Here is a 72,089-nt window from a genome sequence, read left to right as displayed (position 1 = left end):
CAACCTCTGGCACCACTTCCTACAAAGATCTTCAGTCACCTACCACCATGTGCTCCGTGGCCTGACGTTTTGTGAAGCTGCTTGAGGTCCTCTTGTGACTCCATAACCTCCGGCCTGTGGGTCCAATTGAGGGTCAGATTTGCTTTTCCTGGGCTCGCCTGATTGCTCCAGGCCTGCCCTGACTCCCCTGTGTGTGGTGAGTCTCCTGGACCTTGTTGGTTCGAACCGTACACTCCCTTGTCCTTATGCATGGGTGCTGTTGCCAAGGCTTGTTGGTGTGTCCGCCGGACAGCGACCCCGCAGCACTCAGCATCCTTCATGGGACATCTCCCATCTGGTTCCTGGTCATCCTCAACATCACTTGCTCCCCTCATTTACAGTCAAGGTTACCGTCAACGATCCTGAAGCAGTCAACATCGGTGGGCATTCGTCTACCAAGCCTCTGGTCACTCTCAAGTGACCCAGACTCTTTCCCCTCTGCTTTAAGGTACTCTTCAACAAGAATCCACATTTGGATTCAAACAGATATTCTTCTCCCTTCCAGCAGTGGCTTTTCTTCAAAGTCCTCCATTGGGTTCAGCAGCGGTTTCCTATGACACTTCACACGTATGCACCCAGCTTTCCTGTGTTAGGTAACTTGGGTACCTCATTATCTACACGTAGGGTGGCTTGCCAACCTTCTGTCTTCCACAGGGTTCTTTGTAGTCCACTAGGAAGGGTCCTTAATCTTTAAAAATCCAGCCATGACCTACTCATAAACTTGTACGGAGCACACAGTCGTGTTTTCACACTGCACACGCACTCCGTGGGGTGTCTATCTACTCACCTTGGGTGGTTCCTTGGGGTCCCAGCAATTCTACGTCCTCTCGACATTGTACTGACTTAAGTTGTGGTTCTTATACCACTTTTTTAGTATATGATTTAGTCTCCCCCTGGGGCCCTCTGTGTATTAGTGCTATTTACTGTGATTTCTTTGCAATACAATTGTGTGCTTTGTGTCTGTCTCTGTCTGGGGGATACTGGAACGTACTAGAGAGTATTCTATAATAAATACATATTTTTATAAATACCTTGTGTGGTTCTCTTTTCATTTAATCTATACTATAAGATGGCATTCTGGTAAAACAAGCTGCTTTACAGAGAGCAAGCTGCTTTACAGAGAGCTGAGCTGAGGAGAGCAGCCTGAAGGCTGCTCTCCTCAGCTACCACTTAGATAGCTTTCTAAGGTTGTCTGAGACCTCTTAAATCACCATAAAGGTTGTCTGGACTGGTGCAGGGTGCCCACTTAAATTAGTGGACAGCATGTACCAGGCCAGCCTCACAGATGGGCTAGCCGACAAATTAAAAGGGAGAAATGAGTGTGTCTTGACTCTAAGATGATGTCTTGGTTCTAAGAGCCCAGACAGACGCTGAGTCAGGGGAACATATGACCTGGAACTCGTGCAACAAATATTATGTAAGAAATATGATAAAATATCTTCGAAATTAAAAAAAGTATATTTATTTGACAAGCGTTTCACCTTAGTACATCAGAGTATATTACTGCATTGAGAGGCATTTCTTAAAAGTGATAGTTTCTTTAAAATATGAGCTTTGAAACAATTATGCCATCATTCTGCCTCTAATGACAAAACTATTAGTGAACTAAGAGGAAAGTCATTGTCATGGGCTGGATATATGTGGGCTATATTCTTATTTTGCACAGAGCAACATTATGGTTCATTAAGTCAAACACAAAAGGTTTTTGTACAGCAAATACCTACCCGGATTTAAAGGTTTTCTCATGTGCAATAATGAAAAAATAGGAGGCACAATAAAATAAAACTCCCTAAATTCACACAATTTGGTCAAGTAGTTATACCAGGATTGATCTTAGGTGTTCTGGTCTTACATTGTGTAATTCAGCCACTAGATTCCTAACACTTATTCACTCCTGTTTAACATCATAGTTTAATATTCTGTCTTTAATTCTTGGTGCATGAGGCTAGAGCATTGGTAACAGGCAGAAGCCACAAGCAAGCTCAGCGGATTTTGGACTTATTTAATTCATTTATTTATAAAGTCTTATATGGCGCGAACAAGACCCAGGCGGGCATCAGAGCGCTTTACAGATGATCAAGGACCAAAAGAGTTAGGCCAGTAGGTCCATAAAAACAACAGTGACAAGCAAGATACTGGAGAAAATAGAGGAGCAAACTATCATGACATTGTAAAAAGGATATAGATGAGCCTATATGAACAACAAACAAATATTGATGTTGAGAACCGACATAGGTCATAGACGAAGTCAAAGTCATAGGATCAAGTGCGAAATACATTGTAGCAGTGCCACTTAGGGCAAGGCAGTCCATAGAGGAGGAGCGAAACCACTTGTAGCGAAACCAACAACAGATGGTACCTAGTGGGAGTAGGTACATTCAAATCATATGGTGTTCGTCAATAGAGCTCTTGACCTTAAGGTAAGCCAGCCTAGAATCAGGCTCAAGCCTTCAATGGTTCACCCTCTCCTAGACTTTGCTGTTGGTATTCTGTGTCTGATATAAGCTTAGAAGCTGCTGCCAGTGTGATACCTATTTTGTATCTTAGCTTGAATGCTGGTGATCATATTGTAACCATGGTGCATGTGAGGGGAACCTACACTGCTGCCTAATGCTGTACATTGTATATATATGTTTACCCACAAAGGTTTGGACTGCTGTTGCAGATGCTGCCCATGTTCTGTGCATCCGACTGAAGCTTGCATTGTTTGACCCGATCGGAATGTGTTCTATGAGTGTGTGTACTCCTACCTGGTGCTGAATCTGTTTTGTTTGAGGAAATCTTGGTGTGTGTGTGTGTGTGTGTGTATGTGAGAGTCAAGCTTGCACTCAAACAACCCAGTGCTGGTCCATACACTTGTACCAAATATGAAATGCTGACTGGTAGAAATATCTAAGGGAGGTGTTCAATAGTGGTTCCCAGTGCCACACCTGTTCCACATCTTTGAATAAAGTTTGCACTTGCCCGCCAGTGCCACATTTGTTCCAAGTCTTTGAAGGAAGCCTGCTCTAACTGGTCCTTCAGTAGCATATTTGTTCCATGTGGTGTTCTACATAATGTTAGTAACTGGCAATGCAAATTTAAGATGGCAATTCGCATTGGTAGATGGGCATGAAAACCATTTTCATTCTTAAATAGAACAGGATACGTTGTTCTATATGCATACTTTGCAGATGTCATTCTTGGCACCACAGGCTATCATCTCAATGAGACAGACTTTTTGTGTCACTGTCCCGCAGCAGATAAATCAATCTTAATAAATATCCATCAGTGTGTGGCCTACCACTCAATCTTCAATGTAAGTATATATTTACTATTCCTAGCTCCACATTTCCTTACGTAGACTTATCCTGCGAAGTATTGCCATTGTTGATATTATGGAATCAACATTTATTAGCTTTAATATTTCGACCGTGCCATCAAACACTGTGCAGGTGCTGTGGGTGATGCCATTTCATGGTGTCATTGTTACTCCATCCATTCCTGCTGTACCATTATGTCAAATTCAGTATGGGTAGCATTGTCGAAATCAGGTGGATCTCAAACACACAGATACCGTACTTTTATGTATATCTGGGGGCAATTACTAGATGTTATGATCAACTGCCCTTTGCCATAACTTCTAGTAGAGTTCAAAGTCATACTACTAAACCATCCACGCACCACATGCGTGCCAGGAAATTTTAAGCAGCAAGTCACCCATTTTGGAGATATTTGTAACATTGACTGACAAATAAAGTTACGTTGGTGTCCATCGATGAAGCTTCTTTTTTATCCAGCTAAATTCCTGCTTTAGGCTTGATTACGAGTGGGTCAGTTAATTCCAACCCATGCTTAAATCTTGTTTATACACAGGTCGGAATTATGAGTTGAAAGGTATTTAATGCATGCAATAATTAATGGGTGTGCCATATATCTCAAGGTTTGTAAAATGTTATCAGGTCAACCGTACCTAAATTCAACAGGGTAAATGTGTATGGGAAACGGCCACTACAACGCGGCCCTTTCCACGAAAGGGATGTATGACATTACAACGCATGCTTTTACCACACATGCCTTTACAATGCTGTTTTTACAACGCATGCCTATACAACGCATAGTGCTTTGGGGTGCTGGATAGTGAATAGTTTAATTTACTATTCCAACTCCAGTCCCCGTGGATAGTAGGGAAGGTGTTGGATAGTAAATTAAACCTATTCCCTATCCTAGAGCGCTCCCCAGCGCAATGCGTTGTAATGGTTTGCGTTGTAAAAGTTGCATTTTAAAGGCACTGCGTGGTAAAAGTTGCGTTGTAAAGGATGTTTCCCCCACGGAAGCCTTAACCACGCATTCATTCCAACGCATGCGTGGCTACCACAAAAGCCTTTACCACGCATGCCTTTACTACGAGATACGTAGTAAAGGCATGTGTGGTAAAATGAGAAAAAGTGGGCTTTGGGGGTCTTCCCCCAAAAATAAAAAAGGGGGGAAAAAAAGGGGGCTGGAGGGGGTCTCTCCCCCCCAAAAAAAACTCACCTGAAGTCACGTCGAGAAGTGCAGGCAATCGGCGTAGTTTGAGAGGAAACGGAAAGAAAGTTCCCGTTCCTCTTTACGACGTACGACATCACCACGGAAGATGGAGAGGAGACGACGTGAAGAGGTAAGGGGAATTTTAGTATTATAAAAAAATATATATATAAAAGGATTGAGGGTTAAGGGCAGGGTTAAATATAAGAAGGATTGGGGCTGGGGAGTCACGTAAGGGTACAGGGGAGGGGTAAAACCCTTACCAAGAGTATGCCCTTATCATGCATACATTTACAACGAAAATCATTGTAAAGGTATGCGTGGTAAAGGAATATTCGTGGTAAAGGTTATGCGCTGAAAAAGCATTCAGTTGTAACGCATGCGTGGAAAAGGCATGTGTTGCAACGGAATGCGTTGTAATAACATACAACCATGTGTATGATATTTATCGTTCCATGCTGATTTTGGTGCTTTAAACACCAAAATCTACATGTTATTTCCCACAAACTTACAATAGGTGTTATTGCACCCAACAAATAACTTACCCTGTGCTATCCTTCATCAGGTGCACTCAGTGGTAGAAGTGGGCGGGAACGGCAGGGTACGGCGTGCCCCTACTTTGAATTTTTTTTACAGTCCGTTCCCCTACTTCTTTATTTTTAAAAAGCGTCCCAGGACGGCAGGAATGTTCCTAATTAAAAATGATAACGTTAGCATTCAGCCGTGTCCTCTGTGTGGTGCACATCGAGCAAAGCCTCTCCAGTGCCCACGGCCTCCTCCCCCTTCCCCTCTGTATCTGGGGGCAGGGACCTGCAAAGCAAGCTGAAAGGGGTATCAGTCTTGGTTTAGCACGCAAAAACGGCTACCCCTGATGGCCCTGCTGTGCAGTGATTTACAGCTCATTACTGCCGAGGCTACCTGCCTTCCCCTTACTGTGACCAATACAATGGTCACATCAGGATGCTTTGGTGGCCCCCGCCCTTGAACACCTCTGTCCTTTATTTTCGGGCTCACGCAGACTGAGGGACGCCTACTGGAAAAGAAGACAAGCATTGGAAATGCAATAGTTCGCACCTTTGATTAAGTTAAAGCCATTTACCTTGCTAATGGTAATGTATAGCAAAGTAAATGGCTTTAACTTAATAAAAGGCGAACATATTGCATTTTAATGCTTGTTCAAGATGTTGTGTAAACTTTTTTTTTTACAGGCAGCATATTGGTCTTGTGTAGTGCATAATTCGAACTGAGTTGCATTCAAGTGTCTATACCGGGCAAAATTGAATTGTGGCTGAAGGTAGGTAGTGTGCATTTCTCTGAATTCCTATCAGGGGCAAAACGGTGTTCAGAAATTGTGGTTGTTCAGTCTTCAGCGCTGCTGCAAGACACACAGAGCAATATTCCGGTATGCCGGTTGCTGTTGTGATTCTATGAAAATGTGTGTGATAGTGGTTCTGAGTACTGTAGAGGGTTTTTAGTGTATATGTTTAAGCAACGCCCTTAATTAATGTAGGCTCTGACATTTCAGGGACCCCCCTAATTTTTTCATACCACTTAAAGCCCTGGGTGTAGGTGTGTAGCAGACAGACTGCAGAGTAAAGTAATGTGACTGGAAGAAAGGGAATGTTTGAGACACTCCGAAGACTTCCACCCCGTCCGCAGATCTTCGAAGGTTTAATTCACTCATATTTTCAAACCTGAACAATTTTTCAGTTCTAATTATTCACAACAAAATGAAATATCCAATACTGGTTACAAGCACTGGCAAAGCCAATAGGTTTGGCTTGATTAGGGGCATGTCTGTTACTGCGTGATAGGCCCTTGACAAAAGCTTAAAGAGAAGCACCAAAAAACTGGTGCGGTGGTAGTATGCCGAGCACAGGATTTTACTTTACATGTTTTAGTACTGAGTACAGTAAAACCCAGACAGATCCACTTGCCAAAAGACACAGATCCACTTGCCAAAAGCAGGCATTTGACCAAGTAATGGTGGGAAAACAGCAGCAAGGGGTGCTGTAATTTCGCACTCAGTATGTTATTCCCCATTGTGAGCCAAAAACCGGTATATGCACAGAAGTCACAGGTGATACAAGCTGTAACTGTAATTTCAGGAGGGGTTGGCCTCCCCCCCCCACTATAACAGTGAAAGTCATGATTAGGCCCCTATTTTTCGATATCTGTGCGCACAATACCACTCACCCCATGATATGCACATACTAACACCCATCAGAACACACCAGAGACACCCCCCACCCCGTCTGTGCAGCAGCAAACAGCGAAACACCCACAACAACAATAATAATGTTCAATAATAATGCCGGACCATTTATCCTCCAAATCAGGTATCTTGTCTCAATCAATCTCATTTTTGTAAAGTGTCCTCACATCATCCCGAGCTCTGTATGAATGAACTAAAATATAAAAAAGGAAAGGAAGCTTTGCGAAACAAGCCATGAATGCATACACAATCACTTTGGATCTGGCCAGATAGCTCAGCAAGTTAAACGCTCGCCAACGAATACAAATGTATTTTCTATTAAGTAATTTTTTTTCTGCGGCGGAAAATTGAACAAACATTAAATTGCATAAAAAATAACACCTGTTATATTCAGTGCTTAGAAATGCGGAAGTGCGGGTTGAAGTGCTACCTAAAGACAAGTTATCTTTACTATAGGTCTTATCTGGATGTCCAGCAGTAATTGCCTGTTCTGCATCCGTGTAATGCTAACATGAGAACTTTTTTGTAAATGCTTCTATCAGCACCGATCCCTCCTAAGAGAGGCAACGCTTTAATTTGCATCAATAAACAAACTCTTGGTTCCTGGCAGCGAACTGGTGGCTGCCAATGGCTTCCATGCCACAATTCCCTCCGGTCCGCGGTGAATTTTGTTAACGAGAGAGAGAGCGCTGCTAATTACCATTAGCTGTAAAAACTCTGTCTAAAGGAAGGAGGTGGGGTGCAGAAGCTTAAAACATTGGTTCTCTTAAAGAGATGTACTTGAAACGCGGTCTGGTGGCTCAGTGGGTTAATGCATCCTTTCCAGGGACCCTTGTGGGGCCTCACAGTCACAGGTTCAAATCTCTGACAGAGCCACTCCCACTTTCATCCTTCCTAGGGTGATAAAACGAGCACCACAGAGTTGGGTAAAAAGTGTATTATACTTACAGGACTAGGTAAGGCATAATCTGACTGAAGAGCCCTTTGGAGGAATGCACCCCTCCACCATGCTCTCTCCATGCTCTCTCCTCCTCCTCTGTTGGAGACGGATGCCCGGAGGAGTGTAATGAATGAAGTGCTCACATCACTGTGGAACAGAATATCAATCAATCGTCTGTCTTCTATAATGTTCATAAAATTGTGTGGCCTCCTGTCATAGAATTTAAACCCAACTTTTTTGTTCAGAAATTGTTAGAAAAATGGAGTAGAAGTGCTTAAGAAAGAAACTGCATGGCTCGGAGACAAATGGCTTATGATTCCACTTATAAGTGTATTCTGTGATTGGAAACAAGTCCCACATTGTAAATGTATTTCAATGTAAATACCTTCTACATTAAACCTCAAATAAACATGTCTATCCATTGCTTGAATTAAATAACGTTATAAGCTGTAACTGGTCAGTGAAATGCCAAACGTACAAAAAATTGGTATGTTTTGCTCTTTCTAGCCACACCTCTGACTCCGCCCACTGATCCAATCCTCAGGTTATTCCCGCCCCCTGATTCTCCGCCCACAGTTCCCCTACTTTTTTTCCCCCACTTCGACCACTGGGTGCACTAAATATCACCTCGTGATCAGGGCCTAAGACACTTGATAGTCTAGACTTGTTTTCGAGGCAAGGGAGATTAAGTGGTTTGCCCAAGTAAGTCGGCACGCTATTAGGCCACACCCCCTCGACAGGGTTGCAGTGATCTGTTGTAGTAGTTTTGTGATAGGCAAAAAAATTTGACTAGGAGTATAGTGTGTGATGGGCACGGGCATTAATTTTTAGGGACCGCAATTTATTTTTCATGAAACCCAAAGCGAGAGAAAAGTGAGAAAGAAAAGGAAGAGGAAAATTGGAAAATATTTATAACGGCGGGAAAAGCAGGGATGAAAAAATCAGCAGGATTGACAAAAAGAGAGGAACTGCAGGGTGGTGAAGAAAGAAACATGCGGAGTAAACAAAACGGGGGCCCACTGCTATTTGGCGTTGTTGGCAGCGGGCTCCTAAGAAAAACTTAAAACCCCAGTACTTGTTCTTCTAAATAAATTAAACAGTGAGTGAGTTGTTGCAGTACTTCACTGCAGCGCCGTTGTTCACGTGCAGGGTATATATGACTACAGATTCCCAGAGGCAGAAATGTCTGCTCACTGGAGCAATCTTTGAGAATAAAAAGCAATCTTTTTATATACAATGTGCCTATTATGAACATGTGCCTCCTTTGCATACCAGACAATACGCTCGGCTTCGGAACATTAATTCAGAGCATCGTTTGGTTATTGCATTAGAGCACGCTGCAAACCTGTAAAAACACCCAGGGGCACAGAGGCCCTTAGCACGCACCTGCTCTTGGAGTTTAATTCTGGGCTTGGATGGTTTAATTTCATCTTCAGTTTCTCAATTCATTGGGACAGTTTTTAGAAATACCTAGTGAGGGAGAAAATACTTTGTTTACTTTCACGTCCTGAACTCGGCTCACAACTACGTGTATTTTAGCATGTCCTAATGTTAATAAGAAATGCTTTGATTAAAGAAGAAACACGTTTGTAGAAGATCGCTTTTTCCCTCCCTGTGCCTACGTTCGGCAACATGTTCTAACGAAACATAACATTAGGCTTTATTTGTAAGGTACCTCACATGGTACAATGAAGTGATCAATGATGCCATAAATAGTTTTTTGAGAATATAACACAATTATGTCCCAGTGAACTTAACTCTGAGAGAAGGCGGAGGAGGAAAGTTGCTTCACCGGTTGATTATCACAAATAAGCCTTTTGACCAATGCACAGCCACAGTTTACAGTGGACAATGACACAAGCCAATGAAAAATATAGGCGGAGATTGGGCGGAGCTTACCTGAATACAACTCCACCTATAAATGGACCAGAGCCGGACAGACCATTAAGTAACTGTGGCTTTTTCCTGGTAAGGTGCAGGCTGCTTTCAGGACAGCTTGGGCTGCCATGACCAACCCTGACACCCAGCCCTGTATTTTGCTGTATCGTCTGCAAAGTGAGACTGGTCTGGGCATTTTTACCCTACCGGGGCTGATTTTGGTTTCCATTTCCGCAGTAAATGGACGAGAGCAGTAGCTGTGAGGCCTGTTAAGAGACAGTCAGCTTTTATGGTGATGGTAGGCCAGACTGTTGTTCATAAATAACTGCACGAGCAGGCCTGCCTTTTTTAATAAACAAACTCGAAATACAAACTAATATTTTGCTTCATGCTGGATCAATAAAGCTGTCCGCGCAAGGCCCGTCGTCAGAATGATTTTGAAATGGGGACCTAAACAGCATGGTCTTGGACTGCCGGCCACCTCCCCCCTTAAAACACTGACTGAATTACCCAATTCAACCAGTCGACACATGGGGGTCTTTGGAAGTCAAGGGGGGGTACGGGGCCCCCCCCTGGCCGTATTTATTAAAATATAAAAACAAATCAAAAATTTTAATCAAATAAACATTTCTGACAATTATTAAAATGCACACTTTTCAGAATATTAGATTGACATCCGTTTCGACATGGTATGATGGGCTAACCTTAACAAATAGCTAATACAGCGTGTCTCCTAACGTAATCTAATCATCCTGAAAATTAAACTGCATTCTAATATTTTAATACTTTTAATAACTTTAATAAAGTCCTACGGCAAGGTCGCCAACCGGTGTCAGATCCTTTTACAGCTGCGCTCTCACGTTGAAGATGCGCATGCGCAACCCAGGGCACGTTACACCCACGTGCGCTCCCCGAACTCCATTTAACCATAACAGGAGGGCCCAGACACTCGCGCACCTTAGTGACGTCATAGTGTTGTGAGGGGTGGCTACCAGCCTGAGGAAAGCGTAGACTCCCTCCCCCGCACCCTTTAAAACGGGATATCATATCCTGCCCCTGAAGTTCTGAGAGAGACCAATGGCCCCTCCCGCGGGCGGCCCCTTTCGTGAATGGGTCCGCCCCCCCGTAAGGACCTTAAAATGCTGCTCACCGATTAATGACCTTACCGCCAGACACACATAACAAATACGACATTGCTATTCTAAAAGGAAAAAAGGCCTAAGGATAAAATTGTTAACACACAGCAAAGCACAAACATCTACATATACAGTTACTCCTGTAAGCGGGAAAAAAGGGCCTAAGGAAAGAATTAGTTAAATATCACGGCACTGCACCAAAAGTTTAAATTCTGTTCTACCTTCCAGTAAACAGGACATTCAAGGCCTACTGGAATAAGCCCCCCTTACACCTATGTTCCGGCACATTGACAAACCTGATACTTACCATTTGCCAAGCCCCAATGTCTGCTAATAAGGGATGGAGGGTGGGGAAAATTAAACGGCCCCACGGTGGGGCGAGGAGCGAGCCTGGGAGCGCGGGCACAAAGAGGCCGCTTCCCGCGCTCCCCAGGCTTTTAACCCTTTCGCCGCCGCGACCCCGCCCCCTCGCCCCGGAAGCACACCAGTACTTCCGGGGCGAGGGCGCGGGGCAAGCGGCCCCGAAAGGGACGGGGTGTGGGAGGGGCCGGGCCCTGCCATGCTTGCGTGGGGGCCTATTGGCCCCCCCTTGTATCATGGTCTTGGACTGCCGGCCACCTCCCCCCTTAAAACACTGACTGAATTACCCAATTCAACCAGTCGACACATGGGGGTCTTTGGAAGTCAAGGGGGGGTACGGGGCCCCCCCCCTGGCCGTATTTATTAAAATATAAAAACAAATCAAAAATTTTAATCAAATAAACATTTCTGACAATTATTAAAATGCACACTTTTCAGAATATTAGATTGACATCCGTTTCGACATGGTATGATGGGCTAACCTTAACAAATAGCTAATACAGCGTGTCTCCTAACGTAATCTAATCATCCTGAAAATTAAACTGCATTCTAATATTTTAATACTTTTAATAACTTTAATAAAGTCCTACGGCAAGGTCGCCAACCGGTGTCAGATCCTTTTACAGCTGCGCTCTCACGTTGAAGATGCGCATGCGCAACCCAGGGCACGTTACACCCACGTGCGCTCCCCGAACTCCATTTAACCATAACAGGAGGGCCCAGACACTCGCGCACCTTAGTGACGTCATAGTGTTGTGAGGGGTGGCTACCAGCCTGAGGAAAGCGTAAACTCCCTCCCCCGCACCCTTTAAAACGGGATATCATATCCTGCCCCTGAAGTTCTGAGAGAGACCAATGGCCCCTCCCGCGGGCGGCCCCTTTCGTGAATGGGTCCGCCCCCCCGTAAGGACCTTAAAATGCTGCTCACCGATTAATGACCTTACCGCCACAGGCCAGGTAGTTAACCGACTATCTGGCCCCCCCCCACCCGCCTACACTGAAAGGTCATAACTTCCTAAACCAAAACCCTCTACCCCTGCTATTTTGTTCCCTACCCCTATGGCATCCCTGACTGTGTCCACTGGACCCCCCACCCTGTGAGTAGAGCCTCTAATAAACGTACACTCCTCATTAACAGCCGACTGTTAAACTACATGGTCCTAAGATGACCCCTTGAGGGATATTCTGTCATTAATGTGTATGAAATAGTTTCTCCAACCAAATGTAGATCCTCTTTATCGAGTGATTCTTCACCGAGTGACTCCGTGCACTCGCCTAATTCCCCCCCCCCCCTTTACGTGCAGCCGGGGGAAAATGCAGCCCCCCATGGTGCAATTTGGGTCCTATCATTGTTACCCCATGTGCTAAAATGACGAGGGTGTGGGGGCACGCCTCTCGAGGGTCCCTGCAGATGCTGTGACCTGGGGTATCCTGGTACTCCCATTCTACTTTTCCCACTGGCCTACTGTACAGTCTGCTAACCATCCCCACCTAGCCACTACGCTCTGGAAAGTGTTAAGTGTATGGTACTACTTTCACCATGGAAGTCCCCACTTCCTGAACCGGGGAAATGAGGCGTTTGATAGGCCTATCATTCCTGGTGTTGCCGAAGCTAGGAATGCACACCCTTGTGTACTGTCCCATCTCTACCGTTGTCACTTACCATTTGATGATCTATGCATATCATGCTGACACTGGTGGCCCTGCGTGCACAGGCGCCGTTACTGTAGGTATACATTTCCTCTCACGGCAAATACTGCCATTTTGTGAAACCACATCCTGCTACATAACTGCCACCAGCCCAATATAAGGGCTTACACACCGAAACAGTCAACTCTGTGCTGGCACCTCCTGCGTTTTTTGATCGTTCGACCATCACACTTGCGTTGTTGTTTGCCATCCTCTACCTGACGTCAGCATCCCTTGGGCTGTCCCCCTGTAGCGGCTTTGTGATGCGGAGCACTCCAGATATCCACCGTGGACCCGGCCATACATAAATGGAAAAGATAAACACAAACCATTAGTGTTTCTGGCGATAACTGCAGTACATGTGCTAGTCTTACATTGCCATCCCTTGCCACGTTTGAGATACGATTAGCGTCAGATGCCTACTCCTAAACACTTCCGACTAAGTGTGGAGCATAGCCTCAGTTTGTGTCCCCTGTAGCGTGACTGTATTAGTGTTATGAAGAGTACCTTGTAAAAATGGCCTACATTAACAAATACTACCCAGTGTGTAGTGTATTGACACAAAGCATGGAGTCCCCAGTGCATACCATAACGCCCTCATGACTCCTTAAGGATGATTAGGATATCAGTTAAAAATGAACAGTCCGTTTGCATTGGCACCCACCCAATCACAACTTGATGAGATATACGTGTTCTAAGTATCGAACCCCTTGCACCTGACTGTTGACTTGGATCGTGGCTGACAGTGGTAAACGCGTAATATAACTAAGGGGCAACCATAACCTATATATATTATTCTCATGATCCCAGACTGAGCATCCTTGCCTTAACAAGTTGCAAGCAGCAGGTGGCCCTCCCGCTGCCACACATGATTGTCCAATCAATTCATAGTATACCGCCACCTATTGTAAATCATGATGCAACATTAGTTTCCACAGATCAGGGTTTAATGTGTTACCGTTCATCAACCCATTCTGCCTCCCCCAGTTCAGCCATGTTCATATGCAAATCTGTCTGACCCTTCTGCCCATTGAAGAGCACCAGCAGTATCAGAGATGGGACTTAGGCATTGTTACGACCAACTCGAGGCCTACCACCTAGGCAAGTACGCACGTAAGTGTACTTGAATCAGCCAGCCCACAGGTGACCCTGAACTAGTATTGTCAATAATACTGATTGATATATTGATTACGTAGACCCCACTGCCATGTTATGTTATGTTATGTTAAATTAAATTTATTAAGCGCACGTACGCCCATAGGCTTCATGGCGCTGTGGAAAACTGGCACAACATAACATGTAACAGAAAAAAGAAAACGGGATTAACTAAGGGTAAGCTTGCTTGAAGAGCCAAGTTTTAAAAGCCTGTCTGAAGGCTAACAGATCTTCATGGAGCCTTAACGGCAATGGCAAAGAGTTCCACAGGGAGGGGGCCAAAAAATGGAAAGATCCACCTCCTTGGCGTTGTTTCCTGATTCGCGGCACCACTAACAGGTTCTTTTGACCTGAGCGGAGAGCGCGAGAGGGAGTGTAACTAACAAGCAGGCTGCTAATAAATCCGGGACCCTTACCTTGTAGAGCCCTGAAGATAATGCATCCTGCTTTAAAAGCTGCTCTCTGCGCTACTGGCAACCAGTGGAGACTGGCCAGTCCTGATCTAATGGACTGCCACTTAGGGATCTTGCAGATCAACCTGGCCGCTTGGTTTTGGACCAGTTGAAGTCTCTTGAGCTGCCCCGCTGGAAGACCCAAGTACAGACTGTTGGAATAGTCCAGACGGGACAACACAAGAGCGATAATGACCTGAATCAGAGCAGGGTGGGTTAAAAGGTGGGCGATCTTCTTAATCTTGCGAAGTTGAAAGAAACTTGCAGATACCACAGTCCCTACCTGATTTTTGAGCGATAGATCTTCATTAAAAGAAATTCCAAGGCTCTTAACTGTTTGGGACTTAGCCGGGGGGTCACCCATTTCTGGAGGCCAGAAATGTGGTCCCCAGTACAGTGCACTCTTCCCAGGCAAAATCAATTCAGTTTTGCCTGGGTTGAGTTTTAAGTGATTTAGGCCCATCCATCTCTGAATGTGAACCATGGTCTCCCGAAATTCGGTGACCGCGCCAGGTGTGTCTAAACAGAAGATCAATTGCAGATCATCTGCGTAGTTAAAAATTAAGGCTCTGAACTTTTTTAATGAGAATAGCAAGGGTCGTAAATACAAATTAAATAAAAGTGGGGACAGAGACGAGCCCTGAGGGACTCCACATTCATTTTTGATTTTAGGGGCTGTAAAGGTTCCTAATCTCACTGCCTGGGTGCGTTCCGAGATAAATGACTTCAGCCATCTAAGTGCCGAGCCTCTCAGGCCAGCCTGTTCGACACGGTCGACCAAGATAGTATGGTCGACCGTGTCGAATGCGGCCGACAGGTCAAGAAGTACCAGTGCTTGGGGAATGTCCTTGTCTGCATTGCATCTAAGTACATTCTGGACCGCCAGTGTCACCATCTCGGTTGAGTGCCCCGGTCGAAACCCAGCTTGATTAAGCTCCAGGTATCCAGTAGATTCAATGAAGTGAGAGAGACAACTAGCAACATGTGCCTCCAGGATTTTGGAAAGGAATGGCAACAAGGATATCGGACGATAGTTAGAAGGATCAAGAGGATCAAGACCGGGTTTTTTGATCAGGGGAATCAATAGAGCATGTTTGAACCCTGCGGGGACCTTTCCCTGGTCAAGAGAGTCGTTGAGCAAAGGGAGGATCCCATGAGGAATAGAGTGCCCAATCTCTGCGAAAATGTGGGGTGGGCAAATGTCATCGGGTGAACCAGACTTGACCCGTGCCAAGAGAGTGGAAAAGATTTTAGGGTCTATGGCAGGAAGGGTATCTAATGTAATAGGGTTATTAAAAATATCATCCAAAGGGGACGATTTAGGAGAGCTAGCAATGTTGCGTTTTATAGTTACAATCTTTTCTCTGAAAAATTCATTCAGAGAGTTACACAACTTCTGGGTAGGAACTATTGAGAGAGCTGTCCTGTCATCGTCACAGAGCTCATTGACTATATTAAAAACAACTTTAGTTTTGTTTGAAGAAGTTAAAATTTTTTGGGAGAAGTAGTTGGATTTATGTTGGAGCAAGATTTTTTGGTACTCCTTTCTTGCGGTACAGTACACTATCCTGGCTTGAGAGGAGTAACCTTGTCTCCATTTCCGTTCCTTCTGTCGGACCCCCAGTTTAAGTTCTTTCAGTTCTTGGGAGAACCATTTGTGAGCTTCATTCCCTCTGATATTAGGGACCAGTACCAGGGGGGCTGAGAGGTCAGCTGCGTTGAGTAGCCAGTTAGACAGCGCTCTCTCACTGGTGTCCAGGTCATCGTACGGTGGTGGTACGGTTTTACTTAAAACGTCAATAAATCCTGGAAGGTCCATGGTTTTCCACTTGCGGAATTCTTTGCTCTTGCATGGCTTGGATCTGACATTTCCACGTGTTTCTAGTGTAAAATAGATAGTAAAATGGTCCGACCATATACAAGGGCTGATAACTGGGTCGGATAAAGATAAATTATGCGTCCAAATCTGGTCCAAGCTGTGGCCTTTCTGGTGAGTAGGTACATTAATTTGCTGATTTAGATTGAGATCTGTAAGCAGGTCTTTCAGTTCAGCAGCTTGAGTGTCTATGTCTGTGCTGTCGAACCAGTAATTTAGGTCCCCAATGAGGATGATTTTAGAGTGGCTGACTACGTATGAAGCCAGCTGCTCCGCCAGGAGAGATGGATAATTGGCCATATATTGGGGAGGCCGGTAAATAAGAACCAAAATAAGGGACCCACTTTCAGTGTCAAGGTTAATCACTAGGTTCTCGGTATCCGGAAGAGTCAAGGAAGGTAATTCCCTGACATGGAGAGATTTCAGAATTATAGCTGCTACTCCACCTCCCGCCCTCCCAGGTGTACGGTTGGCTGTCAAGATATAATATTCTGCGGGCAGTGCAACAAGTACATCGGGGAGGGAGTGAAGGGTTAGCCAGGTTTCAGCTAATAAGAAAATGTCGGGTTTTACCTCCTCCAAGAAAAGAAAAATGTCTATTTGGTTTTTAACCAGGGACCGAGTATTGAGGTAGTAACAGCGTAAACTGTGCTTTGCCGTAGATGCAGATTGAGGCTCAGGAAGGGGTTGAATTAAAGCCTGGGCATGAGGCACAGAAGTGGGGAAAGAGGAAAGACCCAAACGTTGAATGCAAGTCAATGTACGTGGGGCAAGAGAGTGCTTGCAGGAACCCTGGAGAGTGTAAGGGCGTAGGTTTAGAAGTTCCAGCGACGAGTATTTTAAAAAGTGGCCAGGGGGAGTAGGCCCGGGTCCCGGTCGGCCGCGGACGGGCGCAGACGGGCTTAACTCAGGCGCAACTCCGGCGCGCCTCCGTCGCGCCCGCTGCGCTCGTCCGCTGCGCTGACACATGGTGGCCCGTTTAAGTAGGGGCGGTACTCGTGGGGGTGTGGCCAAGATGGCCGTGGCCTCGCCTCACCCGAGCAGCCCAATGCAAGATGTCGGCCCCAGCCGCTGCGAGCCGCCGCTGTGTTCAGCGCTGTGCCGTGCCGGTGCGCTCAGAAGGAGTGGAGAGTGAGCGTCAGGATTCCGTGAGGGAAGAGGTGAGCAGGGAAAATTAAAAGCGCGCCTCTGCGCTTTGTGCAGGAGCGCTAACTAAAACAGCGTCTCTTCCTGGAAACAAGTCAAGTGGTGCAGCTTCCTTTAGCTACAGGCGCGAACCCCCTGCCACAGGGTCAGCCGCCTGCTAGTGCCAAAGGTTTGCGAAGAACTGAGCTCCTAAGTAGGGGCGGTACTCGTGGGGGTGTGGCCAAGATGGCCGTGGCCTCGCCTCACCCGAGCAGCCCAATGCAAGATGTCGGCCCCAGCCGCTGCGAGCCGCCGCTGTGTTCAGCGCTGTGCCGTGCCGGTGCGCTCAGAAGGAGTGGAGAGTGAGCGTCAGGATTCCGTGAGGGAAGAGGTGAGCAGGGAAAATTAAAAGCGCGCCTCTGCGCTTTGTGCAGGAGCGCTAACTATGTTATCGTTATAAGTAGCCTTAGCTCGGTCTGTGGGAGCACTGAGATCCCTCCTGTTGCACCAGACAGGATCTATTATTTTATGAAGAGTGTGGACGTTCTGATGCAATAATAAATTCCCGCACCCAGAAAGAAGTATTGTGGGGTGGCGGGGTCAGTACAAGGAGGGTGTTAAACAGGGATCAGAATTACAGTGCCCGCCCCCCAATTATCGTTACATTGTCTATTCACCAAATAAATAGCACCACGACTGTCTTGTCGCTGATTCAGAAAGTAAAAACAAGGGGAACAGTAATTGTCATCCTAATGTCACAGCATTTAGCCCCATGTGTGCAGCTTTTCATGCTCCTCGCACTCAACCAATCTGACAAATGATCGTTTAACGTGTTCTAGCCCAAATGTAGGTATGCAATGGGCAGCCTCTCTGAGAGTAGCATTAAGATATTAAATGTATTTAGACCCAGTGCATCTGAATATTATAAACAATTTGGGGTGTTGATTCCCATGCAAATCTGTCATGGATACCGCCCTCCTGGGCCTACCTTGGACATTCTTAATTTGAAGAAAGATATAAAGATCTTCAAATTTCAGCAGGCAAATATTTTGTGGCCCTGAACCAACACACCAAACGTAAGCAGGGTGATAACACCAGATATTCTCACTCAGGTTTCGGAGTGGCATAAGTGACCGTCCCTAACCCATAGATCGACCCCAGAGCATATATCTGTCCAATCCCTTACACCCGCATGAGGAAGGCGGGGAACTTAACATTTAAATAGTCTCCCTGACGCAATTTGATATGATCACGCTGATATTAGATACTCAAATGCTACACGATCTTAATAATTAAATGGTCAGACTCCTGGCAAGGTAAGGATACTGATAGAAGAGGACATTAACATTGCACTGTGCATTCCTCCTCAGGTCTGTAGGCAGTGCTTTATGCATCCCACTCCTCGAGCATTAAGTGTATGCAAGCTGGTTAACCTTGGGCAATGCATCCAAAATATACACATTTTTAAAGCGTGTTGATTATCCTGCAAATCTGTCATGAATACAGCCCTCCTGGGCCTACATTGGACATTCTTGATTTAAAGAAAGAGATAAAGATCTTCCAATTTCATCAGGCAATTATTTGTGGCCCTGCCATTCTTTTAATTAACTTGTGAGCTAAAAACCCCCACTGCCTTATTGCTACCCCAGTAGCAGGTGGTCACCCTGGCCAACTATTTACTGAACCAACTTGCTTGTACTTTACCTACCCAAACTATTCTACTTAACAGTCCCACTGCCTTATTGCTATTCCCAGTAGCAGGTGGTCACCCTGGTCACCAATTTCCTGGACCAACTTGCTTGTAAACAGGTGTGATACGATGTGGGATAGTACTGACACCTGCAAACACGGTTTGTTTCCCTTACTTATTCTCGGCCGGCATCCCCTGACAGCATTAGAACCTCTACCCTGCCTGGTAAGTAAAGTGATTTGTCGAGAAAATTGAAATAAATAAAATATACGTATATATTTGAAGGCAGTCTGAGATGCCCTTGCTTCAACTAATATCAAACCTTGAAACATACATACGCACAGGAAGATGTGCTCGATTTGTCATTCCAGAACTCTACTCCCCATGCCCCCAGAAGCAATGTATTTCTATTTCTTGTGCACGTTCACTTCGGTTTACTTTTTCTTAGACTTGACTCACACAACCCCATTGCTACCGTGCCTGTGGGATTACAGAGCCACAAACCGAGCAATGTTTCGTTTATAAACCTTGCCTCCGCTGCCATCTAGTGGACAGCCCTTAGACCCCTTATCATCCATTTCTTTATAAAATGTACGGTCCTGTGTAAAATGGCACAGTTTCAGTTCTACCAACACCACGGCGTACTCGCATCCCAAAACAAGGGGGGTGTACCAGCTGAACTAGTGTGCAAAACATTACCCAGCTATGGTGAACAATGTGTGGACTCGCTTCTTCACAACAATCTTCCACTCCTTAACCAGTTCTGTCAGTGCAGCTTCCTTCAGCTTAACAATAGAACAAATAGTAATCGGCCACGAGGGCCGGACTGTCTTTTCCAAAGGATAATAACCATGGCACGTATCTGTGCACGGATCCCCTTTAATCTTTTATCAAATGGTCGCCAGAAAGCATGTAGAGATTAACTAAAAACTTCCCTTATTTATCGTTTGCCGCGTATGCAGCCAAAATACAACACAGGTGATTTTTCTGAAACCCAAGATGCTTGGGCCGTTGCCGGTACTCGAACCCTGTTGCCCGGTTACACCGTCAACTGTTTTTCCCATTAGACAGCTAAGGATCCCTTAACAAAATCAAAAATTGTACTATCGGTACGCCGAGGTGCGGATGATTATTAGCCATGCTCCCAAATCTCGCTGTGAAAATGTGCTCCAGGTAGAGCGTTCTTAACCTGCGGTATTTATTGCCTACATTCTACTGGATCGTGCCCACCTCCAGCAACGAAACCGATGGTTCAGGTGAATGGATTGCTATGGCTATACGGGAGCATGTATCCTTCGTTCCACTAAGTCTATCCCCAAGCAGCGCAGCACACAAGAAATGACGTGTCCACTATCCATAACACCATGTGTGCTTACCCAGTTATACGGTGTCTATGCATGCGGGAGCATTTATACTTCGGCCCCCATACTATTTCTTAAAACTGCACTGCTCACCAAAAAACGAGTCCGTGGTGTCTATTCCCAAAACAGCACAGCTACAGCAAGTAAGGAATGCAAGGCAAGACTGAAGCCCCCCGCCCCCGTGTGTGAATGCGGGATGATTTAAAACTGTTTGGGATTTGCGCGGGTCAAAATATGCACCTTCTAAGCTGGTTAGCCTAGCGTCCCAAGAAACTGGGTGGGCGCCATTTACAACTACTATACATTCTTAGCATTCCTTAGGCAGGAGCGGATGTGCGAGTCAGTTAAGTTAGGGATTAAGAGCAAAGTGCGAAGGAGGTAGGGAAAAATGCATAACGCGGATAAATGTCTGCAGTACATTGCTCATTTAGAAGCTAGGCGATAACGGCCCGACATCGAAAAAACATGTTTCTAAGGTTATCGATGGTTTTGACCAAGTACCTTCATTACACGAATCACCCCACAGGATAATTACACAGAGCGGACATGAAAGCGAGCAACACCGCGGGAGCATCTATTACTCGCCCCTCGACCGCCACCATAACATAGCGCAAATTCATAACATAGGGCAAGTTAAAAATTGTGCTCCACATCGGGATAAAACACCCACAACTATGGGGTTATGAGCACCACACTCTAATCTAGAGGCAAATCGCTCAAACGGGCGAAGCACTACCTAGGGAAATTTACCTATATCCACCGCCCCTGTGCACTGCAGCCTTCCGTTGGGCAAAACGATGGGTGGCCGCGACGAACGCTGCTCCAGCGTTGCTGCAAGGCTGCCCACCATGCCTCGAGGCCTCCGGATGGAATCCTCCTCTGTTTCGCCATTGTCCGCTCCTTCCCGAGACCACGCTCCTCCTCGACTCTGCTTGCTCCCCAGGTACGAGACCGCAGACCTGCAGAGGGAACAAAGAAGAAAAGAAATTACGGGCCGCTGGGGGCCCACCAGCTCTTGAGCCACGGGAAGACTGGGCTGAGAGAGGAAAATTAAACGGCCCCACGGTGGGGCGAGGAGCGAGCCTGGGAGCGCGGGCACAAAGAGGCCGCTTCCCGCGCTCCCCAGGCTTTTAACCCTTTCGCCGCCGCGACCCCGCCCCCTCGCCCCGGAAGCACACCAGTACTTCCGGGGCGAGGGCGCGGGGCAAGCGGCCCGAAAGGGACGGGGTGTGGGAGGGGCCGGGCCCTGCCATGCTTGCGTGGGGGCCTATTGGCCCCCCCTTGTATGGTATCAAGGTAATGTTACCTACATATGCTATGTAGGCCCATTTGCACTATAAACTCTATTCCCATACAACATTTGCAGTTGAAAGTTTGAATATTCGACCTGCGTTCCAGCCAGCTCATTTCAGAGACATTCAAGAAATGTTTCCTCCTACAAGGTTGATACATTTCCATATTTTAGAGGAGCTGCAAAAATCTACAGGCCTATGTGTAGAAATCTACATAAGCCGATCTACATGCATATCCCTTCTCCAGTACACTTACCCATGGGAGCACAGATATAAGTATTTCTGGATTAAATATCACATGTAATGTGCCTATGTAAAGAAATCACATCAATGAAAGCTACAATCTAGACTATGTTTGCGCACTTACTCCAACTTTATTTAAAAGCACATCTATGTGCACAAATACATAGAGACACACATACACAGACACAAACGCACACACAGACATGCACACATTTGGAAACACAGCTACCTGCAGCCGCATACACAGATACATTCAATCACACAAGTATACATACGCATGCAGGTACATACAAACACAGACACACACGCGCACATAGACATGCACATAAGCATGCACATACATATACAGCATTTCCAATGTGCCTATGTAAAGAAATCACATCAATGAAAGCTAAAATCTAGACTATGTTTGCACATTTACTCCAACTTTATTTAAAAGCACATCTGTGTGCATAGATAACACACACAGACATGCACATATTTGGAAACACAGCTACCTGCAGCTGCATACATATTTAGATGCAACCACACAAGTATATATATGGGGAGCATCGTTTACAACGCGGTGTTTACACCGTAGTACCTTTACAACGGTGCCATTACAATGCAAGTCGTTACTACGACTTGCGCTGGATGGTGCTGTTGTATAAGGAATATTGTAATTTTATATTCCAACACCTTCCCTACTGTTACGTGGGCTGGTGTTAGAATATAAAATTATAATCATCCACAATCCACGCACACCAAGGCAAGTCGTTGTAACGACTTGCGTTGTAAAGGTAGCGTTGTAAAGTACAGCGATCTAAAAGATCGCGTTGTATTAACGTACATTCATATATATGTATGCAGGCACATACAGACACGCGCACATAGACATGCACATAAGCAAGCATGCACATACAAATACGGCATTACCAAGAGGAGATACGCATACACAAGCATGCACATATACAAGCGCACACACTAGGGTGACCAGGATTTTAAAGCCAAAAACCGGGACATTTCACAAAAATAGAAGAAGGACTACACTTTTACTTCAAGCGATGAGAGCGCTACTCAGCAGAGAATTGCAGAACAGGCAGTAAGAACATATATAAAATGCAATTTTTAAGCCCAGTAACTTGCCTGTTAATTAAATTGCTTTCTTGAAACAACTGCTAAGTATCCTTGCTTTGTAAAACATGAAAAAATCCTCCCACCGTTTTCAGTCGACCCTCTCCAAAAACGGGGACATGAGCTAAATTTCTTGAAATTTGCTGGGACAGCTGGTTAAAAACAGGGAACGTCCTGGCAAAACGGGGACGCCTGGTCACCCTAGCACACACCCACACAGGCTCTCCTACATACCGACACTTATCTGCACACACAGACACTCATGCGAACGTAAACTAATTAGCGCATTACAATTTTATCGATGCCGTTCGCTGGTGGGGGTTCCCACACTTGTAGAAGGAATTTCATGTGTCATTCCATGCACACAGAATACAATTAACAGTAGATACAAACAAACACCAACAAGATAAACACCTCTCCGAGCACAAATGCAAGTGCAGTCAGGCATCACATGCCACACGTAGATGCGCGCACAGACAAACACAAAGAGGTGCACTCACATAAACTAAAAGTACACACTGACTGAAGGAAATAATGTATGCGCTCACACAGAGAAGGCAATAAATATGTACATACAAAGAGACGCACATGCGCAGATTGTTTTGCAAAGGTGAGAAAGGCATACACACGAAGGGGGTGGAGTGGAAGCGGCGAAAGACAACCTAGGAAGCTAGCCCATTGTATACCTTGGAAGCTATAATATTTTCGTAGGCATTTGGTCCAGGCTTTGTTTCATGATTCAAACTTCTGTATAGGGGAATTAAGGCAAGAGTTACCTGTGGTGGTAATGTATCTGACCCTAATGAAATCACAAAACAGGTACCCACCATGGGTGTCCGCTTTCGCCATAACTCTTTGCTAAGGGTGGGCGGACAACACCGCTCCGCCCACGGAAAGTGCAAAATTTTGCGAAATAAGTGGAGCAGGCAAACCTCCTGACACTCGCAATGGAGCAGAGTTGGCCTCCCGTCCGCCTCCAATCCGGGCTATTAACAATTTTCAGCAACTACAACATTTAAAGCAGAAGAAAACGTCTTACCTTAACTTCTTCAAGAAAAATGCGCATGCACAGGCTCCTGCACATGAACATGTGCATTCCTTGCGTTGCCTCCTGCCTGATTTCCGATCCTCCGCGTTTCCCCTCCCCGAAGGCGACAGAAATAGCGGCTGGCCGTCCTCTACCTGTCCGCTGTGGTGGGCAAACCTAGGTGGGACCTACTGCACGGAATGCACAAGAGCCTGCTGCTTTCGGTCTAGGGTTTGAGTTCAATGTGTGGGTTGAGGAATGAGGAGGTTATTGTCCTTATTTACAGCACAGTTTATAATCTATCTACAGAAGTTTTAATTAAATGGAGTAGACTGCATTTGGTTCTTATTGGAAATTGTAATCTTATAAAAGTGGTTATCCTGCCTCAGTATTATACCTATTCAGGTGTATACCTCTTTATCTCCCTAAATTTTTTCCCAATAAAATTGAAGCTATTTGGCAAAAGTTTATAAGGAGCTCTAAAAAAAATAAATGTCACATACAGTATCTCCAGCTATCTCGTGATAGAGGGGGAATGTCTTTACACACAATACAGGCTATTATCTGTCCGCCTTTATTTTTCAATGCCATTAAACCATACCTCGATTTTATAGATATGGTTTACTCCAAGAGAACAAGATTTAAGAACCTAAGGGACTATCATCAAATATGGACCTCTGTAGCAAAAAACGATTCCCTGGTATTGATCCTTCTAATCAATATACTCTATTGAGGTATAATCTGAACCTGTCAAGATCTGTTCATCACAGCTTGCTCAGTTGCTGGATGGATTTAGAACTTTACACAACAGGACAACAGTATGATGATAGAATATTTGAAATAACGCCACAACACTGGTATAACTTGTAAGTAGGAGAGGTTTAATACATCAACCCCATCCAAAGTAGACCTGAGCCAACTGACACAGGTAGAGCCCCACATGCTCCACGCTCCACATTGGAACCTAGAACTAAGCCACATCACACTGCTTCCTCTTTACAATTTAAAATATAAATACAGAAGAAATAATATAAAGATTATCAAGTACATATGAAATACAAAAAAGGTAGAGTTTACAACCCTTCTTCCCAACTAAACAACAAAAACTGCTAACTTTTTACACATTTTTGGAGATGAACTGGTGTTGTGAGGCTTGATGCTTCTGTGAATGGAAACATATGCCTTCTTATCCAATGAAGATCCACTGGAACTTTCTTCTCCATCTCTAAGATCACATCTTGACTCAACTCAAACCACACGGCTATGATTCCAAATGCGCCCATCATTGGTTTTCACAGCACATTTGAAAACTTCACCACAGTATTTACATTAAACAGCCTACTGGAGCTTTGATCTTAACTCTGTCTCCCACTTTAAATTCAACAGACTTTGCATGTTTATGATAGTTCACATAAATCTTCCTTTTCCGTTGCAGATCCAATTATTTATTTCGCCACTGACCAATTTGGTTATTCTTAAGTCCTTTATCCATAATCATCCAGCCAGGACAGATGATTGTGTTAGCAGATCTTCATTTAAATAATTCAAAAGGAGTCTTCCCTGTTGAGGAGTGAGGTGTGAACCTGTAGGCTGTTATTCTATCTTGCAATTCATCCCTCCAATTGAAATTGCTGACCCTTGCCAGCTGTATACTTTCTTTCAAAGTTGTGTTTAACCTTTCTACAGCACCGTTGCACTCGGGATGATAAAGAGAAGTCTTCTTATGTTTAATTCCACACTTCACTTAATATTCCTCCATTTCACAAGAACAAAATTGAGGACCATTGTCCGATAACAAAGAACCTGAAAAACTTTCTTGTTTAAAAATTGCATCTAGAAACTTAATTATTGACTGAGTAGTGATGTCATGTACAGAACTCACTTCAATCCGAAGTGAGTATAGATCTAGTAAAACAATCAAATATGGAGTTTGATGTTCACCATGCAGAGGTCCAACAATATCAGTGGCTATTTCCTCCCAGGGACACATTGTTAATCTCCTACAAACCATAGGAGATGGTCTGGTCTTAAGAATCTTGTCACTCAAAGGGCAGGGAATACAATCTCTTACAACATGAGATCCAGACCAGGCCAACAAAAGTCTTGCCTAATTCATTTGTTAGTTTTACAAATACCCATGTGTCCCTCATGAGACATTTTTACAATGTTGTTTCTCAGACCAACAGGAGGAACTAACCTTGTCCCTCTTGTAAGAATGCCATTATTGTTGGCCAGTTCATCACGTACTAATGAACAAGGTTTCTCAAGCCTTTTATCTTGCTCAATCAAATCCATCACCCTCAACATTTCATTATCATTGTTTATTTCATCCTTCCATTCTTGTTCTTTAATGACTCCCAAAGTGATTTCACACACTTTCAAATCAAACTCATCCACCAGATCATCTTCTCTCTTATCATCTTCTCCTTCCACACTGTCTACCAAATGAGAGAGACAATCAGATGAAACATTAGTTGCTCCGGGAATATATTCCATTCCAAAAACAAATTCTTGTAGTGAAATCACCCATCTCCTGATCCTTGAAGAAATAGCGTCCAAACCCTTCTTCTCAAATATCTTTTTAAGAGGTTTATGATCAGACCTGACAATATATTTTGTACCCCACACAAACTTCTTAAACCTATTCAATGCCCAAAACAATGGCAAGCGCCTCTTTCTCAATGACTGAGTAATTAATTTCAGCACCTCTTAGACATCTTGAGGCGCAAGCGACCAAACACTCTTGAGCATCCCTCTTCTGGATCAGCAACGCACCCAGCCATTTCTTACTAGCATCTGTTACAATGTGTGTTAAATCACCTGATATAAAAGCCTGTCAATCTGGGGCACTTTTGAGGTCCATCTTTACCTTTTCAAATTGTCTTTTGCACACATCATCCCACACAAACTCAGTTTTTTTGCACAGCAAACATCTTAAATGGCCAGTTTTATCCGCAAATTGTTCATGAATTTACTATAAAATTCAGCCATACCCAGAAATGATGCCAGTTTTCCTTTGAACAATAGGGTTCCTTAAGATTAGCAAAGGTATCCACTAATTCCTTCTTTGGTTTGACACCACTCCCAGATATATGATGAACAAGATAGTCTACAGCTGTCACTCAAAATCTACATTTGTCAAAACGTAATGTTAAACCAGCTTTAGTCAGTCTTTCTAACACTTTCTCCACCCTCGAATCATGTTCCTCAATACACTTACCAAAAATCAAAAGATCATCTTGATAACACCTGACACCCTTAATTCCCTTTACTACATTACTCATAATCCTTTGAAACACAGAGGCCGCTGAAACTAATCCGAAAGACATCCTTAAAAACTTAAATGCAGCCATAGGGGTAATGAAAGCAATCAGATCCTGTGAATTTTTATCTAGGGCAACTTGGTGATAAGCTGAAGCTAAGTCCTACGTACTGAAATAACAAGCACCATCCAGCGTTTCATCTATATTACGTAGCGGAAATATGTCCACCATAACCTCTTTATTCAGCACACTTAAATCCACATATGAGCGAATCTCATTGTTACTTTTCTTTGCCACGACAATGAGAGCCAAACACTCTGTTGCTTCCACAGGCTCAATCACACCTGCACGAAGCAGTCTATCAATTTCTTTTTGTACGGATTCTTGTACACTCAGTGGAATACTCCTGACGTTTGCTGCAGCATGTTTTGCATCAAGTTTCAAATTCATTCTGTGACTATATCCCTTCAGGTTTCCCAACTCACTCTTGAACAAGTCACCAAAATTCTTTACATACTTGTCTCCATCATTCTCTAAAGATTGTACCTGTACAGGTGGAATTCCATTAGGATCAAGAATAATGCCAAGGCGTGCTTGATGTGTCCAACTCAATAAGTTAGCAAATTTTTCTGCCACATAAATATCTGCATCAGTAATTCTTTCTTTGCACTCCGAACTAGACTGAAAGTAACCTAACATTCTAATAGGAATTCCCCCCTAACCAGTGTGTCTTACATCTGTTTTTAGTAATTTTACATCTTTAGATATAAATGTAAGATCTGAACAAGAGTCAAACTTCATTTTTATCTTAACATCTCCTATCTTGACCCATTTTGAAGGATGCTCCAAACCGCACACTTCATTCACCTGATAACTTACTACTTTTACTTAATTTCTAACATCTTTTTTGTTGCGAAAACGACAGTTCTTAGAAAAATGTCCCTTCTGCCCACAAAATTTACAAATTACATTGAGAGCAGGACAAAAAGTAGCATTTGCCTTGTGACCAACCCTTCCACAACGATAACAAGTTCCTTGAAATGGCAAAACATTTTTTGTTTGTTTCTTCCCCACTCTTTTTTCGCCCCTTCTTCCCCACTCTTTTTACTATCTGTGTCAGACTTTTGTACAGCATGACACATAACCTCTTCTACTTTCACTTGACTAATGGTATATTTTCCTACCTTGCTTAATTCACTCACACATTTTAACATGTGTTCAACTCGTTTTGCAATTATCATAACTTCATTTAAAGGAGGTTCATCTTTTAACCAGAGTTCCACTCTTATTTTATCACTATCACATTTTAATACAAACTGGTCACGTATTCTCTCTTCCACTAGTTCTCCAAATTTACATCTAGACGATCATTTTCTGAGAGCAGTCACAAACTCCTCCACCGTTTCATTCTTCCTTTGCTCTCTTAATCCAAAATAATAACGCTCCATAATAGCACTAACTTTTGGCAGAAAATGCAGATCTAGTTGTTTAATACAAACTTCATATTCATTTAACCCTTTTTGACTAGCAGGACTTAATGCTGGCGAACTCTCCAACACCTCTTGCCCCTCACCACCTAAGCAATGAAGTAATAATGCATGTTTCCTCTCTGCAGTCAAATTTGTTCCACAAACTCTTGCATAGTTTTCAAATACTTTTTTCCACTTTTGCCACTTTATAGGTGGCTGCCCAGGATTTATCATGGAAAAAGTTGGAACATTTACATTCTGCATTTTCTTTTAGCCTTAACTTAAACTCTACATTTCTCTTTGAAAATATGTTATTCACAACTTTCTTACTTTTCTCTCATATGTTTACAAAGACAACAAAATATATATGTATTTAAAAAAAATAAAATTAAGGTGTGCTTGTCACCGTGGTGGCAAGCTTACTTTAAACAAACTACTTATTCTTCGTACTCTTTGTTGATCCAGTTGATTTTCATCTTTCTGTAAATAATTTCCTTTAAAAAAATGTTTCCTTTGAATTTCCTCTCTCAAGATGGCTGCCACTATCACCACTCAAACAGTTAGTTCCTTTTATAAAGAAAATGGAGCTTGTTTTCTTTATTTTCCTGTTTCCTGCCTTAAAATGGCAGCCGCCATCACCATGCACACATTCCGGTTGATTTCAGAAGGAAATTGACCTTGTTATGCTGATGACGCTTACTCGCACACTCAGCCTTTTTTTTGGGCAAATAGGGCACAGTACTCATGCTGCAATGGAGACTTCTGCCGAGATGAAACGCTCGCACGCTCTGCGTTCCAACAGCCACTGCCCCCCACAGCTTGCCCCTTTGCTGCTCCTCACACTCCCGTCTCTCCTTATTTCTGGACCGGACTTTGCCTACAGCGATCCGCCACTCAGGTAATCTAATTTCAGTACTCTGCGCCGCTGCTGCACCTTATGTCACGATCCTCCTTCTTTCCAGTAAAGACACTGCAACCTTGGCGTCTCCCAGTATTGTGGTCGATTACCTTTCAATATCCACGCGATCGTCGCCAGTGTAATAAAGTGACAACACTGGTATAACTTGTAAGTAGGAGAGGTTTAATGCATCGATCCCATCCAAAGTAGACCTCCACGCTCCACATTGGAACCTAGAACCAAGCCACATCACAATATCTTACGAGGGTCTCCAGCAGCAGTTATCCCTTCTACAAGGCATTGCAGTGCAGTGTTATAATAGCCACACATAAACTTCTGCCCTTTTGTAAGACAAGGAAGAAGTGTTTGTAGGACAGATCCCTTCATGTTCAAAACTCATAATTTGGAAGTTCCTTCATCAACATCTCTGCCTTGAAATCAATTACATGAAGTGAAGAAAAAGAGCATGAACCCTTTTGGCTCCCTAAGAGCACAAACATTAAAACTCACTGGACATCATTCCTTACCTGCTTTCAAATGAATTTACTTTTGTCTAGATTGGCATCCATTACGTGGTTCCCCCCTAACTGATTGTCTTCAAACCCCTTGTTTTGCTGACTTCGCTTTTGCTGGCTTTAGGATTCTGCACACTTTACTACTGCTAACCGGTGTAAAGTGCTTGTGCTCTCTCCTTAAAACATTGAAGAATTAGCTTATACCCACATGGCTTATTTAATGTGGTTGCAAGTCCCAAGTAAAGTGGCATTACCTGTGTTCAGGGCCTGTAAATGAAATGCTACTAGTGCGCTGCAGCGCTGATTGTGCCACCCACTTAAATAGTGCTTTAAACATGTCTCAGGTCTACCATTGCAGCTCCGTATGCTGTTTTAAACTGTCATTTTGACCTAGCAATATTAACCTTTTGATAGGCCCAAACTTTTTTTTTTAATACATATGAGTCACCCCTAGAGCAGGCCCTGGACAGCCCAGAGGGCAAGGTGCAGTGTATTTAAAAAGGTCGACATGTACCTTTAAGCTGTACATGTCCTAGTAGTGAAAAACTCTTACATTCATTTTTCTCTCTTGCAAGGCCTTCCTCTGCCATAGGATAACATAGGAGTTACCTTATTACATATAATAAGTAGCAATTTCTGAAAAGGAACAGGTAACCAGTTCATGTGTGGTGTCTTTGGAATTCTAATGAACAATCCTACGTTATTGTGAAGCTGGATTTGTAGTTACAATTCTGAAAATGCCACTTTTAGAAAGTTGTACAAAAGGGGGTGGTGATGAACAGAGCATCTGAATCAATCAAACACTCACACCCAGTCAAAAGATCTGGGTTTAATCCATCACCGTTCTTTAGCCCACTCTGCCACCCCAGTTCAGACATGGCTATATGCAAATCAGTCTGACCCTGTGCCTCATGGGAACAGTCCAGCCCGAACTGCCAAGCCATGTCTTCCCTGGACCGGAAACAAGCTTCCGTGGACCGGTTTCTGGCATTCCAGCCGTCTTCAGCCCGGCTTGCTTGAATCCAGTGGCAAAGTGAGCAAGGGACTCACGTCTGAGCATACCCTGCCACACTTATGGCGGCCAAAAGCAGTACAAAAGGGGGTGGTGATGAACAGAGCATCTGAATCAATCAAACACTCACACCCAGTCAAAAGATCTGGGTTTAATCCATCACCGTTCTTTAGCCCACTCTGCCACCCCAGTTCAGACATGGCTATATGCAAATCAGTCTGACCCTGTGCCTCATGGGAACAGTCCAGCCCGAACTGCCAAGCCATGTCTTCCCTGGACCGGAAACAAGTTTCCGAGGACCGGTTTCTGGCATTCCAGCCGTCTTCAGCCCGGCTTGCTTGAATCCAGTGGCAAAGTGAGCAAGGGATTCACGTCTGAGCATACCCTGCCACACTTATGGCGGCCAAAAGCAGTACCAAAGGGGGTGCTGATGAACAGAGCATCTGAATCAATCAAACACTCACACCCAGTCAAAAGATCTGGGTTTAATCCATCACCGTTCTTTAGCCCACTCTGCCACCCCAGTTCAGACATGGCTATATGCAAATCAGTCTGACCCTGTGCCTCATGGGAACAGTCCAGCCCGAACTGCCAAGCCATGTCTTCCCTGGACCGGAAACAAGCTTCAGAGGACCGGTTTCTGGCATTCCAGCCGTCTTCAGCCCGGCTTGCTTGAATCCAGTGGCAAAGTGAGCAAGGGACTCATGTCTGAGCATACCCTGCCACACTTATGGCGGCCAAAAGCAGTACAAAAGGGGGTGGTGATGAACAGAGCATCTGAATCAATCAAACACTCACACCCAGTCAAAAGATCTGGGTTTAATCCATCACCGTTCTTTAGCCCACTCTGCCACCCCAGTTCAGACATGGCTATATGCAAATCAGTCTGACCCTGTGCCTCATGGGAACAGTCCAGCCCGAATGCCAAGCCATGTCTTCCCTGGACCGGAAACAAGCTTCCGAGGACCGGTTTCTGGCATTCCAGCCGTCTTCAGCCCGGCTTGCTTGAATCCAGTGGCAAAGTGAGCAAGGGACTCACGTCTGAGCATACCCTGCCACACTTATGGCGGCCAAAAGCAGTACAAAAGGGGGTGGTGATGAACAGAGCATCTGAATCAATCAAACACTCACACCCAGTCAAAAGATCTGGGTTTAATCCATCACCGTTCTTTAGCCCACTCTGCCACCCCAGTTCAGACATGGCTATATGCAAATCAGTCTGACCCTGTGCCTCATGGGAACAGTCCAGCCAGAACTGCCAAGCCATGTCTTCCCTGGACCAGAAACAAGCTTCCGAGGACCGGTTTCTGGCATTCCAGCCGTCTTCAGCCCGGCTTGCTTGAATCCAGTGGCAAAGTGAGCAAGGGACTCATGTCTGAGCATACCCTGCCACACTTATGGCGGCCAAAAGCAGTACAAAAGGGGGTGGTGATGAACAGAGCATCTGAATCAATCAAACACTCACACCCAGTCAAAAGATCTGGGTTTAATCCATCACCGTTCTTTAGCCCACTCTGCCACCCCAGTTCAGACATGGCTATATGCAAATCAGTCTGACCCTGTGCCTCATGGGAACAGTCCAGCCCGAACTGCCAAGCCATGTCTTCCCTGTACCGGAAACAAGCTTCCGTGGACCGGTTTCTGGCATTCCAGCCGTCTTCAGCCCGGCTTGCTTGAATCCAGTGGCAAAGTGAGCAAGGGACTCACGTCTGAGCATACCCTGCCACACTTATGGCGGCCAAAAGCAGTACAAAAGGGGGTGATGATGAACAGAGCATCTGAATCAATCAAACACTCACACCCAGTCAAAAGATCTGGGTTTAATCCATCACCGTTCTTTAGCCCACTCTGCCACCCCAGTTCAGACATGGCTATATGCAAATCAGTCTGACCCTGTGCCTCATGGGAACAGTCCAGCCCGAACTGCCAAGCCATGTCTTCCCTGGACCGGAAACAAGTTTCCGAGGACCGGTTTCTGGCATTCCAGCCGTCTTCAGCCCGGCTTGCTTGAATCCAGTGGCAAAGTGAGCAAGGGATTCACGTCTGAGCATACCCTGCCACACTTATGGCGGCCAAAAGCAGTACCAAAGGGGGTGCTGATGAACAGAGCATCTGAATCAATCAAACACTCACACCCAGTCAAAAGATCTGGGTTTAATCCATCACCGTTCTTTAGCCCACTCTGCCACCCCAGTTCAGACATGGCTATATGCAAATCAGTCTGACCCTGTGCCTCATGGGAACAGTCCAGCCCGAACTGCCAAGCCATGTCTTCCCTGGACCGGAAACAAGCTTCAGAGGACCGGTTACTGGCATTCCAGCCGTCTTCAGCCCGGCTTGCTTGAATCCAGTGGCAAAGTGAGCAAGGGACTCATGTCTGAGCATACCCTGCCACACTTATGGCGGCCAAAAGCAGTACAAAAGGGGGTGGTGATGAACAGAGCATCTGAATCAATCAAACACTCACACCCAGTCAAAAGATCTGGGTTTAATCCATCACCGTTCTTTAGCCCACTCTGCCACCCCAGTTCAGACACGGCTATATGCAAATCAGTCTGTCCCTGTGCCTCATGGGAACAGTCCAGCCCGAACTGCCAAGCCATGTCTTCCCTGGACCGGAAACAAGCTTCCGAGGACCGGTTTCTGGCATTCCAGCCGTCTTCAGCCCGGCTTGCTTGAATCCAGTGGCAAAGTGAGCAAGGGACTCACGTCTGAGCATACCCTGCCACACTTATGGCGGCCAAAAGCAGTACAAAAGGGGGTGGTGATGAACAGAGCATCTGAATCAATCAAACACTCACACCCAGTCAAAAGATCTGGGTTTAATCCATCACCGTTCTTTAGCCCACTCTGCCACCCCAGTTCAGACATGGCTATATGCAAATCAGTCTGACCCTGTGCCTCATGGGAACAGTCCAGCCCGAACTGCCAAGCCATGTCTTCCCTGGACCGGAAACAAGCTTCCGAGGACTGGTTTCTGGCATTCCAGCCGTCTTCAGCCCGGCTTGCTTGAATCCAGTGGCAAAGTGAGCAAGGGACTCACGTCTGAGCATACCCTGCCACACTTATGGCGGCCAAAAGCAGTACAAAAGGGGGTGGTGATGAACAGAGCATCTGAATCAATCAAACACTCACACCCAGTCAAAAGATCTGGGTTTAATCCATCACCGTTCTTTAGCCCACTCTGCCACCCCAGTTCAGACATGGCTATATGCAAATCAGTCTGACCCTGTGCCTCATGGGAACAGTCCAGCCCGAACTGCCAAGCCATGTCTTCCCTGGACCAGAAACAAGCTTCCGAGGACCGGTTTCTGGCATTCTAGCCGTCTTCAGCCCGGCTTGCTTGAATCCAGTGGCAAAGTGAGCAAGGGACTCACGTCTGAGCATACCCTGCCACACTTATGGCGGCCAAAAGCAGTACAAAAGGGGGTGGTGATGAACAGAGCATCTGAATCAATCAAACACTCACACCCAGTCAAAAGATCTGGGTTTAATCCATCACCGTTCTTTAGCCCACTCTGCCACCCCAGTTCAGACATGGCTATATGCAAATCAGTCTGACCCTGTGCCTCATGGGAACAGTCCAGCCCGAACTGCCAAGCCATGTCTTCCCTGGACCGGAAACAAGTTTCCGAGGACCGGTTTCTGGCATTCCAGCCGTCTTCAGCCCGGCTTGCTTGAATCCAGTGGCAAAGTGAGCAAGGGATTCACGTCTGAGCATACCCTGCCACACTTATGGCGGCCAAAAGCAGTACCAAAGGGGGTGCTGATGAACAGAGCATCTGAATCAATCAAACACTCACACCCAGTCAAAAGATCTGGGTTTAATCCATCACCGTTCTTTAGCCCACTCTGCCACCCCAGTTCAGACATGGCTATATGCAAATCAGTCTGACCCTGTGCCTCATGGGAACAGTCCAGCCCGAACTGCCAAGCCATGTCTTCCCTGGACCGGAAACAAGCTTCAGAGGACCGGTTTCTGGCATTCCAGCCGTCTTCAGCCCGGCTTGCTTGAATCCAGTGGCAAAGTGAGCAAGGGACTCATGTCTGAGCATACCCTGCCACACTTATGGCGGCCAAAAGCAGTACAAAAGGGGGTGGTGATGAACAGAGCATCTGAATCAATCAAACACTCACACCCAGTCAAAAGATCTGGGTTTAATCCATCACTGTTCTTTAGCCCACTCTGCCACCCCAGTTCAGACACGGCTATATGCAAATCAGTCTGTCCCTGTGCCTCATGGGAACAGTCCAGCCCGAACTGCCAAGCCATGTCTTCCCTGGACCGGAAACAAGCTTCCGAGGACCGGTTTCTGGCATTCCAGCCGTCTTCAGCCCGGCTTGCTTGAATCCAGTGGCAAAGTGAGCAAGGGACTCACGTCTGAGCATACCCTGCCACACTTATGGCGGCCAAAAGCAGTACAAAAGGGGGTGGTGATGAACAGAGCATCTGAATCAATCAAACACTCACACCCAGTCAAAAGATCTGGGTTTAATCCATCACCGTTCTTTAGCCCACTCTGCCACCCCAGTTCAGACATGGCTATATGCAAATCAGTCTGACCCTGTGCCTCATGGGAACAGTCCAGCCCGAACTGCCAAGCCATGTCTTCCCTGGACCGGAAACAAGCTTCCGAGGACTGGTTTCTGGCATTCCAGCCGTCTTCAGCCCGGCTTGCTTGAATCCAGTGGCAAAGTGAGCAAGGGACTCACGTCTGAGCATACCCTGCCACACTTATGGCGGCCAAAAGCAGTACAAAAGGGGGTGGTGATGAACAGAGCATCTGAATCAATCAAACACTCACACCCAGTCAAAAGATCTGGGTTTAATCCATCACCGTTCTTTAGCCCACTCTGCCACCCCAGTTCAGACATGGCTATATGCAAATCAGTCTGACCCTGTGCCTCATGGGAACAGTCCAGCCCGAACTGCCAAGCCATGTCTTCCCTGGACCAGAAACAAGCTTCCGAGGACCGGTTTCTGGCATTCTAGCCGTCTTCAGCCCGGCTTGCTTGAATCCAGTGGCAAAGTGAGCAAGGGACTCACGTCTGAGCATACCCTGCCACACTTATGGCGGCCAAAAGCAGTACAAAAGGGGGTGGTGATGAACAGAGCATCTGAATCAATCAAACACTCACACCCAGTCAAAAGATCTGGGTTTAATCCATCACCGTTCTTTAGCCCACTCTGCCACCCCAGTTCAGACATGGCTATATGCAAATCAGTCTGACCCTGTGCCTCATGGGAACAGTCCAGCCCGAACTGCCAAGCCATGTCTTCCCTGGACCGGAAACAAGCTTCCGAGGACCGGTTTCTGGCATTCCAGCCGTCTTCAGCCCGGCTTGCTTGAATCCAGTGGCAAAGTGAGCAAGGGACTCACGTCTGAGCATACCCTGCCACACTTATGGCGGCCAAAAGCAGTACAAAAGGGGGTGGTGATGAACAGAGCATCTGAATCAATCAAAAACTCACATCCAGTCAAAAGATCTGGGTTTAATCCATCACCGTTCTTTAGCCCACTCTGCCACCCCAGTTCAGTTCAGTTGTGTTTTTTGCAATTTTCACCCCGAGTGGGCTGGGTATGCTCAGACGTGAGTCCCAGGCTCTCCACACCACTGGAGTCAAGCTATCCAGGCTGAATGAAGGCTGATAGCCAGAAACCGGTCCTTGGATGCTTGATTCCGGTCTGGGAAAGACATGGCTTGGTAGTTCGGACTGGACTGTTCCCATGAGGCACAGGGTCAGAGCTGATTTGCATATAGCCAGTGTCTAACCCATGGTGGTGTGGAGTGCAAAAAAACGATGGATTTAGGCCCAGATCCTTGTACTGGGTTGAATGTATGACATTGTTCTACATTCTGTCCATCAACTGTGTTTTTTGCAATTTTCACCCCGAGTGGGCTGGGTATGCTCAGACGTGAGTCACAGGTTCTCCACACCACTGGAGTCAAGCTATCCAGACTGAATGAAGGCTGATACCCAGAAACCGGTCCTTGGATGCTTGATTCCGGTCTGAGAAAGACATGGCTTGGTAGTTCGGACTGGACTGTTCCCATGAGGCACAGGGTCAGAGCTGATTTGCATATAGCCAGTGTCTAACCCAGGGTGGTGTGGAGTGCAAAAAAACGATGGATTTAGGCCCAGATCCTTGTACTGGGGTGAATGTATGACATTGTTCTACATTCTGTCCATCAACTGTGTTTTTTGCAATTTTCACCCCGAGTGGGCTGGGTTTGCTCAGACGTGAGTCCCAGGCTCTCCACACCACTTGAGTCAAGCTATCCAGGCTGAATGAAGGCTGATAGCCAGAAACCGGTCCTTGGATGCTTGATTCCGGTCTGGGAAAGATATGGCTTGGTAGTTCGGACTGGACTGTTCCCATGAGGCACAGGGTCAGAGCTGATTTGCATATAGCCAGTGTCTAACCCAGGGTGGTGTGGAGTGCAAAAAAAAACGATGGATTTAGGCCCAGATCCTTGTACTGGGGTGAATGTATGACATTGTTCTACATTCTGTCCATCAACTGTGTTTTTTGCAATTTTCACCCAGAGTGGGCTGGGTATGCTCAGACGTGAGTCCCAGGCTCTCCACACCACTGGAGTCAAGCTATCCAGGATGAATGAAGGCTGATAGCCAGAAACCGGTCCTTGGATGCTTGATTCCGGTCTGGGAAAGACATGGCTTGGTAGTTCGGACTGGACTGTTCCCATGAGGCACAGGGTCAGAGCTGATTTGCATATAGCCAGTGCCTAACCCAGGGTGGTGTGGGGTGCAAAAAAACGATGGATTTAGGCCCAGATCCTTGTACTGGGGTGAATGTATGACATTGTTCTACATTCTGTCCATCAACTCTGTTTTTTGCAATTTTCACCCCGAGTGGGCTGGGTATGCTCAGACGTGAGTCCCAGGCTCTCCACACCACTGGAGTCAAGCTATCCAGGCTGAATGAAGGCTGATAGCCAGAAACCGGTCCTTGGATGCTTGATTCCGGTCTGGGAAAGACATGGCTTGGTAGTTCGGACTGGACTGTTCCCATGAGGCACAGGGTCAGAGCTGATTTGCATATAGCCAGTGTCTAATGCAGGGTGGTGTGGAGTGCAAAAAAACGAGGGATTTAGGCCCAGATCCTTGTACTGGGGTGAATGTATGACATTGTTCTACATTCTGTCCATCAACTGTGTTTTTTGCAATTTTCACCCCGAGTGGGCTGGGTATGCTCAGACGTGAGTCCCAGGCTCTCCACACCACTGGAGTCAAGCTATCCAGGCTGAATGAAGGCTGATAGCCAGAAACCGGTCCTTGGATGCTTGATTCCGGTCTGGAAAAGACATGGCTTGGTAGTTCGGACTGGACTGTTCCCATGAGGCACAGAGACAGAGCTGAATTTCATATAGCCAGTGTCTAACCCAGGGTGGTGTGGAGTGCAAATAAACGATGGATTTAGGCCCAGATCCTTGTACTGCGGTGAATGTATGACATTGTTCTACATTCTGTCCATCAACTGTGTTTTTTGCAATTTTCACCCCGAGTGGGCTGGGTATGCTCAGACGTGAGTCCCAGGCTCTCCACACCACTGGAGTCAAGCTATCCAGGCTGAATGAAGGCTGATAGCCAGAAACCGGTCCTTGGATGCTTGATTCCGGTCTGGGAAAGACATGGCTTGGTAGTTCGGACTGGACTGTTCCCATGAGGCACAGGGTCAGAGCTGATTTGCATATAGCCAGTGTCTAACCCAGGGTGGTGTGGAGTGCAAAAAAACGATGGATTTAGGCCCAGATCCTTGTACTGGGGTGAATGTATGGCATTGTTCTACATTCTGTCCATCAACTGTGTTTTTTGCAATTTTCACCCCGAGTGGGCTGGGTATGCTCAGACGTGAGTCCCAGGCTCTCCACACCACTGCAGTCAAGCTATCCAGGCTGAATGAAGGCTGATAGCCAGAAACCGGTCCTTGGATGCTTGATTCCGGTCTGGGAAAGACATGGCTTGGTAGTTCGGACTGGACTGTTCCCATGAGGCACAGGGTCAGAGCTGATTTGCATATAGCCAGTGTCTAACCCAGGGTGGTGTGGAGTGCAAAAAAACGATGGATTTAGGCCCAGATCCTTGTACTGGGGTGAATGTATGACATTGTTCTACATTCTGTCCATCAACTGTGTTTTTTGCACTTTTAGAAAGTTGGCATTTTTCTACTATTTGGTGCCTGCAGCCGGTCTCTGGGTCACATGATATGGAGTGTAGTTGACAGTCATGCCTTGTTTATTCCTCCTAGATAGCCACACACAATAGGGAGCTTAAGTGTGTCTGGATGGGCAATCACTGGCAGGATGGGAGAGCGGAGCATTTCACAGCCCTACTTACATTTGAGTGAGCTGAGTCCTGCCTCCAAACTAAGGGCTGCATCCCCCTGTAGTTAGTCTGGTGCCAGAACAGGGAATGCAGGATGCCTGGGGACTTCAAAAGGAAGCCTTTAGAAACTTCTCTTACTTCAAAGGTATAAATGTTGGATCCCAGACACCAACTCTTCAGCACCCACACTTCTAGACCTGTGGATACCCCGCCACAAATAATTGGCAGGCACTCTGGCCAATCATACTGAATATTGCCCTAGGCACTCACAGTGCCACCAGGCATTCATGGAGTGAGACATTTTAAGCATACCCACAGGCACTTCAATAGCCTTGTTAACTAATGATGTCACTGATGACCACATAATTCTGCCATTTATGCCCTTTCTCAGTCAGTAGCTATAGGCATACTCCCCACCAAATTCTCTGATTAATAAAGTGTAAGGTTTAAAGGCACATATCAAAATCTCTGCATACAAAACCAAAAACATGCAGAAACCCTACACTTCAAGGTCACAACATTCATACTTCTGAAGAAGGAATATAGAGATCAGTTCACACAAATCTATTCACTGTTGATAAATAGAACTCGTTGGGCCAGATTTACTAAAGTGTAACCCAACGAAGCACAGCAGTCAGAAATGAAGCACTTCACTGCATTGCGTGACAGGGAGGGAGCAGGAGAGCACAAGATCTATAGAGATATGGTGCTCTCCTCCTGTCCTTAGCGCCAGATCAGAATTCTGCTGCTGTGCGCCCCACACACACTGTCAAGTCATAGTGCAAGGGTGTGGTGGAGGGTTTAGTGTAGGTTTTGTACTAAAAGCATTCCCCTCCAGTACAAAATACTATGGGGCTAGAAAACATGAAATACTTTTCCTTTCTTTGTATGTGTGCTGTATAGTGCACAACACATGCAAATCAGAAAGTAAGAAATGAAAACATTTCTCCTTTTAATGCCTGGTTTAAAAAGGCATTCTTTTTTATGTAAAACCATGTCTCACGTTTTTTATTAGATAGAGTTTTGCATAAAAAATTGTGGGTAGTGCAAGTGAACCTCCATGTAACACCCCCTTGGCGTTAAGTAAGACAGAGCAGCAGTTACTTTTCGTTAATTTCCAGTGCAAAACAAGTTTTGCGCTGGAGAGTAAATAACTAAAAAAATTACAATTATGCTGGATTGCCTCACTTGTATGATGCAAAGCCAGTGCGAAATGTTAGAAACCCCCCCCCCCCCCCCCCCTCGTATCCTATTGTTCACCTGATAGTCTCATCTAGGAGATTCTGACTTGGTTTTTTCGAATAGACTGAAGTCTTTGCTGCTTAGCCTTGAGTACCATGAAGCTAAGGGCTTTCAATACCTCGTGGCAGGCCCACTTACCACCTGCAACATTACCCTTCTGTTTAGATATTCCCCGTCGGACTAGAAACCAAAAGTAGCTCTGTGAAAAGGTTCAAACTAGCCCTGCTCCCTTCTTAATACCTCTGTCTCTTTTCATGCATCCATTTTCTCCGGAATCCCTCACCATGGATGCTGTAATTAATGTTGGGGAAATGGAATAAGGTACCATAAGCTGCCCTTTGCCTGCAAAATATAGCCTCCAGGGGCTCCAACCTACAGGGGAAATGCCAGATGGAACAAGTGAAGGTTCTGGACCTTTTCCTTTCGTGACATCATATTTAAATATGGTCCCGATATTTCAAGACGAAGTGAACCAAGTTTCTTAAATATTCCCTCTTGATATCTTCTGCCCTTCAAGCTTCCTTTCGTTGGTCATCAGTTAATTGGCTATTTGTCACACTCAGCAGTACGCTAATCCCATGCGAAATTTGTATTTGATGGAACGATTTTTTTTTTAAATTAACTTGATTTCCATTATGTGAATGTCGTTAAATTATTTGCCATTGTACAGTGGCACTATTTCACATAAATGTTTTCAACCTGGAGACTGGTTTGTAAGGACATTTTTCAAGAGAACAGAACAAAGGCAACATTTCTGCTTGAGCTTTCTCCTCCCACTATCATATGCGACTTTGATACAGAAGGTATTAACTTACATTCAATGTTCACGCAAAATATTGGGTACAATTCACACAATGTGTGAATTTTTACAAAAATGTCATGATTTTTTGTTGTTGCAATTTTTCCAAATTGTATAGCTCGAAGCTTCATCATATGGTTTAACTGATGATTGCATATATGTGTATCAATTATGGCAACTGTTACCTCTGTTACATACCAAATTATCTTAGTTATTATTTATTTTATGTTGTGCCTGATGATTAATGGCCACGTAGGTAAGAATTATTTCAATTGCCTCAAATACAATTCCAATCTGTTTACAGAGCATGCCACCCAGGACCACAGTCTTACTTACTTGGGCAGGAAGGTGTTTAATGCTGAAATTTCTGTTCAGCCACTTCAGAGAACATTACAGTTGATAAGAGAAAAAAGCAGGAGAAAAGACTGACAGACACTGAGAACTGAATGAACGTGTGGAAGACTTGATGATACAATAACAATACAGACTAGATAACCAGGTGAATGCGAGGGCGCACAGCTGTATATCTGGGTCCAAGTAATAACAAATAATTTGTTTATATAGGTGCTCACAGGGGAGGAAGGGATGGTTACCTATACAACCCTGCCATTACCCACATATGCAGATAATAAATCAAATTATTGATTGACCTCACCAAGCACATAAATTGTATAAAGTATTAGAGTTCTCAAGAGTAATTTCTAACGTCCATAAATGGATTCTTCTTTCCTTTACGTCAAAAATACTTCTTCAATTGGTAAAGTAGAGCTTTCTTAGTCCATACATCCACAGTAATCAATAAGGTCTCTAATCATCCAAAATAAACCCAATCATGTGCAGCCAACACGTGTTTCGTCATGCTATATCTAGCATCATTGACTTCGTCAGGGCTATAATTCAAAGTGATGCCACAGAATCTCCTGAAATTCAACTTTCCTAGTACCAAACTTGATAGTTGGCCCGTAACAGTATAATTTGTACTCCTGTCTATCCTTCTTCTTGAAATGATCCTAGTTCTCTTCTCTCAAAATTCCATGTATTAATCAATATTACACTCCGGCGGTACACTCAATAGTATGCCAACCCGTACAGCGTCACGTCTTACTCTCCTTAATGTTTCATGTAAAGAATCCTACAATCTCGATCTTCCATAAGGTCTTCAGTATCCACGAGTAAGTGGTCCAATATCCATAATAGTTCCTTTGACGTAATGGGAAACCAGCGTTCTACCGTAGAACGATGTTTTCCCGTTACGTCAGAGGAACTATTATGGATATTGGACCACGTACTCGTGGATACTGAAGACCATCTCATTGCCCTTGCACACTGAGCCATCAGCCATACACTTCATGTCTTTATGCTGATTGAACAACATGTGTGATGCCCAACTTTTGTTTCTTCTTAGGCACCTTCTGTGTTAATTCCTGTCTAAATGAGCGCGAAAGGTCTATGCTACATTATACCTGTCCCTACATCTCTCCATTCCCTTCTTTTTATACTGTTCCATCATGCTTAGATCTGGTGTGCCACTCAAGGTAAGGGACACATCTGATGATCTTTCTTTTAGTGTAAATCCTGAAGATATTAAAATGGCTACGGCTACTCTCAAGGGCTTAACAAACTAGTGTTTTCTTGCATGCCACAATAACCCACACCTCTACCCAGACTGTTTGCATGTGGGGGTTTACGGTCAAGATTCAGGGGATACTTGGGCGCTGGAAATCCCCCTTCATCCATTGTCACTACTGAGGTCTTCTCGAAGGAGGACTGAGTAAGTGGAGGTTCTGTGGGGCCTGTTCGCAAGGGGACATTACCCTTGTTGTTTTGTTGCGAAAACCCACCTACCCTCATTCTTTTACAGTCTTTCTGATTTATTGGTTACAGTGATTGTGTCTGAACTTCCCATTTCTTGTAATGCAAAAACATGCACATGTAGTTACAACAAAACCTTGTGTGGTGTTGCATATTTCTGGAACTTGTTACTTACCTGTACGTTCAATATGGATGTATGACGTTACAACGCGCACTTTTACCACGCATACCTTTACAACGCGGTTTTCACATCGCATACCATTACAACGCATAGCGCTTTTGGGTGTTGGATAGTGAATAGTTTAATTTACTATTCCAACTCCAGTCCCCGTTGACACTAGGGAAGGTTATTGGATAGTAAATTAACCTATTCCCTATCCTAGAGCGCCCCCCCAGCTCAATGCGTCGTAATAGTTTGTGTTGTAATGACCGCGTTGTAATGGTAGTGCGTTGTAAAAGTTTCTTGGAAAGGTTGTTTACCGTTCAATATACTTTGGGGTAGCAACATTTAGAACCAAAACGCATCCATTCATTTTTGCTTTTTCCTATCTTCAATGTTTCGCGCTGCATAACATCAAAGCCATATAGCAGGATATGGTTTAGAGATAGGTGCCAAGAATCACATAATAATTAATATTTTATTTCTGTAAATACCATCAGGAGATGGTCTTGTTGTTGTGCTAAGCAATAAGTATTACTATCACAAGCTAGTGCTTCTTGGCGCTGGATTTAGGTTGAGTGTTCACTCTGCACTCCATGGAATCCACAGCCCAGCCACATATCACAACAGTCTTGACAGTTCACTATTATAAAAGTTCCTGATTCAGGAAGCAGGGTGTTCTCGCGCACTCCAAAAGAAATAGGAAGTGTTCATCACGGCCAATTTGCAGTGTTACCAACAATATAAAAATAAAAATTAATATCATGATCTCATTTCAATAAATGCAACACAATCACTTTAACAGGAGAAAAACTGATCAAAAACATAAAATATAGACTGTTCTATATTTAAAACAAAACAATAACCCTGCCATACTCCCTGTTGGACAGTTTTCTGGAACGCAACGAAGTGCAATCAAGTGGCAGTTGCCATGGGCCCTAAAGTGTTGCTGAATCTATGAAAAATCCTTCACTCAAATGGACCAGAAACCCGGTTTCCTAAAATGCCAGCTTTGCAGAGCGAATAAAACCTGGCAGGAAAACGGTGCAAATCCCAGCTAACTTCGGCCAATCAACTGTCAACCTTGCAGCTAATCCACTTTATGAGCCGCTCATTCTATATAAATTAGAACAGGTCTTAGAAAGCCAGAACACCACCCATTGGGAAATATAGTTTAAACATGTTCCTTTTGTGCAATCCAACACAGGAATTGCCATCCATTACAGTTGAAAAGATGGAACGATTTTTGGCACTTGCTGCACAGAAAAATAAGACCATTAACAATAAATACAACTTCCACAAAAAAGTAGCTGGTAATTGAAAGAGAGAAGCAGCTGTAGAGTCGCAGCAGTTAGAGAAGTGTTGTGTTCACCTTGTACAACAAATATTGGAATTAGAATTTGGATTTGTTGCTGCTGTGAGGGTGTATTTGGACATTCTATGCTGTTCTGAATTTTAAGATGGGATGACATTTTCAATTGACTGGTCCATTCGCACCAAGAAATGTTTACCACAAAATAGGAATAGAAACAACATATTTTGAATTACGCAAGATGTTCAAAACAGAGCTATAGCATACAATGGCTTTGTGGATGGATTTGATGAAGCTAGTGAGGACAGCTTGGTTGATCTATGAAGGTTCTATATGCCCCATTCTTTCCTCCTCATTGTGTATTGAAGAAACTAGACTAAGGGGTCGATTAGGATCGCGGACTGACTTGAGTCCGTCCGCGACCCCAGAGGAGGAGGGAACATCCGCATGGGCTGCGGCGTTCCCTCCGTGCAGATTAGGATGTGACCGCCAGGGTGGCGGTCACATCCTCTATCTTTAACATAGCGGCGGGTGCAGCTTCAAGCTGCACCCGCCGCAATGTTAAAAATGCATGCATCGCATAGGCGTGCACAAAGCGGCAGGCACGGCGCGGTGCCTGCTGCTTTGTGCACGCAAATGCAGGGGGGTACCATAGGTACCCCCATGTGCACCCTCACCCCCCCTTCACCAAGGGGGCCCGCAACGGGCCCCCGCAGTGAATGTCCATATGCTTTTCCACGGCGGAAAAGCCGCAGTGGAAAAGCATATGAATTCCTCCATCCTAATATGGCTGGCGGTGTCTGATAGACACCGCCAGCCATGTTAGAGCTTTTCCGCCGCGGTCGGAAGGTGACCGTGGCGGAAAAGCTGCGGACGGATTTCAAGACCCACCGCCATCCTAATATGGCGGTGGGTCTTTTGAGGCTCCGCAGCGGTTTTCCCGCATCCTCCAGGCCGGCGGTGACTTCCGCCGGCCCGGAGGATGCGGGAAAACCGCTATCATAATCGGCCCCTAGGTTCGAGCTATCCAAAAACACATTCATACAAAATCATTGTTGAATTAATGTCTACCAATGTGTTTTTTGCATGCCATCAAATTGACATGGTAGTGGTAAAAAATATGTCTAACAATTTACAAGTGTTTTCTCCATGTAATGACCTGCACCCCAGTGTCTGTCTTAATTGTATTACAGAACCTAGGTGATTAAAGATCTAAGGATGATGAAAGCGGTACTGCTTTTTATTACCGTGCCATTGTTGGAACAAAACCGGTGATCAACTGGTGTACTGTCTTAATTGTATTACAGAACCTAGGTGATTAAAGATCTAAGGATGATGAAAGCGGTACTGCTTTTTATTACCGTGCCATTGTTGGAACAAAACCGGTGATCAACTGGTGTATTTACTCCTTCCACTGAGGTCAGCCTCGATTCTCAATTTTTTTGCCAAATATAATATTTGGAGGCAAGGATCGCCCTTTATAATGGACAGAATACCTTCATGGGGTCTCTTTGAAATCCTATCTGCTTGTATAGTATACTATTAACGAAACAGTCTTGTTCTGTAGTTGGAGTTTTTTAATTCACCCCCAAGTACTCCAACATTTTTGGTGATAGGTATTGCTGACATATTTTTACCTTTTTTTTCTTAGCCCAATTAAAACTTTTTCAAGGCACTGGATAAAGCGAACTGGTAAATCAAAAAACATATATACATATAGAATTACAGCATCAATAAAAAGTATCATACATGATCATGAGCACTTCACATGCGAGAAACTCAATTGTACTATTTGTAAATCATGCATGTTACTGAAGTATATTTGAAGTTTTGGGTCGTGGATGCATTTAATTAAAATGTATGTACTGCTTTTAAGATATTTACGTATCGAAATAAAGCATATATCACTCACTCGCATTTAATCCGATTAAACAATGTGTCACAATAATGAAATATTATACCCTTTAAGAATAACCTTGAAAATGAAATAAATATTACTTTCTGTAATTCACTTCCACTAGACCCTACCAGAGCTACTTTTTAAAATTCAATCCCCATTAAGTGATGCTGGGATACCCAACGATAATTCTTATTTTCAGATTCTCTGATGCTGTTCTATGGAGACAATAGGGCATCCACAATTTCCATCTGTATAAAGAATACCGCACTAGCAACATTACTAAGATTGTCAGACGCTGCCTTTGAAAAAATGCGTTCTAGAAACTGATAGAAGTTAACGGGGATGGAGGAATTCTGCTTCGACGATGCGCTTGAGAACGCAACACCCCTGGTTTGACGGGGGACTGGGAGAAACGCTTGCACCATGGGAAAATATGTTTTCCCTATACGAACCAAATAAATAAATTACTTTTGCAGTTTCTGCTCCCTTCCCACTGTGTGGAAATATACCATGTACAAATGCAAAAGGGTGGATAATTCAGCCTTAAAAAAAGTAATACAACAGGTAGGTGTGGGTGAAAGTCCTGAGTGGCAAGTGCAATGCAGGGTTTTTGCCTTTTTCCACTTCTAGAGTGGATTTGGCCTGATCCCCGACTCCTTTGGTAAAAACAAACAAAACAAAAGAAATTCAGTATTTGAAGCACTGTGTGGGATTAAGCAATGCATTTACCTCAGTGCATTGCCCATTCCCCTGACAATGCCCTTCAAAGCAATTTACCCCTCAGGGAAGTCTGTGTGCAATGCATGCCTGCAGGGTCCTCCAAGGAGGTAAGCCCCACAATCAAGCTACCTTCTCCTAGGAAAATTTACTTCCTGGGGCCGGCCATTGTAATCAGTTTAACATAATTACCGTTAAGTTAATTACTACAATGGCTGCCTTGTGACATTTAAGAGCAACAGAAGACGCCGCTGTGAGGGAAAGTTTTTTTGTTATGGCTTAGTGTGCTATTAATCCATTTTTAATAGGGGGGGGGCGGGCGGCGGGCCAACTCCGCTCTGTAGCAGAGTGTGCGGAGTTTTGCCTACTTGCAGAGCTTTGCCTACTCTGCGTTCTCCGCGGAACGCGGAGCAGGCAAAACTCTGCATACTGCGCGAGTGGAGTTCTCCGCTCACGGTTAGTTGTCAACCACTTCACTTGCTGTTGGTGTGTCAAGATGCGCTCCGTCAGCGGCTTGAGTTTTCTTCAATGTCAGGCCCGGCCACTCATGACTTCCCCTCCTGAACGTGGTCGATCGGCTGATTTTTAGTGTAGACTCCAGTCACACTTCCATATTTCCTGCTGGGTGTGGTGTCATGCACATGTCTATGATGATGTGGTTGCCATTAGACCCAGACGACAGGTGGTGATGATCTTACAGCAGAGTAGATTTCTGGAGGGACTTCGCAGCCACATGTCTCTGTCTTGCTGAGGCTGTTCCGTCACCCATGGCATCTGCGGTCAGGAGCAGGAATGCCGTCCGACTTAGACTGCCGACGCTTGGGGATGGACGGTCGCACTGGGAAGTGTTGGGGAGAGACACGGTTCACGCTTGCTGTGGCTTACGTTTGGTTGTCCCTTGGGGCTGTCTCCAGGGATGTTGGGCCGCCTTGGTGGGTGTTTGGCGTCTCTGGGTGTGCTCTTGGCTTGCGGTGGTACGAGTCCTTGTGCTTCTCCTCTTGTTCTCTCCAATGCCCCTGTGTTTGTCTGGTTCTTCATGGTGACGAGAATACCACTTTACTTGGTGGTTCTTCTGCCGGGTGCAGTAGCATGCACCTTCTTCCAGGCAGGCCAAACAGGGCCTATCAGCTTCCATGGTCTCTGGGCCATGTGGGCGAGACTTTAAGTCTCTCTTCTTCCTCCTAGGTGCTGGGTGGCATCCAGTCACTTCTCTCTCTTCAGGGAGCTTCTTGAAGCTCCTACTTCAGGTGTTCCTTATGCTGGGAATGGCTTCCTTGGGCAGTAGGGAGCTGAGGTGGCGGCGGCATGCCACTTGGGGTGTGCAACTCTCCTCTTGCCTGTCTTGGGCAACTGGTGACTTTGTCTTGAGGCAGTGTGAGGGAGGACACTCTTTGCTGTCTTTGACCCACTGTGGGGCTTCGCTGGTGCGGTAGATATGTATAGGCTCTCCCTGCTGTCTTCTGCATCGCTTCTTCTCTGTGGAGAGGTCTCCCTTTTCTGGGCACTTGCCCATGCAGTCAAACTTCTGGGTGCATGCATCACGCACCTCGGATCTTGCACTCTTGGTCCTTCACATCGCCTTCGTCTGGTGCTTGGTGTGGTTGTTTTCTCAGTTACGGTGGTGTCCATTCACATGGGGCATGTGGTGCAATTTCCTCTCCTGTGGTGGTGACAGCCACACAGGGGTGCGTTCACATTCCACTTTCTCCTTGCGTCTTTCGTGGGGCATGCTTGGCTACCTTCGGTCTCCTTACTTTTGCTAGACCTTGTTTGGCCACTTGATGCTTCTCTTGGCTGAGGTATCTTTGAGCTTCTTGGAGCTCTGTCAGCAGGGTTTCAGTCTCTCCTCTTCATCCACCTAGGAAGTCCACTTGGGCGTGCTGTGCTCTCTTCTATCAGTCTTTTGGCTTTGGCTGCTTGGAATGCAGTCTTAGGAGTGCTGTGAGGCCTTTCTTTCCTCTATTGGCTGCATCTCTGGAACATGGTGGCCGCATGTGCCGACAGCACTCCGAGGATGTCTTGCTACTCTTTTGTGATGTGCAGAGGGTGGCTGATGTGTCCTGAGGCTGTACACTTCTGTGATGGGTGTGTTTGTGTCTGCTTTCCTTTGAGTGGAGACTTGAGCTGGGAGCCTCCTGTCTGGGCCTCTCTGGGCCTCTCTTGTCCCTGCTGATCCGGTATGTGCCTTTCCAGGTCTTTACATGTCGGTCCTGCTTAATACAATTGTAGCAGGCGGTGGTGCAACAAACAACCACTAGGTGGCAGTGCCGTGTTTAGGTTCCTAGACCCCGGCAGTGTTTTCTGGAAACTGCGGGCCTCCACTGTCTGGAATATGCAAGTACCGAGCTGTGTACTGCTTTGGTGCAGGTATGTGTTCTGCTGGCCGTGTTGTGCAGCGCTGGTGCCAGTGAGCAGGGCAGTCTATTCCTGAAGCTAAACTTGCAGGCTGCTTGTTCTGCCTCTCGGTTCAGGGCGTAGTGCAGTGAACTGATGCTGGGTGGCGCTGCAGTCACCGGCTCAGTACCGCATTGCGCCGCCTGACTTGATGCCTCTGGAAGGGTCCTGTGGAGCGCATGCAGGATGGGCAGAGCAACGGTGGCTGGTGCGGCAGCGTGAGCCCATGGAGTCTCCTCTTTTTATCAGGTGGGTGCTCAACTGCCTGGGGATGCTGCTGCTTCTTTAATAATGCCAGGAGGCTACCACGCAGGCGGAGGCTCATCTGTCTGAAAGCTGAGACCTAGCTACTTCTGTATGATGCCCGGCGGAACTACCCCGCGAGCTATAGGGGAGATTGACTTTTGGCTCCCTATTTTGACTATCACCTACCCAGCCGAACTTTGGGCAATCGCTTCTGCGTCTCTACTGACCTTATCTTCCCCCTCTCCCTTCCCCCTACCCTCCCCCTTCTCCGCTCCTACCCTTTCCAGCTTCTGTCCTTTACCCTCACCTGCCCTTGCCCTTTGTCCCCACCCTGTTTTTCTGCGAACCTCTTCCCCCGCCACTTGAGACCAAACTATTTTGTCTGATGCCCGATGGAGCTACTTGGTTTAGCTATAGGGGAGATGGGCCGTGGATTCCCTCCGTGGTCGTCACCTACCCAGTCAGTCCTCAGACAGACTTCCTTTCATCTCTATGGTTGTCTCTTCCCTTATCCTCACTTTCTCACCTCCCCTACCCCCCTCTACTTTTTCTCTCCTTTCTCTCCTCTCCTAATGTATTGCTGATTGTTTGATATTATGTTTACTGGCTGATCTTTTTCTGATATATGGTTGAACCACATTGTTGCACCTCCTTTCGTCTCTCCTGTCGGCCCCGCCCGCATCCTCCCTCTATGTCTCTCCTTCTCTCCTCTCGCAATGTATTGAGACTGAACTATTTTGTCTGATACCCGATGGAGCTACTTGGTTTAGCTATAGGGGAGATGGGCCATGATTCCCTCCTTGGTCGTCACCTACCCAGTCGGTCCTTAGACAGACTTCCTTTCGTCTCTATGGTTGTGTCTTCCCTTATCCTCACTTTCTCACCTCTCCTTCCCCCCCACTACTTTCTCTCTCCTTTCTCTCTTCTCCTAATGTATTGCTGATTGTTTGATATTATGTTTGCTTGTTGATCTTTTTCTGGTATATTGCTGAACCACATTGTTGCACCTCCTTTCTTCTCGCCTGTCTGCTCCTCCCGCATCCTCCCTCTATCTATATCTCTCCTTCTCTCCTCTCTCAATTTATTTGAGACTGAACTATTTTGTCTGATGCCTGATTGAGCTACTTGGTTTAGCTATAGGGGAGATGGGCCGTGGATTCCCTCCTTGGTCATCACCTACCCAGTCGATCTTTTGACAGACTTCTTTTCGTCTCTCCTTATTGTCTCTTTCCTTATCCTCCCTTTCTCACCTCCCCTGCCCCCCCCAATACTTTTCTCTCTCCTCTCTCTTCTCTCCTCTCCTAACTGTATTGCTTATGTTTTGAATGCTTTGTGTAACTGTTGAACTTTTTCTGTTACATTGTTGATTCTCATGTAAAGTGCTCTGATACCTCCGGGTCTAGCCAGCGGTATATAAAAGAAATGAACCTGCGGCTGCTGACAATATGTGCTCCCACTTCCCCCAACCCTCCCCCCCCCTCCGCTCCTACTCTTTGCAGCTTCTGTCCTCTGTATTGTATTGTATTGTATTTTAAATTTGTAGTGCGCGCAGCTACCCACATGGGGTCTCCCGGCGCAAAACTGAGGGAAGTGATCATGAGGTTGGAGGGTTTTCACTGAGGAAAGAGCAGGGTTTTAAGCTTTTTTCGAAATTTGGTCAGGGAAGGCTCAAGTTTCAGTGGAGCCGGAAGAGCATTCCATAGCTTAGGGGCAAGGCAGGCGAAAGATCGTCTGCCAATTCTTGCCAATTTGAAGCGGGGAATTAGAAAATTACCTTGAGAAAAGGATCTAAGAAGACGGGAGGGAGTGTAAGGTTGAACAATAGACTGGAGATAAGCAGGGGCAAGCCCCTGCTTGATCTTGTGCATAAAGCAGAGGGCCTTGAATTTAATTCTGCTTTCAATGCGGAGCCAATGTAGGTCTTTGAGATGGGGGGAGATGGGAGATCTCCAGGGAACTTTACAGAGTAGGCGGGCTGCAGAGTTTTTAACCAGCTTGAGTTTCCTCTGTGTCTCCGCGGTGACTCCGAGGTAAAGTACGTTGCCGTAGTCCAGGCGCGCAATGACTAATGCCTGGACTACAGTACGCCTTGTCGAGTCAGGGAGTATCCAAAGGATTTTGCGGAGCCACCCAAGAATGGAAAAACAGGTGGCTGCCACCTTGACTACCTGATGTCGCATGGTTATGTTATGTTATGTTATGTTATTTTTTTTTTTGTATAGCGCAACGGTTACTCAAAAAGAGTGTCCCGGCGCTTTAGGTAAGGAGAACAGATTTCAGAATAACACAACACAGCTAAAAGAGGTTAAAAGATAAGCAGAAAGAAAGCGAAACTACTGGCAGACCTGTTGGGAAAACAGCCAGGTTTTGAGACCTCTTCTAAAATCAAGGAGAGTAGACGCCCCCCGCAAAGGGAGCGGTAATGAATTCCACATCTGTGGGGCCAACAGACTGAAAGAGTGGCCCCCGAGGCGGGCCCTCTTCACACGCGGAACAGCCGCCAAAAGTAGAGATTCTGACCTCAACGAACGAGTCGGATGGTAGAAGGTCAGTCTCTTTTGGAGATGTTTAGCTCCCACAGCATGGAGCGCTTTATAGGCCAAGGTCAGAGCCTTAAAGGCGATCCGTTTGCGGATGGGTAGCCAGTGTAACGTCGCCAACAACCCACAGGCGCTGGTGCGTCTACTTAGGCCAAAGATGGCCCTGGCCGCCGCGTTCTGTACAACTTGAAGCCTTTGCAGCAGATACTCTGGCAGGCCCAGGTAAAGAATGTTGGCATAATCCAACCTGGAGCCTATCAGAGCCTGCACCGTCAGCCTCCTATGCTCCTCGGACAAGAGAGGCAAAAACCTCTGCAGCATTTTTAACAGGCCGAAGCAAGTGCCGGTTACCCCCAAGATCTGGGCTTTCATCGTCAGCCCCTTGTCCATCTTAACCCCCAAGTTTTTAGCCATGGGAGAAGAGCCGGGCGGAGGGAACATGTCGATGGGCCACCAGGCCTGCCAGCTAGGCTCCGTATCGCACCCGAAGAAGAGTACCTCCGATTTATCGGAATTGCACTTGAGGCTGTTCAGTTGGAACCATGCGAACACAGCCCCAAGGCAATTCTGGATACTCTCCCCGTCAAAGTCAGCCCCTCTCTCGCAAGAGAAGAGGAGCTGGGTGTCGTCGGCGTACGACACGATCCGGGCACCAAATGACTCCGCCACCGCCGCCAAAGGGGTCATAAAGATGTTAAAGAGGGTCGGGCTCAATATAGAGCCCTGAGGGACCCCGACTCCCAGAGGCGGCATTACGGCGGTGTCAGATGATGTCCAGACCGTTTGCCGGCGGCCGGCCAAAAAGGAAGAAAACCATTTGAGCACCGTCCCCCGCAGACCAATCTCAAAGAGTCTTGCGAGCAGGCCCTCATGGGGGACGGTGTCAAAAGCCGCCGACAAGTCCAACAACACCAGCATGACTTTGCCCCCGGTATCCAACACCCCTTTAATGGTTTCAGAAACCTCAAGGAGCGCGGTCTCGGTGCTGCGATTTGAACGGAAGCCCGACTGGGAGTCATGTAAGATCTCATGGGACTCCAGAAAATTGGAGAGCACCGACTGGACGTGCTTCTCCAGAATTTTTACAAGAGCCGGCAGCAACGAAATTGGCCTGTAATTGGCTGGGGCTTTCGGGTCAAGTCCCGGCTTTTTAAGCAATGGGATGACCATTGCCTGCTTCCACACTGGCGGCACCTCTCCCAGACTCAACGAGAGGTTGAGAAGAGGGTGCGCCCGCGGATTAACCACCTCCGCCAGTTTACTCAGGAGCTTAGCTGGGCAGGGGTCAAGCGGAGACCCAGATTTTAAATTGCCCATAAGCGCTAGGGAAGCTGAGGCTGGCAGAGATGGAAATTCAGCCAATGTGGCGCCCTGCGTAACTGGGGGAGGCGTGCCCGCCTCGGACATCGGCAATGTAACCGGTCCACTCGATAGAAAGGAGTCCTGGATGAGTTTGATCTTGCCTGTAAAAAAACACGCAAGATCCGCCGCCCAAGATTCTACGGGCCCCTCTTCCGAAGCAGTAGTCCGAGGGGAGATGAATTCTCGAACGATTGTAAAGATCTCCTTACTGGAGTTCGACGCTGCTTCGATTCTCCCCGCAAGATAGGCTTTCTTTTCGAGGCGGATGTCTCGGTGGTAAGCTTTAACCACAGCCTTGTAGGCAGACCTGTCCTTGCTGTCATAATGTGCCCGCCAGGCCCTTTCGGCTACCTTGCACTGCTGCCGCGTAGCCCACAGAGCAGGGGTAAACCAAGGGGCCGAAACCCGCTTAGATGTCGGGCGGGGGGGCAGGACTGGGGCCAGGTCATTCAGCCTCTCCGTCAGCCATTCTTGCAGGGACTCCAGGTCTCTCTCTAGCTCGCCAGACAGAGGGCAAGGGTGAGTCGCAGCAGCCTGAGCCAGCATCTCAGGGGTCACCCTGCTAAATGCTCTAGGGGCTCGTCCCCGCTGCTGTGAGACAGGGTTAGGCGCCCTGACATTGCCGCTGATTACAAATTTGGCCAGCCAGTGATCCGACCACAAGACCGGGAGAATCTCTTTCACCACTAGGGGAGAGGTCGAAAAGACCTGGTCTAGAGTATGCCCCTTGTCATGGGTCGGGCCCTGCAAATGCGGGGTGAGACCCAGCGGAGTCATAGCCTCCAGCAGCTTAATAGCGGCGGGGTCCGACGGATCATCCATCCGGATGTTAAAGTCCCCCGCCACTAAGCAGTGTTCTGCTCTCAGGGCTAGACCTACCAGCACCGAATCAAGATCAGCAAAAAACGTCCCCAGCGGACCAGGGGGGCGGTAGACTAACAGTCCCTTTACTGATTGATGCGGCGCTAGCACAATTGAAAAAGCCAGCGATTCCGAGCCGCGGATGTCCTCTGTATTGTATTGTATTGTATTTTAAATTTGTAGTGCGCGCAGCTACCCACATGGGGTCTCCCGGCGCAAAACTGAGGGAAGTGATCATGAGGTTGGAGGGTTTTCACTGAGGAAAGAGCAGGGTTTTAAGCTTTTTTCGAAATTTGGTCAGGGAAGGCTCAAGTTTCAGTGGAGCCGGAAGAGCATTCCATAGCTTAGGGGCAAGGCAGGCGAAAGATCGTCTGCCAATTCTTGCCAATTTGAAGCGGGGAATTAGAAAATTACCTTGAGAAAAGGATCTAAGAAGACGGGAGGGAGTGTAAGGTTGAACAATAGACTGGAGATAAGCAGGGGCAAGCCCCTGCTTGATCTTGCGCATAAAGCAGAGGGCCTTGAATTTAATTCTGCTTTCAATGCGGAGCCAATGTAGGTCTTTGAGATGGGGGGAGATGGGAGATCTCCAGGGAACTTTACAGAGTAGGCGGGCTGCAGAGTTTTTAACCAGCTTGAGTTTCCTCTGTGTCTCCGCGGTGACTCCGAGGTAAAGTACGTTGCCGTAGTCCAGGCGCGCAATGACTAATGCCTGGACTACAGTACGCCTTGTCGAGTCAGGGAGTATCCAAAGGATTTTGCGGAGCCACCCAAGAATGGAAAAACAGGTGGCTGCCACCTTGACTACCTGATGTCGCATGGTTATGTTATGTTATGTTATGTTATTTTTTTTTTTGTATAGCGCAACGGTTACTCAAAAAGAGTGTCCCGGCGCTTTAGGTAAGGAGAACAGATTTCAGAATAACACAACACAGCTAAAAGAGGTTAAAAGATAAGCAGAAAGAAAGCGAAACTACTGGCAGACCTGTTGGGAAAACAGCCAGGTTTTGAGACCTCTTCTAAAATCAAGGAGAGTAGACGCCCCCCGCAAAGGGAGCGGTAATGAATTCCACATCTGTGGGGCCAACAGACTGAAAGAGCGGCCCCCGAGGCGGGCCCTCTTCACACGCGGAACAGCCGCCAAAAGTAGAGATTCTGACCTCAACGAACGAGTCGGATGGTAGAAGGTCAGTCTCTTTTGGAGATGTTTAGCTCCCACAGCATGGAGCGCTTTATAGGCCAAGGTCAGAGCCTTAAAGGCGATCCGTTTGCGGATGGGTAGCCAGTGTAACGTCGCCAACAACCCACAGGCGCTGGTGCGTCTACTTAGGCCAAAGATGGCCCTGGCCGCCGCGTTCTGTACAACTTGAAGCCTTTGCAGCAGATACTCTGGCAGGCCCAGGTAAAGAATGTTGGCATAATCCAACCTGGAGCCTATCAGAGCCTGCACCGTCAGCCTCCTATGCTCCTCGGACAAGAGAGGCAAAAACCTCTGCAGCATTTTTAACAGGCCGAAGCAAGTGCCGGTTACCCCCAAGATCTGGGCTTTCATCGTCAGCCCCTTGTCCATCTTAACCCCCAAGTTTTTAGCCATGGGAGAAGAGCCGGGCGGAGGGAACATGTCGATGGGCCACCAGGCCTGCCAGCTAGGCTCCGTATCGCACCCGAAGAAGAGTACCTCCGATTTATCGGAATTGCACTTGAGGCTGTTCAGTTGGAACCATGCGAACACAGCCCCAAGGCAATTCTGGATACTCTCCCCGTCAAAGTCAGCCCCTCTCTCGCAAGAGAAGAGGAGCTGGGTGTCGTCGGCGTACGACACGATCCGGGCACCAAATGACTCCGCCACCGCCGCCAAAGGGGTCATAAAGATGTTAAAGAGGGTCGGGCTCAATATAGAGCCCTGAGGGACCCCGACTCCCAGAGGCGGCATTACGGCGGTGTCAGATGATGTCCAGACCGTTTGCCGGCGGCCGGCCAAAAAGGAAGAAAACCATTTGAGCACCGTCCCCCGCAGACCAATCTCAAAGAGTCTTGCGAGCAGGCCCTCATGGGGGACGGTGTCAAAAGCCGCCGACAAGTCCAACAACACCAGCATGACTTTGCCCCCGGTATCCAACACCCCTTTAATGGTTTCAGAAACCTCAAGGAGCGCGGTCTCGGTGCTGCGATTTGAACGGAAGCCCGACTGGGAGTCATGTAAGATCTCATGGGACTCCAGAAAATTGGAGAGCACCGACTGGACGTGCTTCTCCAGAATTTTTACAAGAGCCGGCAGCAACGAAATTGGCCTGTAATTGGCTGGGGCTTTCGGGTCAAGTCCCGGCTTTTTAAGCAATGGGATGACCATTGCCTGCTTCCACACTGGCGGCACCTCTCCCAGACTCAACGAGAGGTTGAGAAGAGGGTGCGCCAGCGGATTAACCACCTCCGCCAGTTTACTCAGGAGCTTAGCTGGGCAGGGGTCAAGCGGAGACCCAGATTTTAAATTGCCCATAAGCGCTAGGGAAGCTGAGGCTGGCAGAGATGGAAATTCAGCCAATGTGGCGCCCTGCGTAACTGGGGGAGGCGTGCCCGCCTCGGACATCGGCAATGTAACCGGTCCACTCGATAGAAAGGAGTCCTGGATGAGTTTGATCTTGCCTGTAAAAAAACACGCAAGATCCGCCGCCCAAGATTCTACGGGCCCCTCTTCCGAAGCAGTAGTCCGAGGGGAGATGAATTCTCGAACGATTGTAAAGATCTCCTTACTGGAGTTCGACGCTGCTTCGATTCTCCCCGCAAGATAGGCTTTCTTTTCGAGGCGGATGTCTCGGTGGTAAGCTTTAACCACAGCCTTGTAGGCAGACCTGTCCTTGCTGTCATAATGTGCCCGCCAGGCCCTTTCGGCTACCTTGCACTGCTGCCGCGTAGCCCACAGAGCAGGGGTAAACCAAGGGGCCGAAACCCGCTTAGATGTCGGGCGGGGGGCAGGACTGGGGCCAGGTCATTCAGCCTCTCCGTCAGCCATTCTTGCAGGGACTCCAGGTCTCTCTCTAGCTCGCCAGACAGAGGGCAAGGGTGAGTCGCAGCAGCCTGAGCCAGCATCTCAGGGGTCACCCTGCTAAATGCTCTAGGGGCTCGTCCCCGCTGCTGTGAGACAGGGTTAGGCGCCCTGACATTGCCGCTGATTACAAATTTGGCCAGCCAGTGATCCGACCACAAGACCGGGAGAATCTCTTTCACCACTAGGGGAGAGGTCGAAAAGACCTGGTCTAGAGTATGCCCCTTGTCATGGGTCGGGCCCTGCAAATGCGGGGTGAGACCCAGCGGAGTCATAGCCTCCAGCAGCTTAATAGCGGCGGGGTCCGACGGATCATCCATCCGGATGTTAAAGTCCCCCGCCACTAAGCAGTGTTCTGCTCTCAGGGCTAGACCTACCAGCACCGAATCAAGATCAGCAAAAAACGTCCCCAGCGGACCAGGGGGGCGGTAGACTAACAGTCCCTTTACTGATTGATGCGGCGCTAGCACAATTGAAAAAGCCAGCGATTCCGAGCCGCGGATGTCCTCAGTGGGCAGGATAGTGCAGGGCGTGCCCTTCTTTACCACCAATGCGACCCCGCCACCCCTGCCCTTTGCTCTGTCCTTCCTGAAGATGTCAAAATCCGGCGGAATGGCCATAGCCACATCGGGATTAGAAGCTTCGCCCCACCAAGTCTCCGTCAACATTAGGCAGAGTGGCTTCTCTGTCTCGAGGAGCTCAAAGATGTGTTGCGCATGACTGCGAGCTGATCTGGTGTTTAACAGCATGCAGGCATACTCTGCACCAGCTATGTCAATAGGCGGGGCTGAAGACAGAACCCGTGTCGGATGCCAGCCACAACCCGGACATCGCGACCTACCCCTAGGGCGGCCCGGAAAGACAGTACAACAGCAGCTCTCCCTATGATTCAAGGAGCGCAACTCCCTAGAAGAGTACCGCACCAAATGAGGGCCCAGATTACTCATTCTCGGTGAACAGAGCCCCGCCCGCCGCCAAGACGCCTCCGGGACGCTGACGGGCGCAGAGTGAGTCATCAAGGACAAAGCCAAGGTTACGTACCTGTGTAACCGGCAGGGGTAGAGGCCCCATTTCTGGAGGCCAATGTTGGGGGCCCCAGAGATGTTTCTGTTTATCTAGAATGACTACCTCCGTCTTATCCCCATTCAATTTCAGGAGATTAGATCTCATCCATTCCACGACTCTGCTGAGCCCTAGTTTGAGAGCAGATGGGGCGCAAGTTTTGGCAGAGGAAAGAGAAAAAATTATTTGGGTGTCGTCTGCGTATGGGTATAGGGAAAGGCCAGAGTCTTCGACGATGGTGGCCAGGGGTCTCACGTAGATGTTAAATAGCATTGGGCTGAGTGAGGACCCCTGGGGCACCCCATGCGCAGACGAGCGCACAGAAGAAGCAGAATTGGAGGAAAAGACTTGGAAAGAACGATCACTGAGGTAGGAGGAGAGCCAGGCCAATGCAGGTCCGGTGACTCCAGCCGCCTCCAATGCCTTCAGGAGGACAGGGTGCGAGACCGTGTCAAATGCGGCGCTTAAATCTAAAAGAATAAGCGCCGAGGTTTCGCCCTGATTGAGGCGGAGCCGTAGGTTCTCAGTGACACCTAGAAGAGTGGTCTCTATAGAAAAGTGAGTGCGAAACCCCGATTGGGATGGATGTAGGAAGCCTGTTGCCTCGACATGGGAGGTAAGGTGAGTATTGACATGTCTTTCCAGAATTTTTGAAAATATAGGCAGCAGGGAGATGGGGCGGTAGTTAGAGTAAGTCTCAGGGTCAGCGCCAGGTTTTTTTAAGAGAGGAATCACCATTGCTCGTTTCCATTCCTCCGGGACTATGGATTCTCGTAAAGAGGAGTTAAGGAGATCTTGAATAACTAGAAGTAGGTCTGGGGAAAGCTGACGAAGAGTATGGATGGGAATTGGGTCAAGAGAAGAACCAGAATTGACCTTGGCCATACAATCACAGAGCAAATTTTGCTGGAACTGGGGCCATTCTGAGATTTGTGTCAACAAAGGGGGGGAATCAAGTGTGTCAAGGGTGGACGGGTCAGGGGATAGGTTGCAAAGGGCAGTAGAAAGTGAGTTGTAAATCTTGTCAACTTTGGAAATGAAGAAGTCTGCTATGTCGTTGCATTGGGTCTCTCCCTGAGCCGGAGGAGTAGGGGAAGTGTTTGAGCCTGCTAGCTTTTTCACCGTGGAGAACAGAACTTTCGGCCGATTGGAGGCACTGTTTATGGACTCCAGAACATAGGAGGCTTTCGTCTTTCTACAGGCTAGGTGGTATTGCCTGAGAGCAGAACGATAGGTTTGTTTATCGTTTGGGGAATATGTCTTTCTCCAAGATCTTTCAAGTTGTTTGCATTTTGATTTCATGGTTTTCAGGTCATTTGTGAACCAGGGCGCTGGGGGAAGATAACAAATGGGACGTTTGGAGCTTAGCGGCAGATGTTGGTTAATGTTGGAGGACAGCCAAAGGTGGACTTCCTGATTCAATGAAATACAGGTTTGTTTGGAAGAGGGGCGGCTAGCTAGAAGCGTGGCATTGAGTGCATGAATATTTAATTTAGACCAGGCTCTATATCTGCTTGTGGTGACAGGGAGGTGCATATTGAAGGTGTTTTCTGCTGTCAAGCTAAAAAAGATGGCAAAATGGTCTGACCAGTCGAGGGGAAGGGCGGGGGTACGACAGTCCAGCGGTATGTTGGAGATAATTGGATCGAGTAAATGGCCAGCTTGATGAGTTGGACCCTGATTCCTAAGTATCAGGTTAATGGCCTCACAATCAGATAAAAGAGTACTACTAAGGCTATTGTAAGTATCTTCTAAGTGGAGGTTTAGATCCCCCAGAATGGTGAAATTTGCTGATTTTAATACAAGCGGGGCTATTAGTTCAGCGAAAGATGTAAGCCACCGGGTGGATTTGTCAGGGGGTCGGTAGATGAGTATTCCCGATATTGTAAGTTGAGGGGAGACTGAGAGTTTAAATGAGGCAGCTTCGCAGTCAGGGAAAGGAAGAGTTTGTAATTGGCAGGCGTGGGTGGACTTAAAGATAATCGCTATCCCCCCGCCTTTTCCAGTAACTCTGTCCTGTCTGACTATGACATAGCCTGGGGGAAGAGCGCTGGCCACATCTGGGCCCGAACTGGCATGAAGCCAGGTTTCAGTCAGGAACAGCGCATCTGGTTGGGAAGAGGCGAGGAGATCAAAGATGTGATCTTTGTTTTTTGGAAGAGATCGACAGTTTATACTCCAGAACTTATAGGATGAGATCGAAGGGGTTGTGGACAGAGTGTCCTGATTGAAGGAGAAATTGCAATGAGGGCAAATGAATAAGTTGTTAGCTGCGGGGTCTTGGGGGAAACAAGTAGAGGAGTGACTATTTAGCCGGTGTAGTTCCTCAGAAGAGTAGGCGACCCGTAAATGAGGAGTTGGCGTAGTTGGGACAGGGGTTGTGGCCGCTGGACGCTCCGGGGCGCGGACGGTCGCAGACGGGCTTGCCTTTGGCGAGCCTTCGGCGCGCCGCCGGCGCGCCCGCTGCGCTCGTCCGTGGCGTCTCCGACCGGGGGGTTCCATTTTATGCAGTGCAGGGTGGGAGGGACGAGCAAGTAATCTGCTCGCCCTCAGACTGACCCAAGATGGCGCAGCCAATGAGTTCCTCGGGCCGATGCAGCGCCTAATCGGCTGCTGTTGGCTCAGAGTAGGGGTGCGCGAGGGTCGTTCTGTCAAAGGGTGAGTGCCCAGATAATTATGATTATAAAATACAGTACAAGGTATTTTTAAAATTATGTGCAAAGTAGCAGGTTTAAAATAGCGTCTGAACTCACACCGTTCCCGGCTTCCGCCTCAGGAACCACAAACACACTTCCTTCAAGCAGCAGCGCTTGTAACTGATGGGCTTTTATGCAGTGCAGGGTGGGAAGGACGAGCAAGTAATCTGCTCGCCCTCAGACTGACCCAAGATGGCGCCGCCAATGAGTTCCTCGGGCCGATGCAGCGCCTATTCGGCTGCTGTTGTCTCAGAGTAGGGGTGCGCGAGGGTCGTTCTGTCAAAGGGTGAGTGCCCAGATAATTATGATTATAAAATACAGTACAAGGTATTTTTAAAATTATGTGCAAAGTAGCAGGTTTAAAATAGCGTCTGAACTCACACCGTTCCCGGCTTCCGCCTCAGGAACCACAAACACACTTCCTTCAAGCAGCAGCGCTTGTAACTGATGGGCTTTTATGCAGTGCAGGGTGGGAGGGACGAGCAAGTAATCTGCTCGCCCTCAGACTGACCCAAGATGGCGCCGCCAATGAGTTTCTTGGGCCGATGCAGCGCCTAATCGGCTGCTGTTGGCTCAGAGTAGGGGTGCGCGAGGGTCGTTCTGTCAAAGGGTGAGTGCCCAGATAATTATGATTATAAAATACAGTACAAGGTATTTTTAAAATTATGTGCAAAGTAGCAGGTTTAAAATAGCGTCTGAACTCACACCGTTCCCAGCTTCCGCCTCAGGAACCACAAACACACTTCCTTCAAGCCTCTGCCCTCTGCCCTCACTTGCGCCTGTCCTTTGTCACCACCCTGTTTTTCTGTGAACCTCTCCCCTCGCCACCTGAGACTGAACTATTTTGTATGATGCCCGATGGAGCTACTTGGTTTTAGCTATAGGGGAGATGGGCCGAGGATTCCCTCTATGGTCGTCACCTACCCAGTCGGTTTTTAGACAGACTTCCTTTCGTCTCTACGGTTGTCTCTTCCCTAATTCTCACTCTCTCTCTCCTCCCCTACCCCCCACTACTTTATCTCTCCTTTCTCTCCTCCCCTAATGTAATGCTGACTGTTCTATTTAATGTTTACTTGTTGTTCTTATTCGGGTATATTGTCGAACCACATTGTTGCACTTCCTTTCGTCTCTCCTATCGTCTCCTCCCGCATCCTTCCTCTATTTTTGTCTCTCCTTCCCTCCTCTCTCAATGTATTGATGTCTCTCCTTCCCTCCTCTCTCAATGTATTGAGACCAAACTATTTTGTCTGATGCCCGATGGAGCTACCTGGTTTAGCTATAGAGGAGATGGGCCGTGAATTCCCTCCTTGGTCGTCACCTACCCAGTCGGTCTTTAGACAGACTTCCTCGCGTCTCTACGGTTGTCTCTTCCCTTATCCTCACTTTCCCTCCTCCTCTACCCCCCACTACTTTCTCTCTCCTTTCTCTCCTCCCCTAATTGTATTGCTGATTGTTTGATATAATGTTTACTTGTTGATCTTTTCTGGTTTATTGTTGAACCACATAGTTACACTTCCTTTCGTCTCTCCTGTCGTCTCCTACCGCATCCTCCCTCTATTTATGTCTCTCCTTCCCTCCTCTCTCAATGTATTGAGGCTGAACTATTTTGTCTGACGCCCGATGGAGCCACTTAGTTTAGCTATAGAGGAGATGGGCCGTGGATTCCCTCCTTGGTCGTCACCTACCCAGTCGGTCTTTAGGCAGACTTCTTTTCGTCTCTCCTTATTGTCTCTTCCCTAGCTCCTATCCTCTCTCCCCTGAATCTCTCCTCTTATCTGCCCTGGGATCACACCTTACTGGACTTTGGATGTTGCCTTGACTCGTCTACCAGTTTGTGTCCCCATCATCCTTCCTCTCCTCTTCCCATGCTGTGTCTCTCACCCGCCCCTCCCCGGAATCTCTCACCTTGCCTGCTTTTCCCCTTACGTATTTGTGCTTATTGTTTATCTCGACCTTACATGTAACTATGTTGCCTTTCTCTAAGAACTGTGTAACCTTTGTAATGATGTAACGTGTAACTATGATCTGATGCTCATGTAAAGCGCTCTGATACCTCCGGGTATAGCTAGCGCTATATAAAACTTTTCAAAATAAAATAATTAAATACATTTTTTTTAAAAATCTGTCGAGTCTGTGGCCCTGCTCAGGGGTGGCCGGTCTGCACGGTTGCATGCGTGTCATGTTTTCTGTTGTACTAACCCAGCCAGTGCCTCTGCACATAAAGTGCTTAGTGGTGTAGCAGCTTCCTACCGCTGCAGGCATGTCACCTTTCGTGGGGGCTGCAGGAACACTGTTTGTGGGGTGCACCACTCCCTTCTCAGGGCTGCTAACCTCCAGGCACCTCAGACCTGCAGGCGCACTGTGTGCTTTCATCGCGGCTACCACTCCTTATGTCAGGATGGATGGTGGCATTCTCACACAGAATATTGCGCCATGCTGTAGGCCTCCTCCAACAACGCCGCTTAGTCTCCTTCTTCAGGTGAGCAGTAGCGGCGATGCAGAATGTGCGCTCTGCTCTTGGCAACTTAAGTCGGCAGTGTGCAGTCACCTCGAGTTTGGTGCTGCGGTGATGCCTGTCCCCCTTTCACAGCACTTAGTTACTGTCACGCTGGCAGTTTGTTTTGGGGTGCCTCATGCTCTGGCTACTCCCTCCTCCTACGACAAACATCAGAGCGGCCACCAGCAAGCATGCGGGCTCAGACCTGCTTGTCGCCAGTGTGGTGTTGTAGCCCTAAGACCACATGTTTACAATGATTGACACAGACACTGTGTGGTAGGGTACTGCAACTGGCCACGAGCACATGCAGCCGGGCCCTTATATTAACAGGGCCACGTCACTCATGACGCCTGTGATGGATGGGTGTGGGGTACATGTGTGTCCAGCTCTCGAGGGAGTGGCAGAGAATACAAGTGCCTGCTGAGACACTAGAACGTGTCCAGCAGGACTATACACACAAGTACAAAAGGTATTTTAGCTTTGTGGAAATTAATGTTGAATATTTATCATTCAAGTTGCCAATTTGTGTTTTTGGGCATGTGAGACATAAAAACAAAGCATAAAAGAGAGCATAAAAACAAAGAAGAATTATACGTATGCATTCATGATACAGAGAAAACCATAAGAAAAATTACTAACTGCATTAGAAGTCACTGTAGGTGCTATTGTGATCTGTGATTTCCAACAGGGAGTCAGATATTTAGTTACTAGACATATTTGACTGAGATAAATTATGCAGTTTGATAAAAGCTCCTTGATAAGCTCCCTCAGACAAATTTAAATCATTGACCACTTTTATTATATAGGGGACATCTGGTCACTATATGCACTATGAACAACTACACAAACTACTGCTTGGGGTGCCTAAAACATTTACCTCTACACACAATAGATGTGTGAACATGAACACAGGGCTACCAACTATCACTAACTGATATAGACGTGGCCAATAATACTACAAGCTTTTGGCTATGGAGGTCAGGCGTATCTTTTTCGAGCAGAAGCACTGCCCAATGGCATGACAGAGGGAGCTGGGCTGCCTGTAAGGTTTGGGCCACCAGCAGATCCTAGGTAGAGGAAGTGGGGCAGGTGAATATGGGGCAGGTGAGTATGAGTCAGAATAAGCAGACCTCCTGCAAACCTTACCCATGTGTTGGCAGCGGGGACACCCGTCATCTGTTTTAAGTCAGGCTTATTTCCTGCATTTCTTTTAAAGAAGCGGACAGATGAGTGGCAAAAAACCATGTCGCGTTAAAGCCAGGGACAGAGCTGCGGATGGCACAGTCCACTGGGGTGAAGCTTGTGTAGTTTAGGGGTGCCGCCCATACTGCTTTGTGCTCAACACATCCAGCCCTGTGCCGTGGTGCCTGTCGCTGAAACCAGTCCCGTCCAGTTGAATAAACTAAGTGTTAGCACTGCTGCACTACTCATGGGCCAACATCAAAACCCTCAAAACATCCCTGATGCCATCCGAGAACAACATACAGCCTTCCTCAGACTTAGGTAGACTGATTTCACTTCTCCAGCAAATAAAATTAAAATGACCTTAGTTTTGCTCAAGCAAAACTTATAGCTTAGGAATGTCAACTTAATCAACTAATCCATGCTGAATAGGAGTTGAAAACTAGCAATAGCTGAAGGGGGCTAACTTTTAGCCTTTTTCCCCACGGAGGATCATTAGCTCTGGAAAAAAGACAGCTAAACAGAAGGCAATAGATTTCTTGGAAATATATATTTATATACACAGTGACCCCGACAGGGCAAACTAGCATTAAAAAAAAAAAAAATTGCAAGCACAGTCTCTAGCGCTTGTTTTCTTTCAGCCTCTGGACGGGACAGGTCCCGAGGGCATAAGGGTACTAGAATAAAAGAAGAAGGGAGACACACAAGGCCTCCTCCTAGGGCTCTTTTTAGCCCTGGGGACCACTTCCTCCTCGGGGCTTTGCTTAGATATTGGAGGGGGGCTCAGATTCCCCTCTATTGGGCTTTTATGAGCCCTGGGATATCACCTCTGTGGAGCTTGATTTTTATTATGGAGGGGGGCCACGTGGAACCCTCTTCTGTGGCTCTTTGAAGTCTTGAGGATCAGCACTTACCTGGGGCTAAATTAAAATTGTTGCAGGGGTGACACAAGGACCCCCCTGGCCCGGGGACCACCAGCTACCCAGGGCATGTAATATAAATAAAACTGGGAGGTGGGCTGCACGGCCCCTATTCTGGGCCCTATATGGCCCGTGGACCACCACTTCCCCATGGCCGGCCCATGCAAAGTGAAGGGGGGAGACTCCTCGAAGAGCCATTACCGGCCCTAGGGACTGCCACCCCCCGGGGCCAGCTCCTGCTATCGCCCAAGGTGCTGACCCTCAGGAGATAACAGTTTTCTCTATCTTGGAGGGAGCTGTGACAACTCCTGCCAAGTGAGGGCAAACACTGGAGTTTTCATCTGTTTCCCTGCTGGTTGTCAAGCGGGCAGGGAAACAGATGAAAGATTGCTCCTGCATGCAGGGAGCTGCATATTTTGCAGCTCCATCGTGTGGTATCAATGCCGCCTCCCACAGGAGGTGGGAAGCTGGCAGGAACCGTGAGGGCTTTTGGGCTGCTCCTGCGATCCACATCAAAGCACACTAAGTGCCCTGCGTGAGGCCAGGGCACCTCAGTAGACGTGACTGGGCCCCAGGAGTTGGGGTCGCTGGGGCCGGAATGAGGATGGGGGAGGCTCACAGCCCCCTCCCAGTATTATGTTTTTTCTAAAAAGCCCTAGGGAGGCGGAGGTCCCTGGGGCTCAGGGGTCAATATGGCCTTCCTGCTTATTTTTAAATTTAGCGCCGGGGAGGTGGTGGTCCTCAGGAAGGTGATGTCATCAGTGATGTAATTTGAGATGTCATCAGTGATGTCACTGACCATGTCATGACTGATGTAATATGTGACATCATCAGCAGGGCATTGCGGGCGCGAGTTCTAACTAATACGGCGGAATTTCTTAAGTTTTGTACGAGTGAAATGTCAGCCTAACTATAAAGTCCCTGTAACCTTCAGATTTTTCAGTGAATTTCTAAGGTTTTTTAAATTGCAAATACCTAACTATAATGTCCCTGAAACCTGTGTTTTTTTCAGTGGATTTCTAAGGTTTTTAAATGCAAATTTCTAACTATAAGGTCCCTGAACCCTGTGGTTGTTTCAATGAATTTCTAAGATTTTTTAACTATCAGTCATGTTTGAAGACTGGTGGAGAAAGGGGGCTGGGTCTCCAACCACCACTCAGGACTTCTGCTGCGTAGCACTTACAGGAGCTACCAGGAGGGCTTTTTGGCCACAAGACCCTTTAGGAGTAAAGTGGACTTCATCCCCCAAATTATGGTGTGCCAGGAGGAGCATTTGCAGAGTGGTGGGGAGATCGGGCTTGTCCTACGAAGACCTCTTAGCAATCCCATTGTGTGGAACTTACTGGAGGTAACAGGACTTGTAATTTTGGCAGGATTCGCGGTGGCTCCTCAAATCTGGCAGACATTGTCTTTTTTTTAAATGAAGCGCGGGCTACCGCGCTTAGTTTACTTTAGCCCCCCAGGTGGGCCAGGTACCAGGGGCAAAAAGAAATAAAGATGTAGGAGCCTGTGTGGGCCCCTGCAGCCCACGGGCCACCACCTCTTTGGGGCTAATTTTTTGAAGTGCTAGGGTCCACGTGCCCCCCCGCAGCCCTGGAGACTGCCACATCCACAAACTTTGTTTGATTTCAATGCTTTCAGGGTTCAAGCCCCACCCACACAACCAAACAGGGACCACCACCTCCCCAGGGATAAATTTTTTTAATGCGTGGGCACATGGCCCCTGCAGCCCCAGGCCCGCCATTCCCCCGAGGCTATCATGAAAAAGGAAGCATAGGGGGCCCCAGACCCCCCTGCTGCTGCGGGGCCACCACCTCCTTGGAGCTACGTTTTTGAAGTGTGGGGGGCCATGTGGCTCCCCGCAGCCCTGGGGACCACCACCTCCCCAGGGCTTTATTTGATTTTAATGCATGGGGGCTCCAACCCCCGTGCAGCCCCGGGGACCGCCACCTCCCTGGGCTATCATGAACAAAGAAGTGTGGGGGGTGCTCCAGCCCCCACACACAGCCCTAGGGACCACCAGCTCCCCAGGGCTATTTTGCAAATTGGAGGGGGGCCACGCAAATTGGCCTGGGGAAAAGGGCCGTCCTCCCTTAAAATAAAATCAATTTGTAAAAAAGAAATGGCCTGGCACTGGGCGAAATTGACCTGCGGAAGCGGGGCCGCTCATCCCCTACCCTCCCTTAAAAAAATGAAATACATTTAAAAAAAATGGTCAGGCCTCCGGGATGGGGCTCCTGGGGCCGAAATTGGCCTGGGGAGGGGTACGCATGGCCCCCTCCCCTTTATAGCAAAAAAAAAGAAATGGGTCAGGTCCTACGTCCCCAGGGCCCAAATGAGTCAAGAGAAGGGGACCACACAGCCCCCTTCCTAAAATATGAAAAACTGAAGCTGGCAAATCACCAGAGGCCCCGCCCCCTTACTCCACTACTCTGCAAATGCACATCCTGGTGCGCTCTTGGTTGGGGATGAAGTCCTTTTCACTGCTGAGGGTCCTTAGGGACCAACTAGCCCACCTGTTACCTCCAGTAAGCCCCGCACAATGGGGTTGCTGGGTTTCACCATTGATGTCATTTGAGGTGTCATCAGTGATGTCATCAGTGATGTCACTGACCATTTTATGAGCGATGTAATATGTGATGTTATAAGCAGTGCATTGCTGGGGCGCAGGTTATAGTTAACTCAGGTAACTATAACAGCTGAATTTATGTTTTGTACCAGTGAAATGTCAGCCTAACTATAACGTCCCTGTAACCTTTGTTTTTTTAGTAAAAAAAATATATATATATATCCTCGCTGCACTCTAATCTTGGGTTCCGAAGGATAAGCACTGCAAGTAAGCTGGGATAGGTGAGGTTATCCACTCCTCAACACACATGGTGGAGAATTTGATGTGCATTATCTTGATGTATCACACTAGAATGAGTTATGTCCTGAATTCCTATATGTTTTCAGTGGTGGCTGCTCCAATTTTGGAGTGATGTGGCAACATGGGGGGATGGGGTGAGGGCAAACTATATATATATTTTTTTACTTACCTGCTCCTGCGCCTGCTGCCTCCGTGCTCCTCTTCCAAAACTTCACAGGCTCCCAGGAAGCAATCAGGGCACTGCTCTGATGCTCGTAATATCAGCATGAGAACCGTACTGTGATTGGCCTGAGCGGGCTGACTTGATGCTCACTGAGGCCCAGGGAGCCTAGGGCATTTCTCCGACCCACCTGTTGCAACACAGCTTGGTTGGAGAAACATGGGTGCACATGTCTGCTTGGCCGGTCTGAGACGGCAGGCCAAACAGACATGCGCACTTGCAAGTGCCGAACACTCCTCCTGTAGCATGATGCAAGACAGGATGGCCCTGCCCTAACCTCGACTGGGAGTAATGAAAAATAAAATGATAATAAAGTGGTTTCATCATTTTTTTTCAGTAGGGGGACGCTCCTCCACCATAACGAAGGAGCCGCCCCTGTATGTTTCTATGCAAGCTCTACTTTGTAACACAGTTTCATACTTTTACACATGCCTGCATATTATTGTATTATTTATTTTCTTATTATGTATGATGTTTTATGCCATTTCTTGGAGCTAGGGACATTGACTTGAACAAAGACCATGGGGACTTTATGAAAACCCATGTAGCAGGGTGGCTCTGAGGGAGTCTCAAATACTTAACTAGAATACAATGCAACACTCCTTGGTTTCTGTGAAGAAGGGATAAAGTACCGTATTTTCCGGCGTATAAGACGACCCGGCGTATAAGACGACCCCCTACTTTGCTTGATAAAATTTAGGTTTCGTGCTATACTCGCCGTATAAGACTACCCCCACTTCCAGCGTAGTCCAACGCAGTCCTGCATAGCCATTTTGAGAATTTATTTTGGGCTTACTAGTGATTCTAGTCCTCCTCCGTGTGGGTGAGCAGTAAGGCTTTATCAGAGGACAGTGTTAAGCGTTTATTAGTCACACTCAAAGACTGAACTCAAACAAATTGGTTGTATAAAACATATTGCTTTAGTCACAATATTTTTATTTAGAACCATATGAAAAACAGTCACTTGTAAAACATAAGGCTGTTTGTCATCAAACATGTACGGTAAACATAAAACAGTGCAAGTGGATTAAACTTTTCATAACTCCAAGCGATTTTTACAGGATTTGCTGACGTTCCCTTTAAAAGCCTTCAAAATCCTCCTCTTCGTCATCTGATATCATAAGTAAGTCAATGAGATCTTGTGGTACATCTGTAAAGCAGTCATCGTATGGATCTGGTAATTCCGTATCAGATGGTGTGGTCTCGGCTTCGCCTTCCTCTTCATCTTGCCACAAGTAGTCGTCCTCCATACCATCTAATGAATTTGATATGCCACACTTCTTGAAAGACTTTATGACTGTTTCTGCATCAATATCATTCCAGGCTTTTATGACAAACTTGCACAAAACATCCAACTGTGGTGCACGCATGTTTCCTCCTTTTGTGAATGTTTTTTCACCGCTAACCATCCACTCATTCCACTGTTCTCTAATGCGATCTTTAAATGGCTTGTTTAGGCACACATCCAGTGGCTGTACCAACGATGTCAATCCTCCAGGAATAACTGCAGCATCTGTTTTTATTCTTGCCAGCCTTTGCTTGGTGCTGGGAGTTAAATGAGCCCTGAACATATCCCACACCAGTAGACTACGTTTTTGAAGAAGTCCACCTGGTCGCCTGCTCCATACATTATCAAGCCATAGCTTTACCCCTTCTTCATCCATCCAGCCTTTTTCATTCACATGTGCAAAACAACCAACAGGAAACTTGAGTTTCGGCATTGTTTTTCTTTTAAAAATAACCATTGGTCTCAGTTTGGCGCCATCAGCTGTGCATGCTAGTACCACTGTAAAACTGGACTTCTCATGTCCTGTTGTTTTTATTAAAATTGTTTTTTCACCTTTTGGATGGACAGTTTTGTTTGCAACCATATCAAAATTCATTGGAGTTTCATCCATATTTCCGATACTACTTAGCGCATAGCCATGTTCATTGCGCAGCTTAATAACGTAGCGATGGAAACTTTGCATTTTGGCATCAAGATCTGCAGGTAATTTTTGTGCAATTTTCGTCTTTTGCCTCAATACCAGATTATGCCTTCCCAAGAATCTAGTACACCAGGATACAGTGGCCTTAAATCTGTTGCTGAGATCTGGGTTAGATTTGGCCCACTGAAGTGCAAACAAACGTATTTTATTTCGTGTCACTACATAACCGCTTTGGCGGTGCTCATTCACCATGTCTGCTACATGTTTTTCGAGTTCTAGCCAATGTGGGGTGCCTCTTCTTAATGCACACTTACCCCTTGGCATACTCCTTAATGCTTTTTCATTTGCTTTCCAGGCCCGAACCATCTTTTCAGTTACTCCATATTGTCTTGCAGCAGCACAGTTATTATGTTCCATGGCAAAATTTACAACTTTAAGTTTGTAACTGGCTTCATATTTCTTTCTTCTTGCTGCTGCTGGAGCCATGATGGGTTCTTGACTGTCAGCCATTTGCATACTGTATGTACTGCTGCTATACTGTATGAACAGGTACAGGGACTGGTACTGTATTGTCTTCACCACCACATGTAAATATCTGCTCACCAGACTGCCTTTCCTGTTTGCAACAACAAGCCAATCACGGCAAGTGCTCTACTGGTACTGGTACCGGTACTTTCTGTGCACTGCATACAAACCCTGTGCTCACACTACAGGCCCTCTCCA

The sequence above is a fragment of the Lissotriton helveticus genome, chromosome 10, assembly GCF_964261635.1.
Source record: "Lissotriton helveticus chromosome 10, aLisHel1.1, whole genome shotgun sequence".
In the NCBI taxonomy this organism is placed as follows: Eukaryota; Metazoa; Chordata; class Amphibia; order Caudata; family Salamandridae; genus Lissotriton; species Lissotriton helveticus.
Note: the sequence above shows the minus strand (reverse complement) of the source record.